Source organism: Eurosta solidaginis, chromosome X, assembly GCF_040869045.1.
Source record: "Eurosta solidaginis isolate ZX-2024a chromosome X, ASM4086904v1, whole genome shotgun sequence".
Taxonomy (NCBI): domain Eukaryota; kingdom Metazoa; phylum Arthropoda; class Insecta; order Diptera; family Tephritidae; genus Eurosta; species Eurosta solidaginis.
In genome coordinates this window covers 153,670,320-153,742,408 of record NC_090324.1, presented here as the reverse complement: position 1 = coordinate 153,742,408, position 72,089 = coordinate 153,670,320, and the positions used below count along the sequence as shown (strand labels likewise).

Here is a 72,089-nt window from a genome sequence, read left to right as displayed (position 1 = left end):
ACTCGAAAGTTGTCGCGGGAAAAATTGCAGCCTTAAGAGTAACCAATAACAACTTTTCAGAATTTTCAAAGCAGGTAGAAGAGCTTTCTGACTCGTTGGAGCGATGTCTAATCATTGAAGGTATGACGAAGGCAAAATCCCATGAGATGGCAGTTGAACAAACCATTAGCGTTTGTAGATTAAATAGTAGGTCAGATATGGTGAAATCAATCCTTGCGTCAACAACCTTCAAAGACTCAAAGGACGTAGTAGCAAAAATGATTATAGAGCGAGATCAGGAAGTTAAAGAGCGGCAAGTGTTAGCGTTTCGGTCACGTCCAATAAGATATAATAATTTCCGTGGGAATTATAGAGGCAACAGTAATTTCAGATACAACAATAATAGTAATTTTCGATTTAACAATAACGCAAATAGGCAACACAATAATACAAATTTCCGAAATAACAATTATAACAGAGGCAATAATCGCAATTACAATAGAGGCAATAGCAATTCCAACCATAACAATAATAATCGGTCCGGAAATAACAGAAATTCCAATAATCAGGGTTCAAATTCTAGAAATTCAGCCAATGTTCGTTCTTTAAATGCCGAAGCCCCTCAGGCGCGAACACTGAGGGAGCAGGAGCAATTCGACTAAATACTTCTCAGTCAATATATTGTCTAAATTTAAATTTTTCCGATTTCGTCGAAGTCGCTTGTAGCGATTCACATAAAATATGTTCTTTTCTAGTAGATTCACTGGCAGACATTTCATTAATAAAAATTTCCAGTTTGGCAAACGATGTAGAAGTAGACGATAGTAACGTAATAAATATAACAGGCGTAACAACAGACACGGTAACGACACTAGGAACAGTTAATACAAGTATAATTGCATCAAATAAATTTTTTCCTCTGACTCTTCATGTTGTCAATGACAACTTTAATATTCCTTCGGACGGTATAATAGGGAAAGATTTTCTGAAAACGAACAAATGCATAATCAATTATGCTAATGACACAATTACATTCGGACAAGGGACAGAAAAGGTAAATATTTCAATTTTGCATAGCACTTCAACAAATACTCTTGTAATCCCACCAAGATGCGAAGTTTTTCGTGTTTTTAGTTTGGAAAATTCGACAAGTCCAGATTTGTTGATTCTCAGGAACTTTGTAACGGTGTTTTCACAGCAAAATGTATCGTTGATACAAAAAATCCAATAATAAAAGTTATCAACACCACCGACGAGGTCAAGTACGTAAAAGATTTCAATATTCAAACCGAAGACATTAAAACTTCAATGTCTATCGAATAAATGATACACCTATCGATTCAAAACGTATAGAAGAGCTTAAATCAATTTTGGCAAAACAAATGCCTTCTTACGCTAAAAAGAAACTACTTGATTTATGTTTGAAATATTCTGATATTTTTGCATTAAAAACCGACTTAATGACGCTTAATAATTTCTACGAACAAAAACTTAGATTAACTGACAAAACCCCTGTCTATATTAAAAACTACCGTTTGCCATACACACAACGCGAAGAAATAAATAAACAAGTCGAAAACCTATTACAGAATGATTTAATCGAACCTAGTTTTTCAAATTATAACAGTCCTTTAATTTTGGTACCGAAAAAAGATTCAACGGGCAAAAATTCGTATCGTATGTGCGTAGATTTCAGAGCAGTCAATAAAAAGCTTATAGCCGACAAATTTCCACTAGCACGCGTTGATGACATACTCGACAATCTTGGCAGAGCCAAATACTTTTCAACTTTAGACCTTTTTTCTGGTTTTCACCAAATACCCCTTCACCCTAAATCTAGAGATGTAACTTCTTTCAGTACAGATCGAGGAGCTTTTCGTTGGAAAGTTTTACCTTTCGGGTTAAATATTGCACCCAACTCATTTTCTCGTATGATGTCAATAGCATTTTCAGGAATTTCACCAAATCAGGCTTTTATGTATATTGACGACGTTATCGTCATTGGTTGTAGTGAGACACACCACCTTAAAAATTTAGAAAAAGTTTTCGAAACCTGTAGAAAGTTTAATTTAAAGCAGAATCCAAACAAATGCAATTTCCTTCGTTCCGAAGTAACTTTTCTAGGCCATAAATGCACCTCAAAAGGTTTGCTGCCAGATGATTCGAAAATAGACGCTATTACAAGGGTTTACTAAGCCAAAAGACAAAGATGCGGTTAGGCGATTTGTCGCATTTGCAAATTATTACAGGCGATTTATACCGAATTTTGCGTCACTGGCAGCGCCTTTAAATCGTTTAAATAGGAAAAAAGTTGAATTTGTTTGGGACGAAGCGTGCGAAAACGCTTTCGAAAAACTAAAACAAGCATTTATGTCTCCTCAACTACTACAATACCCTGACTTCACAAAAGAATTTATAATTACAGTAGATGCTTCTAAGAGTGGGTGTGGCGCTATATTAAGCCAAAAGCATGGTGATAACGATTTACCAATTTGTTGCGCGTCAAAATCTTTTAATAAAGCAGAACAGAAAAAAGCAATTATCGAATTAGAACTCCTAGCAATACATTTCGCTATAAAGTATTTTCGTCCATATGTTTACGGTACAAATTTCACAGTAAAATCCGATCATAGACCACTAGTTTATCTTTTTAACATGAAAGACCCTTCCTCTAAACTTTCTAGAATTCGATTAGAACTATCAGAATATAAATTTACGATTGAATATATAAAAATCTAACGTTGTGGCTGATGCCCTTTCACGCATTACTATAGACGAAATAAAAGAATCTACAAAGCATGTTTTAGCAGTCCAAACGCGATCACAAACCAAACAAAAGGAATTACAAAATAAAGGCGATAATTTTACTGATACTTTTTGCGAAACGCCTAAAGTACAAGTTTATGACAAATTTTCATACAATTTTTCAAAAAAGATACCGCGAATAAAGTCGACTATACAATTTAATAAAAATAATGAGATCTCTAATATACAAATTTATGCGCATTTAAAACATAAAAAACTAAACTTACTTAATTTTGTGAATGCTAACGGAAAGACAAATTTAGATGAGTTATTTTCGAGGCTTGAAAAAGCAGCCGGCAGTCACAATATTAAGCAGTTAGAATGGCCAAAGAATGATATATTTTTTAAAGAATTTTCGATTACAAATTTTAAAATCAGCGGTAATAAATTTTTAAAATCATTGCAAATAATACTAACAGACCCTGTAGAAACTGTAACAGAAACAGAGCAGAAACAAAAACTTATGACAATTTATCATGAGGACCCTTTGTTAGGCGGTCATTGCGGTACAAAACGATTATATTCCAAATTAAGAACAAAATACTATTGGAAAAATATGACTCGTGACATAGCTAAATTTGTCAAAAATTGCAATAAATGCCTTTTAAATAAAGTAAAACCAAAAACAAAGGAAAATCTTGTTTTGACTCCAACCCCCTGCAAACCCTTTGACATAGTAATTGTCGATACAATAGGTCCACTTCCGGAATCCAAATATGGGAACAAGTTCGCTGTTACTATGATTTGTGACTTTTCTAAATACCTGGTAACAGTAGCTGTACCAGATAAATCAGCAAAAACTATTGCTTGCGCTATTTTTGAAACCTTTATATTAACATATGGTACAATGAAAGCTATTAGATCCGATTTAGGAACGGAATATAAAAACGAATTATTCTCTGAATTGACAAAACTTTTAAAGATTGATCATGATTTCTCAACAGCTTACCACCACGAAACTGTTGGTGCTGTTGAAAGAAAACATAGAGTCTTTAACGAATACTTGCGTGCATATCTAAACGAAACGTATTCAGATTGGGATACATATTTAAAATACTTTACATTTTTACACAATACTACAAGTAGTTCGGTTTTTGATAATAAATTTACTCCCTTTGAATTAATATTTGGCAGAAAAACTACAATGCCACATGAATTGCAAAAAGAGCAAATTGATCCGATCTATAACGTAGAAAATTACGCAAAAGACCTTAAGTTTAGAATGCAAACATCGCATAAAATGGCAAAAAATTTGATTAATAAGCATAAGATTAGAAATAAAGACTTATACGATAAAACAGCTAAGCCTTTAGAAATTAAAATTAATGATAAAGTTTTAGTAGAAACAGAACCTAGGAATAAACATAAAAATATATACCAAGGTCCCTACATAGTTAAGAATATTGATGGGCCAAATGTAACTATTTGTGAGATAAGTAAAGAAAACGAAAAAATTGTACACAAAAATCGAGTACAAAAAATTAATTAATCTAATAATCTATTATTAATCATATAAATATATTTTAAAACCGCCAATGAAGGCTAAAAAAAAATGTAACAAACAAGTATACATTTAATTAGGTAGATTTTACAATAAGAGGAAAAAAAAAACCGGTTTACTTCAAACATTAAATTCAATTTCAAAACTAACTTTTATATATTTCACTTTACTCAAAATTTTCTTTTCATTTTTAATCATCTTTTTAGAAGTTGCACTGCGATGAACGAATGAGTCGCGGGTTAGAGCAACCTAATGCTAGCAAACTCCTTCGTTCATAACATTACAACAACATATTAAAGCCTAAAGAAGAATGTGGCAAGATTAATTACTATAATCTTACCAAATTCTTCTTTTCTAAAGGGGGAAGATGTAGTGCCAAAGTAAAATGCATTAAAATAAATTGTAGATGGCAACCCTCTTTAGAAATGTGCAAGATGCAACCATACATCAGATGCACTTGGCATCACTAAAATTGTTAGAGTCGATCAATTTGGAGAGTTTCTGATTGGTTGAAACTGCCGTTGTTCGACGCCATGATTTTATTTTTGACGCCATCATTAATTTCGTTGCTAAGCAACGAAGAGAAAAACTGCCGAGCTACAGGTTGGCGTTAGCGGCAGTTTTCAGTTTGAAGGAAACCGGCCGCCGTGACTGACACATAAAAAAGGGAAAGCTTAACATATAACAAGTAAGGAAGGTTAAGTTCGGGTGTAACCGAACATTACATACTCAGTTGAGAGCTATGGTGACAACATAAGGGAAAATAACCATGTAGGAAAATGAACCGAGGGAAACCCTGGAATACGTTTGTATGACATGTGTATCAAACGAAAGGCATTAAAGAGTATTTTATGAGGGAGTGCGCCATAGTTTTATAGGTGGACGCCATTTAGGGATATAGCCATAAAGGTGGATCAGGGTTGACTCTAGAATGCGTTTGTACGTTATGGGTATCAAATGAAAGGTATTAGTGAGTATTTTAAAAGGGCGTGGACCTAAGTTCTATAGATGGACGCCTTTTCGAGATATCGCCGTAAAGATGGACCAGGGGTGACTCTAGAATGCGTTTGCACAATATGGGCATCAAACGAAAGGTGTTAATGAGTATTTTAAAAGGGAGTGGGCCTTAGTTCTATAGGTGGACGCCGTTTCGAGATATCGTCATAAAGGTGGACCAGGGGTGACTCTAGAATGCGTTTGTACGATATGGGTATCAAATGAAAGGTGTTAATGAGTATTTTAAAAGGGAGTAATCCTTAGTTCCATAGGTGGACGCCGTTTCAAGATATCGCCATAAAGGTGGACCAGGGGTGACCCTAGAATTTGTTTGTACAATATGGGCATCAAACGAATGGTGTTAATGAGTATTTTAAAAGGGAGTGGGCCTTAGTTCTATATGTGGATGCCGTTTCGAAATATCGCCATAAAAGTGGACCAGGGGTGACCCTAGAATGTGTTTGTACGATATGGATATCAAATTAAAGGTATTAATGAGGATTTTAAAAGGGAGTGGTGGTTGTTGTATAGGTGGTCGCCTTTTCGAAATATCGCCATAAAGGTGGACCAGGGGTGACTCTAGAATGCGTTTGTACTATATGGATATCAAATTAAAGGTATTAATGAGTATTTTAAAAGGGAGTAATCCTTAGTTCCATTGGTGGACGCCGTTTCGAGATATCGCCATAAAGGTGGACCAGGGGTGACCCTAGAATTTGTTTGTACAATATGGGTATCAAAAGAAAGCTGTTAATGAATATTTTAAAAGGGAGTAATCCTTAGTTCCATAGGTGGACGCCGTTTCGAGATATCGCCATAAAGGTGGACCAGGGGTGACCCTAGAATTTGTTTGTACAATATGGGTATCAAAAGAAAGGTGTTAATGAGTATTTTAAAAGGGTGTGGGGCTTAGTTCTATAGGTGGACACCTTTTCGGAATATCGCCACAAAGGTGGACCAGGGGTGACTCTAGAATGTGTTTGTACGATATGGGTATCAAATTAAAGGTATTAATGAGGGTTTTAAAAGGGAGTGGTGGTTGTTGTATAGGTGGTCGCATTTTCGAGATATCGCCATAAAGGTGGACCAGGGGTGACCCTAGAATTTGTTTGTACAATATGGGCATCAAACGAATGGTGTTAATGAGTATTTTAAAAGGGAGTGGGCCTTAGTTATATATGTGGATGCCGTTTCGAAATATCGCCATAAAGGTGGACCAGGGGTGACTCTAGAATGCGTTTGTACGATATGGATATCAAATTAAAGGTATTAATGAGTATTTTAAAAGGGAGTAATCCTTAGTTCCATTGGTGGACGCCGTTTCGAGATATCGCCATAAAGGTGGACCAGGGGTGACCCTAGAATTTGTTTGTACAATATGGGTATCAAAAGAAAGCTGTTAATGAATATTTTAAAAGGGAGTAATCCTTAGTTCCATAGGTGGACGCCGTTTCGAGATATCGCCATAAAGGTGGACCAGGGGTGACCCTAGAATTTGTTTGTACAATATGGGTATCAAAAGAAAGGTGTTAATGAGTATTTTAAAAGGGTGTGGGGCTTAGTTCTATAGGTGGACACCTTTTCGGAATATCGCCACAAAGGTGGACCAGGGGTGACTCTAGAATGTGTTTGTACGATATGGGTATCAAATTAAAGGTATTAATGAGGGTTTTAAAAGGGAGTGGTGGTTGTTGTATAGGTGGTCGCATTTTCGAGATATCGCCATAAAGGTGGACCAGGGGTGACCCTAGAATTTGTTTGTACAATATGGGCATCAATAGAAAGGTGATAATGAGTATTTTAAAAGGGAGTATTCCTTAGTTCCATAGGTGGACGCCGTTTCGAGATATCGCCATAAAGGTGAAGCAGGGGTGACCCTAGAATTTGTTTGTACAATATGGGTATCAAAAGAAAGGTGTTAATGAGTATTTTAAAAGGGTGTGGGGCTTAGTTCTATAGGTGGACCCCTTTTCGAGATATCGCCATAAAGGTGGACCAGGGGTGACTCTAGAATGAGTTTGTACGATATGGGTATCAAATTAAAGGTATTAATGAGAGTTTTAAAAGGGAGTGGTGGTAGTTGTATATAAAAATAAAAATAAATGTAAGGCGCGATAACCTCCGAAGAGATCTAAGGCCGAGCTCTCTTCCAATTTGCGTCGTGCTCCTCTTGATTTTTCCCCACAAATTGGCCGGACGGGACCTACATGTTTTATGCCGACTCCGAACGGCATCTGCAAGGCAGATGAGTTTTCACTGAGAGCTTTTCATGGCAGAAATACAATCGGAGCGCTTGCCAGACACTGCCGAGGGGCGACCCCGCTTAGAAAAATTTTTTCTTCTAATTGAAAAATCTTATTTCTAAAATTTTGATGTTGCTTTGCCCGGGAGTTGAACCCAGGGCATACGGTGTGATAGGCAGAGCACGCTACCATCACACCACGGTGGCCGCTAGTTGTATATGTGAAGGCGTTTTCCAGATATCGACCAAAATGTGGACTAGGGTGACCCAGAACATTATCGGTTGGATACCGCTAATTTATTTATATATGTAATACCTGGCAAGATTTTAAGGGTGTTTTATTGCGCCCTGCAGAACTTTTTCATTTTCTTCTACTTAATATGGTAGGTGTCACAACCATTTTATAAAGTTTTTTCTAAAGTTATATTTCGCGTCAATAAAACAATCCAATTACCTTACCATGTTTCATCCCTTTTTTCGTATTTGGTATAGAATTATGGCATTTTTTTCATTTTTCGCAATTTTCGATATCGAAAAAGTGGGCGTGGTCATAGTCGGATTTCGTTCATTTTTCATACCAAGGTAAAGTGGGTTCAGATAAGTACGTGAACTGAGTTTAGTAAAGATATATCGATTTTTGCTCAAGTTATCGTGTTAACGGCCATGCGGAAGGACAGACGGACGACTGTGTATAAAAACTGGGCGTGGCATCAACCGATTTCGCCCATTTTCACAGAAAACAGTTAACGCCATAAAATCTATGCCCCTACCAAATTTCAAAAGGATTGGTTAATTTTTGTTCGATTTATGGCATTAAAAGTATCCTAGACAAATTAAATGAAAAAGGGCGGAGCCACGCCCATTTTTAAATTTTCTTTTATTTTTGTATTTTGTTGCACCATATCATTACTGGAGTTGAATCTTGACATAATTTACTTATATACAGTAAAGATATTAAATTTTTTGTTAAAATTTTACTTTAAAAAAATTTTTTTTTTAAAAGTGGGCGTGGTCCTTCTCCGATTTTGCTAATTTTTATTAAGCGTACATACTACTAAGTAATAAGAGTAATGTTCCTGCCAAATTTCATCATGATATCTTCAACGACTGCCAAATTACAGCTTGCAAAATTTTAAATTACCTTCTTTAAAAAGTGGGCGGTGCCACGCCCATTGTCCAAAATTTTACTAATTTTATATTTTGCGTTATAAGTTCAACTCATCTACCAAGTTTCGTCGCTTTATCGGTCTTTTGTAATGAATTATCGCACTTTTTCGGTTTTTCGAAATTTTCGATATCGAAAAAGTGGGCGTGGTTATAGTCCGATATCGTTCATTTTAAATAGCGATCTGAGATGAGTGCTCAGTAACCTACATACCAAATTTCATCAAGATACCTCAAAATTTACTCAAGTTATCGTGTTAACGGAGGGACGGACGGACGGACGGACGGACATGGCTCAATCAAATTTTTTTTCGATCCTGATTATTTTGATATATGGAAGTCTATATCTATCTCGATTCCTTTATATATGTACAACCAACCGTTATCCAATCAAACTTAATATACTCTGTGAGCTCTGCTCAACTGAGTATAAAAAGAAAGCACAAATTATACCTAGTGTAAAACTAACACATAACTAAATCTAAGTGACACTAACGAAACTAAAAGCAAAAGTGTTAAGAAACTAAGTTAGAACTATGTGTTAAAGGATTAAGACGAAGTAAAAGTTGTTAGAGAACCAAAGTTAAATAAAAAGAAAAAAACTATATTTAAAACGATACGAAGTTTATTGAAAAGAAAAAGAAGACACGAGGGACTAAAGTAAAACGTAAGTGTGTGTAGAGAGCGGCGTGTGTTTGCGCAGTACATTTTATGGGGTCCAGGATGGATCCTCCACAATTGCCTTGTGGTTGATACCCTGAAATTGACTTAATAACCCAGAGATCCAGAGTTTCTTCGTATTCATTTATCCGGTATTTAAAGGAAGTTGACACTTTTCCCTTAATAATAATTTGCCCAATGCCAGCTATTTGCAGCTGTTTGCGCTCTTTTTTCAGTCTTAGTCTTTTAGCTGTTTCTTCGCTGATTAAATTAATTTGCGACCCTGAATCTAATAATGCTCTAGCTATTATGTATTCACCGGTTTGGCTTTTAATTTGGATCACTGCAGTTGCTAATACGACTACGTCTTCTCAGACCGAGACATGACTGACTGCACTATGTGCCGGATAAGTCACGGACGCAGTGTTTGATGCAGCCTCACAAGTATTAGGAACATCATTATTTGCTCCAGAAACTGATATTTGTGTAGCAGTGAATTATGTGGGCGTTGGCAAACCCGACATCTAGACACGCTGTGATAGGATAGGATAGGTTAGGTGGTAGCTGCCCTGATAAGGATAGCTCACTTGGACAACACGAAGGTCCGTTGTGATACCACATACACCAAAAATAACGGTGACCTAGATCCAGCTACTTAGAGAATCGTTGGGTAGCAACGATAAAGCTCCGAATGATACCGATCTCAACTTTGGATATATCCTCGGGAGATCCAAGTGAGTCGCGACCGAAGTACTTTCGCCTAATTCTGGCAAAAGCTGGATAATCAAGCATAAAGTGATTTGGTGATTCCACCTCATCATCCTCCATACAGCTGCAGCAGGATGGAGTTTCCAGTATATTGAGACGTACCGCATGGATACCCATGGGACAGTGCCCTGTCAAAACCCCAATGACCATTGATAGGTGAGCCTTAGTGAACCCAATTATTTCAGCAGACCTCCTGCCATCCACTTTCGGCCAGAAAGATCTTGCTACCCTGCAAGACGTGGTATCCGCCCAACGTTTGCTGAGCTGATTCGAGGCCCAGCTATGGAGGAGCAATCCACAGGTGGCCAGCGGGATCCCGAAGTCCCTACAGCCATCTTCATCCGGTTCAGTTGTACCGATGCGGGCTAAGAGAACCGCTTGACAGTTACCCGGGATATCACTATGGCCCGGGACCCAGATAATCTTAATTGTAAAATAATTCGATGCAATCGCAAGCGAGGTCAGGCACTCCCAGACCACCCTCGATCGCACTGTAGTTGAGCTCAAGGCCTTGATAGCCGATTGGCTATCAGAGTAGATGTTAAATTCCCTAACCGTGGTAGCACTGGATAGCATTCCATCCACCGCATCCTTAATCGCAGCAATTTCCGCTTGGAATACACTGCAGTGATCAGCCAACTTAAACTTGCGGCTTAAATTTAGCTCTTGACAAAAGACCCCCCCCCCCCCCCCACCAACCTTTCCATCCAGCTTTGACCCATCCGCGAACAAGTTAACCGGTCCCATGCCCCAGATAATTCCTCTTCCCCAATCCTCTCTCTCTGGAATAACTGGGGTGAAGGTTGTATAGGGAGCTGTTATCGGCATACAGTAGTCCGTTCTGTCCGGGATGAAGTCGAAACTGGTAAGAAGGCTAGAGTGTCCGCGGTCAGAAAGTCTATATCCCATATCACGAAGCCTGACCAACGACCTTGCCGCGGCCGCCTTTCCCGCAATATCTACTGGGTATATGTTCAGCATGACGTTCAGTGCCAAGGTAGGCGTTGTTCTGAGAGCGCCACTGATACCGATCAGCGCCGTCCGTTGCACTGACACTAACATTTTGGAGGTGCTCGCCGTGTCCAGTGCTTTCCACCAGACCAGCACCCCATATAGCAGAATCGGTTTGACCACCATCTCATAAAGCCAGTGTATTTTCTTGGCGAGAGTCCCCATCTCTTTCCGATAGCTCCTCTGCAGCAGTACAAGGCAATGGCGGCCTTCCTGGCCCGATCTTCCACATTGGGTCTCCAGGACAGTTTCTTGTCCAAAACAATCCCCAAATATTTAACCCTATCAGAAAGTACCAACGGTACCCCTCCAATCGAGGGAGTTCTGAAATCGGGCACCTTATATCTTCTTGTGAAAAGGACCAATTCCGTTTTTCCCGGGTTGACCGCCAATCCACATGATTCAGCCCACCCAGCCACAGTATCCAGGTAGCCCTGAAGAACATCGCGCAGGGCGCCCAGGAATTTGCCTCTGACTAGGATAGCGAGGTCATCTGCATAGGCAACCACCCGACAACCATTGGCTTCCAGCTCCACAAGAAGCTCGTTGACTACCACAACCCAGAGGAGAGGAGATAGGACACCCCCCTGTGGCGTGCCCCTGCACACCTTCCTCTTAATTATGGCCCCTCCCCACTCCGCTGCGACAATTCTGCCGCATAGAAGTTTGCTAATAAATTCAACCAGAGCCGCCTCGACTCCTAAACCCACCAGAGCTCTTTCGATTGACCCCGGTAAGACATTGTTAAAAGCTCCCTCGATGTCTAGAAAGGCACCCAGAGCATACTCTTTGTGTTCTAGGGACCCCTCTATTTGCTTTACAATCGAATGGAGAGCCGTTTCCGTCGATCTGCCCTTGCAGTACGCATGTTGTGAAGCCGACAGTAACCCCCGAGGTATCCTTTCCCGTAGGTACAGGTCAATCAACCGCTCAAACGTCTTAAGAAGAAACGACGAGAGACTGATTGGCCTGAAATCCTTAGGTGATACATGAGAGCTTCTGCCGGCCTTCGGAATGAAAATAACCCTAACCGTGTGCCAAGACTTCGGGATATAGTTAAGCCTGAGGCAGTTAGTATATATGATGGCCAACCAGCGGCAGGAAATCCCCAAAGACCTTTGAAGCTGCGCAGGAATGATTCCATCCGGGCCCGGAGATTTATAGGGCTTGAATGACCCTATAGCCCAGGTTATCTGACTTTCCCGTATTGGAATGGCAGGCACTTCTGCATGGCCAACGACCGCCGACCATGCAGGCGAAGATCCCTGCGCAACTGGGACATCGGGAAAATGATTGTCCAGTAAAAGCCTTAGGGACTCCTCGCTACTCATCGACCAGTCCCCACCATCATCTCTCAGATACCCCAGAGGAGCGGGGTTCCTAGAGAGTATTTTTCTAAATCTCGCGGATTCATTGCAGCCTTCTACGTTTTCGCAGAAGCTTCGCCATGCATCTCGCTTGGCTATCCTTATTTCATATTTATAAATCCCCAGACTCACCTTATAGAGCTCCCAGTCCGAGGGTAATTTACTCCTCCTGGCTCTGTTGAAGAGCCGCCGACTGGACGCTCTTAGGTCGTCAAGAGAATCCGACCACCAGGGCGGCTTGCCCTTCCCCCTGTAAGTTTTCAATGGGCAGGACAGCTGAAAGGCGCTATTGCTTGCCGAGGTGAAGTTTTCCACCAGAACGCCTATCTCAGATTCGGACAGGCCCGAACTAATGATAGGCACCGCAGGCAGTAGCTCTCCCAGCTTCCTACAATACAAGTCCCAGTTAGTACTTTTAGGGTTCCTAAAAGATATTTTACCGGGACGTTCTTCGTTCACTGAGAACTGAATATATCGGTGATCAGAGAAGGAGTGCTCGTTGAGAACCCTCCATCCAGATATCCGACCTTCCAGTTCTCTACTAACCAGGGTGAGGTCCAGGACCTCCTCCCTTAACGCAGTAATAAAAGTCGGGTCATTCCCCCTATTACATATACAAAGTCCCTCATCTACAATAAAAGTAAATAAAGACTCACCTCTAGTGTTGGTATCCGAGCTTCCCCAAATGCTTTGATGGGCATTTGCATCGGCACCGATGATCACTCCAACACCTCTCCGCCTTGCTTCAGCGGTGATTTCACCCAGTATCGCAGGTGGTGGTCCCACTACGTCCCCGTGGGGCATGTACGCTGAGACCACCCACATTTCATTACTTCCTCGCTCGAGGCAGACCGTGGTTACGTCAGCATTGCTGAAATTAGAGAGAATAAAAGCTTTAATCTCTTTTTTAACAAGCACACAGGATCTAGGCCTACTTGCCTCCCCATGCACCAAGGTGTTGAATTTTCCAGTCCTTAATCCAGAAATCTTACTGCCGTTACTACTCAGCCACGGCTCCTGGACAAGGACTATATCCACTCCGCCTTTTTCAAGGCAGAGCAACAAATTTGCGGAAGCCGCCTTAGAGTGCTGAAGATTGATTTGACGGATTTCCATCAAAAGCGCTCTTCTTCCGCACCCCATCCTTGGCGGATTCGTATTAGTATTGTCCATTCTAAAAAAGTCCCCCCTCAAGGCCGCTATTCGGAGCCGATTGTGTAGTCGCCCTTTAACGATCTCGTGGTTATCTATGCTACGCAGGGAGGCCACGCCAGGGTTGACGCATTACCTTATGAGTAATGCGTTCAGAGTCAGACCGGACGCGAAGCGGGAAAATCTTCAACCGCACCTACACCACCAACTTAACGGCGACGGAGCCGGAACGTACCTTGAGGCCCGCCACGGTTTTAACGGGACGTGGGCAGGTGCAGCATTAGCCTACCAGCCATTTTGGTAGGGTTTCACCCCGACCTACTAAAGTGGCAGAATACCGCACCTACCAGCCCAATGTCATCAAGTCAAAATGTAATATGAAATCAAAGTCCTAAAACAGTCCAGTTCGTCACCGTTGTGTACCGATCTTGACTCTCCCTCCCCTGAGCTCGGCACAATGACTCAAGGGGTGCGGGTTTTATCGAGTTGTCCTCTCTAGATCCGCCATTATCAGTAGAAGCAGGGGCACCTCGTGCAGGACGTGATAACTAATCACGCGTGACATTCGTCACTATGGCCGGTCTAAGACTGATATCAGTCCCTGATCCAGAGCCTGAAACCACTTATGATATCCAAGCCAAGTATCTTAGCCCCCACGCTGTGACCTACTTTTAAACAATTATTGCAAAGCACATTTTTCTTTGCGAAATTAAATCGATCGGATCCTTTAGCTTGCAATAAGAGCATTTATTGACCTTTGCTTCAGTAATGGTGAATGAGGATTTTTCAGATCTCTTTTCCGCTGATTTATTTTCTTTGAGCAACGAGGGCTTATAATTTTTATGGTCATTTACTTCTGCAGACTGACAGCGCCTGATAAGAACTTAAGCGCAATCATTCCATGTTGGCAGTTTAGAGTAAACAAGTTGATCATTCCATTTTGCCCTTTTTGCACCATCAACTTGGCGCATTTGTTATTTTCTTATCGTTGCCCAATGAATTTAATGAATCATATGTGGCTGAAATCGCATCGACTGCATTACGGAGGAGGGACGCATTTGGCTGAGAAATTTTTGGTATACTAAACATTTGCTCTACACTCTCAAAAAATATTAGAAACCTTTTGTCATATCTTTCAGCTAAACGCGCTAATACTTTCGGGTAATTTTCGGTAGTAACTTGAAATGCTTTTACTGTATTCAGAACTTCAGCAGATAAACAGCTTAATAAATGTTTGAAATTTTCAATGTTCGAAAGAGACGTTTCATCATGAACCCATGTTGTAAAAGTCTCAATAAAATTTTTATAATCTGCATATTTTCCGTTAGGTAGGTAGGTTGAACTGGCGGTCCATGAGGACCTCACATAGACTGATTGAGTCCGTAGTGTTACCAGAAGTATGTTTTAACGACCAAACTGAAAAACTCAATCAAAAACCAGGACATATGTTATAAAATAACTCCGTCCTCTTGGCAAATACTAGAAGCTTCCTAGGAATTAAGCCACTTGCTGCGTCTAGATCTGACAGCTATATCACTCCTAATAGTTGGAGTCTTAGCCTGGCAAGTGCAGGACACTAGCACAGAACGTGCTCGATCGTTTCCTCCTCCAACCCGCACTTCCTACATCTGCTATCACTGCCCAAGCCTAATTTAAAGGCATGTGACGCCAGAAGACAGTGTCCAGTCAGAATACCCGTCATGAGTCTACAGTCCTCTCTTTTTAATGATAGAAGCAACTGTGTTAGTCTAAGGTTGTAAGACCTACACATAATCTTCGTCACTTTACAGCCCCGCGCTTGAAACCACGCCTTTCCCGCTTGGTCGATCATGTGCACCTCTCACCTTCGCTTAATCTAGCCCAATCTAATTGGGACATCTACGGAGCAAGCTCCAAGCTAGCTAGTTTAACTAGTTCGTCCGCTTTTTCATTCCCATCTATTCCCATATGCCCTGGGACCCAATATAGATGTATGCTTCTCCCTGCCCCGATTCTCTCCAGAGAGTGCTTACACTCTAACATGCATTTAGATGCTGTGCTATGCGAGATTATTGCCTTAATTGCTGCTTGACTGTTCATATAAAAGCTAGCACGGTTGCAGCTTAAGCTATTCTTCTTCTTTCTATTGCTTTGGTTACGGCTAATATTTCCGCATGGAAAACGGTACAGTAATCCGGCAGCCTGTAGGATCTGCTTATATCCAGATCAGCGCAGTATACCGCAGACCCTACTCCTTCCACTATTTTGGAACCATCGGTGTACACATGTATCGCCTCGTCCGCCATTTGCGCACCCTTGCGCCAACCGTCCACCTCTATTGTGGCCTTAAGATCTCCCTTGAAGCGCTGAAAGGGAATCATGTAGTCTGTTCGTCTTGTGATTGATGATGCTATACTACTATGGCCATATGGTCGGCGCTCAAGCTGCCCCAAAGCACCGAGCCTGGTTGCGGTCGTTAACGCTTTGTTCTTTGCTACCAGGTCTAGGTGGGATGTGCAGAATGGCATACAGTGCAGCCGTCGGGGTTGTTTTCGGGGCTCCCGTAATGCTAAGCTTCGATAGTCTGCATCCCTCCTCTAATTTTTTGAGGTATGTTGTTTTTTGTGTGGCTTTCCACCAAACAAGAACTCCATAGTATAGAATAGGGCTTACAATCGCTGTAAAAACCCAATGAGAAAGAGAGGGCGATAGGCCCCACGTACAACCCAACATTCTTTTACATGCATAGAGTGCCGTTGAGGCCTTCTTGACCCTCTCCTCCACGTTGAGCTTCCATGACAGCTTGCTGTCTAGGATTATTCCTAGATATTTTGTGCAAGGTTTCTCCTGTAAGGTCACCCCTCCTAACTTAGGCCAGGTCCAATTTGGGACCTTGTACCTCTTTGTAAACAAGACCATATACGTCTTCTCCGCATTGACTTTCAACCCGACATTAGATGCCCAGGTATGAATATCCCGAAGCGCCCGATCCATCAAAGAACTAATCGTTGGAAGGCACTTTCCACTTATGAAAATTGCAACGTCATCTGCGTAAGTAGTAAGTTTAACGGGTCCCTCATCGAATGCAGTTGGTTGATGACCAGCGTCCACAGCAGAGGTGATAGCACCCCTCCCTGCGGCGTGCCCCTGTCCACTGATTTCGTGGCCTCGTACAATCCCCATTGTGATGAAATCTTTCTGCAATTTAACATGCAGCCGATCCATCTGATTAAGGCAGGATGTACTTTAATGTAATTAAGACCATCCATAATGGCCCATTTTGCAACATTATTGAAAGCCCCGGCAATGTCCAAGAAGACTCCTAGAGCATACTCCTTATATTCCAGGGATTTTTCTATGCTTATTACCACCCTATGCAATGCGGTGTCTACCGACTTGCCTATGGTGTACGCATGCTGTGTTGTGGAGAGCAGCTTTTCATCCACGTTGGCCTTTATGTACACATCTATCAGCCTCTCAAAGGTTTTGAGCAGAAATGATGTTAAGCTAATGGGTCATTAGTCTTTGGGATACACGTGACCGATATTCCCCGCCTTTGGTAGAAAAGCTACACGAGCAGTTCTCCAAGAGTGCAGTACATGATTCAGTCTTATGCACCCATCGAATATTATTTTAAGCCATTCCATGACCGCCCTACTTGAGACTTGTAGCATGGCCGGAAATATACCATCTGGGCCCGGCGATTTAAACTTAGAAAACGTCTTCACTACCCACTCGATCTTGGTATCGGTCACCAAGCCCGGCACTACTAGCTCCGTGATCGAAGTGTGAGTGATGTCTGCTGGCTCTTCTAAACCGTCTCCCGATGGAAAATGTGTATCGAGAAGCACCTCAAGGGATTCCTCACTAGTACGTGACCATTCACCGTTCTCTTTCTTTATTAGTCCCTAGACTATGTTTCCATTTGCTAGGACTTTTTTCAACCGTGCTGTTTCGCTGGAGCACTCTATGTCCGTACAGAAGCTTTTCCATGAGTTTCTCTTCGCCCTGGCAATTTCACGCTTTTAGATCCTCAGTAGATCCCTGTACTCTTTCCGACACGCTTCGCTTTCCGCGGTCTTTGCGAGCTTAAACATTTCTTTTACCTGTCTTCTTAGAAGACTCAGCTCATTGCTCCACCATGGCGGCTTTTCTTTTCCTCTGAATCTTCTTCGAGGGCAAGCTTTGTTATACGCAGTCATAAGCGTCCTTGGAATTCATTCGACTCCTCCAGTTCCTCTACATTAGCAACCTCTTTGGGTTGTCCCAGTTTTTTTTCTACATGTTTCTGGAATTTAGTCCAGTTCGTTGACCTAGGGTTTCTAAAGGTTCCTCCCTTCTCTACCCTCTCTAGGGGGATGCTGAAGCTGATATACGCATGGTCGGAGAAGGATGGTCTATCAAGAACCATCCAATCATGCCTTGATATATCACGCTCGCAGCTCAATGTAATATCTAGAACATTGCTGGATGTTGGACCAATGTATGTAGGGACATTTTCCCTGTTGGCTATCTGCAAATTGGTTTGCAAGACGTAACAAAACAGAGATTCGCCTCTCTCGTTCGTATCTGCTCCTCCACACGCATTGTGGTGCGCATTTGCATCTGCGCCTATGACCAACCGCCCTTTGCGCCCTTCCTCCTGTACAAGCCTTTTGCATTCCATCGGTCGAACCTCCGCAGCATGGGCCATGTAGCAGGACGCCAGGATAAATGCCTGCTTATTCGTTTGCTCAACGGCCACCGCTAGGAGATCCTCAGTGGTGTAATTAGGCATCGTATATGAATGCATCTGTTTCGTTACCATTACTACAGCTCGCACCCGTCCTTCCGCGTAGTACACGCCAAACCCGCGCGCGCTAAGTCCAGAAACCTTTCCTCCCGATGAGAGCCACGGCTCCTGGATCAGCGCCACGTCAAACTAACCCTCCACAAGAGTTAGGAGGAGTTCGCTCGACGCCAATTTACTGTGTAGGAGGTTTATCTGTAGGACTCGCAGCACCATTGGGTTGTTTGTCCCCCTCCAGCATCTTCGTCTTGACGTCGTCGTCCTCCCATTGCCCTTTTGGTTTAGAGTATTCAAGGCCCCCTTCAGCCTCTCGTGACTGTTGTGCCGGGTGTTCCTCTGTGCGAGTCACAGCACCATTTAGCGGGTGGTCCTCTTCTAGCACGTTCGTGGTGACGTCGGAGACCTCCACTTGTCTTTTTCCCTTAGGCTTTTGAGGTCCTTTTCGACTTCGCCCACCTATAGCGTGTTAGCATTTTTATCCTCGGGACTTCTTTTCCTGAGTCGCATTTAGATTTTGCCAGTGCCAAAGGACATTTTGCCAAGCTGCGTGTACAAAATATCCTCCGCCTGCTTGTTTATTTGGAAGATGTAGAACTGACCATCCTCGGTAGGCCGAGATACAGTAAGTACCTGTTTCGGTATGTTCGGATTCTGATTCTGCAGAAGTCGCAGTGTATCCTCCGACTTCATCACGCATGGTATCCATACCTTAACTTTTGGTACAGTGGGGATTTTCCGTTAACATTTGGTAGCTTTAAATTGGGTAAGCGATTTACGGGTGCAATTGTGCACTTAACGTAGTTTCCAAAGCTGTACTATCATGCCATCTATTTTTACCTCACAACGAAAGCAACTTGGATTTTGTTGAAACACATAACTCTTCAATTTCACCTCGCTTTTCATCTTCAGAGTCGATTTTCTCTATTTCGGTTTGATATGCCATAACTTGTTTTATATATGAGTTTAGAATGTCGAACCTACATTCAAGGTCCATTGGGTTCCATGACGTTGAAGAATCATCAAGAAGATTTTTGATGCGAGTTATATATTTACGAGAACAGGCGCGCTGTTGTTTCAAAGTAGCAATAGAATTTGCTAAAACTTTAGAAAAAACTTTGTAAAATGGGTGTGACACCTACCATATTAAGTAGAAGAAAATGAAAAAGTTCTGCAGGGCAAAAACAAAAGCTCTTGGAATCTTGGCAGGAATACTGTTCGTGGCATTACATATATAAATAAATTAGAGGTACCCGGCAGGTGATGTTCTGGGTCATCCTGGTCCACATTTTGGTCGATATCTCGAAAACGTCTTCACATATACAACTAAGGGCCACTCCTCTTTAAAACCCTCATTAATACCTTTAAATTGATACCCATATCGTACAAACCCATTATAGTCACCCCTGGTCCACCTTTGTATCGATATTTCGAAAACGCGTCCACCTATATAACTAAGGCCCACTCCCTTTTAAAATACCCATTAACACCTTTCATTTGATACCCATATCGTACAAACAACTTCTAGAGTCACCCCTGGTCCACCTTTATGTCGAAAGGGCGTCCACCTATAGAACTAAGGCCCACTCCCTTTTAAAATACTCATGAACACCTTTAATTTGATACTCATATCGTACAAACAAATTCTAGTGTCACCCCTGGTCCACCTTTATGGCGATATCTCCAAAAGGCTTCCACCTATAGAACTAAGGCCCACGCCCTTTTATAATACTCATTAACACCTTTCATTTGATACCCATATCTTACAAAAAAATTCTAGAGTCACCCCTGGTCCACCTTTATGGCGATATCTCGATAAGGCGTCCACCTATAGAACTAAGGCCCACGCCTTTTAAAATACTCATTAACACTTTTCATTTGATACCCATATTGTACAAACGCATTCTAGAGTCACCCCTGGTCCACCTTGATGGCGATATCTCGAAAAGGCGTCCATCTATAGAACCAAGGCCCACTCCTTATTAAAACACTCATTAGCAACTTTCGTTTGATACCCATAATGTACAAACGCATTCTAGAGTCACCCCTGGTACATCTTTATGGCGATATCTCGATAGGCTTCCACCTATAGAACTAAGGCCCACGCCCTTTTGAAATACTCATTAACACCTTTCATTTGATATCCATATCGTACAAACAAATTCTAGTTTCACCCCTGGTCCACTTTTATGGTGATATCTCGAAAAGGCTTCCACCTATAGAACTAAGGCCCACGCCCTTTTAAAATACTCATTAACACCTTTCATTTGATACCCATATTGTACAGACGCATTCTAGAATCACCCCTGGTCCACCTTAATGGCGATATTTCGAAAAGGCTTCCACCCATAGAACTAAGGCCCACGCCCTTTTAAAATACTCATTAACACCTTTCATTTGATACCCATATTGTACAGACGCATTCTAGTGTCACCCCTGGTCCACCTTTATGGCGATATCTCGAAAAGGCTTCCACTTATAGATCTAAGGCACACGCCCTTTTAAAATACTCATTAACACCTTTCATTTGATACCCATATTGTACAGACGCATTCTAGAGTCACCCCTGGTCCACCTTTATGGCGGTATTTCGAAAAGGATTCCACCTATAGAACTAAGGCCGACGCCCTTTTAAAATACTCATTTACACCTTTCATTTGATACCCAAAACTTACAAACAAATTCTAGAGTCACCCCTGGTCCACCTTTATGGCGATATCTCGAAAAGGCATCCACCTATAGAACTAAGGCCCACTCCCTTTTAAAATACTCATTAACACTTTTCATTTGATACCCATATCGTACAAACAAATTCTAGAGTCACCCCTGGTCCACCTTTATGGCGATATCTCGAAAAGGCATCCACCTATAGAACTAAGGCCCACTCCCTTTTAAAATACTCATTAACACTTTTCATTTGATACCCATATTGTACAAACGCATTCTAGAGTCACCCCTGGTCCACCTCTATGGCGATATCTCAAAAAGGCGTCCACCTATAGAACCAAGGCCCACTCCTTATTAAAATACTCATTAGCAACTTTCGTTTGATACCCATAATGGACAAACGCATTCTAGAGTCACCCCTGGTACATCTTTATGGCGATATCTCGAAAAGGCTTCCACCTATAGAACTAAGGCCCACGCCCTTTTAAAATACTCATTAAGACCTTTCATTTGATACCCATATTGTACAAACGCATTCTAGAGTAACCCCTGGTCCACCTTTATGGCGATATCTCGAAAAGCCGTCCACCTATAGAACTAAGGCCCACTCCCTTTTAAAATACTCATTAACACCTTTCATTTGATACCCTTATTGTACAAAGGCATTCTAGAGTAACCCCTGGTCCACCTTCATGGCGATATCTCGAAAAGGCATCCACCTATAGAACTAAGGCCCACTCCCTTTTAAAATACTCATTAACACTTTTCATTTGATACCCATATCGTACAAACAAATTCTAGAGTCACCCCTGGTCCACCTTTATGGCGATATCTCGAAAAGTCCACCTATAGAACTAAGGCCCACTCCCTTTTAAAATACTCATTAACACTTTTCATTTGATACCCATATCGTACAAACAAAATCTAGAGTCACCCCTGGTCCACCTTTATGGCGATATCTCGAAAAGGCGTCCACCTATAGAACTAGGACCACGCCCTTTTACACTACTCATTAACACCCTTCATTTGCTACCCATATCGTACAAACAAATTCTAGATTCAGCCCTGGTCCAGCTTTATGGCGATATCCCTAAATGGTGGCCACCCATAGAACTATGGCCTACTCCCTCTTAAAACACTCTTTAATACCTTCCATTTGATACACATGTAATAAAAACACATTCCAGGGTTACCCTAGGTTCATTTTCCTACCTGGTGATTTTCCCTTATTTTGTCTCCATAGCTCTCAGCTGAGTATGTAATGTTCGCTTACCCCCGAACTTAGCCTTCCTTACTTGTTTTTACTTAATTTTGCTCAAAATGCCTCCGAATGAAAACGTCTCTGATTCATTAGCAAATTCTATTTCTACTTTGAAACAACAGCGCGCATCTTCTCGTAAAAATATAACTCGCATTAAAAATCTTCTTGATGATTCTTCAACGTCATGGAACCCAATAGACCTTGAATGTAGGTTAGACATTCTAAACTCATATATAAAACAAATTATGGCATATCAAACCGAAATAGAGAAAATCGAATCTGAAGATGAAAAGCGAGGTGATATTGAAGAGTTATGTATTTCAACAAAATCCAAGTTGCTTTCATTGTTGCGTAAAAATTCAGATAGATTTAGACTTCCATCTATCAAAATCATCGGTATCGAAAAAAAATTTGATTGAGCCATGTCCGTCCGTCCGTCTGTCCGCCCGTCCGTTAACACTTGAGTAAATTTTGAGGTATCTTGAAGAAATTTGGTATGTAGGTTCGCGGGCACTCAACTCAGATCGCTATTTAAAATGAACGATTTCGGACTATAACCACGCCCACTTTTTCGATATCGAAAATTTCGAAAAACCGGAAAAGTGATAATTCATTACCAAAGACGGATAAAGCGATGGAACTTGGTAGGTGAGTAGAAATTATGAAGAAAAATAGAAAATTAGTGCAATTTTGGACAATGGGCGTGGCACCGCCCACTTTTAAAATAAGGTAATTTAAAACTTTTGCAAGTTGTAATTTGGCAGTCGTTGATGAAATCATGATGAAATTTGGCAGGAACGTTACTCCTATTACTATATATATGCTTAATAAAAATTAGCAAAATCGGAGAACGATCACGCCCACTTAAAAAAAAAATGTTATGTCAAATTTTAACAAAAAAATTTAATATCTTTACAGTATATAAGTAAATTATGTCAACATCCGACTCCAGTAATGATATGTCGAACAATAAGTCGAACAAAAATTTACCAATCCTTGTGAAATTTGGTAGGGGCTTAGATTCTAGGACGATAACTGTTTTTGTGAAAAAGGGCGAAATCGGTTGAAGCCACGCCCAGTTTTTATACACAGTCGACCGTCTGTCCTCCCGCTCGGCCCCTAACACGAAAACTTAAGCAAAAATCGATATATCTTTACTAAACTCAGCTCACGTCCTTATCTGAACTCACTTAGTATTGGTGTAAAAAATGGCCGAAACCGACTATGACCACGCCCACTTTTTCGATATCGAAAGTTACGAAAAATAGAAAAATGCCATAATTCTATACCAATTACGAAAAAAGGGACGAAACATGGTAATTGGATTGGTTTATTGAAGCAAAATATAACTCTAGAAAAACCTTGGTGAAATGGGTGTGACACCTACCTTTTTGAGTAGAAGAAAATGAATCTTGGCAGGAATACTGTTCGTGGTATAACATATATAAATAAATTAGCGGTACCCGACAGATGATGTTCTGGGTCATCCTGGTCCACATTTTGGTCGATATCTCGAAAACGCCTTCACATATACAACTAAGGGCCACTCCCTTTTGAAACCCTCATTCATACCTTTAAATTGATACCCATATCGGTTTTCCGGTTTTTCGAAATTTTCGATATCGAAAAAGTGTGCGTGGTTATAGTCCGATATCGTTCATTTTAAATTGCGATCTGAGCTGAGTGCCCGGGAACCTACATACCAAATTTCATCAAGATACTTCAAAATTTACTCAAGTTATCGTGTTAACGGGCAGACGGACGGGCGGACAGACGGACGGACGGACATAGCTCAATCAAATTTTTTTTTTCGATACTGATGATTTTGATATATGTAAGTCTATATCTATCTCGATTTTTACCTGACAGTGTTAACGGACAGACGGACGGACGGGCGGACGGACATGGCTCAAGCAAATTTTTTTTCGATACTGATGATTTTGATATATGGAAGTCTATATCTATCTCGATTTTTACCTGACAACGAAAGCAACTAGGATTTTGTTGAAACACATAAATTTTCAATTTCACCTAGCTTTTCATCTTCAGAGTCGATTTTCTCTATTTCGGTTTGATATGCCATAACTTGTTATACTCAGTTGAGCAGAGCTCACAGAGTATATTAACTTTGATTGGATAACGGTTGGTTTTACAGGTATAAAGGAAAGATAGATATAGACTTCCATATATCAAAACCATCAGGATCGAAAAAAAATTTGATTGAGCCATGTCCGTCCGTCCGTCTGTCCGTTAACACGATAACTTGAGTAAATTTTGAGGTATCTTGATGAAATTTGGTATGTAGGTTCCTGAGGACTCATCTCAGATCGCTATTTAAAATGAACTATATCGGACTTTAACCACGCCCACTTTTTCGATATCGAAAATTTCGAAAAACCGAAAAAGTGCGATAATTCATTACCAAAGACGGATAAAGCGATGAAACTTGGTGATTGGTAATTTAAAAGTTTTGCAAGCTGTAATTTGGCAGTCGTTGAAGATATCATTATGAAATTTGGCAGGAACGTTATCTTTACTACTGTATGTATGCTTAATAAAAATTAGCAAAATCGGAGAACGACCACGCCCACTTTTAAAAAAAATTTGTTTAAGTCAAATTTTAACAAAAAATTTAATATCTTTACAGTATGTTAGTAAATTATGTCAACATTCAACTCCAGTAATGATATGGTGCAACAAAATGCAAAAATAAAAGAAAATTTCAAAATGGGCGTGGCTCCGCCCTTTTTCATTTAATTCGTTTAGGATAATTTTAATGCCATAAGTCGAACAAAAATTTACCAATCCTTGTGAAATTTGGTAGGGGCTTAGATTCTAGGACAATAACTTATTTCTGTGAAAAAGGGTGAAATCGGCTGAAGCCACGCCCAGTTTTTATACACAGTCGACCGTCTGTCCTTCCTCTCGGCCGTTAACACGATAACTTGAGCAAAAATCGATATATCTTTACTAAACTCAGTTCACGTACTTGTCTGAACTCACTTTGTATTGGTATAAAAAATTGCCGAAATCCGACTATGACCACGCCCACTTTTTCGATATCGAAAATTACGAAAAACGAAAAAAATGCCATAATTCTATACCAAATACGAAAAAAGAGATGAAACATGGTATTTGGATTAGTTTATTGACGCAAAATATAACTTTAGAAAAAAACTTTTTAAAATGGGTGTGACACCTACCATATTAAGTATAATGATATGAAAATGTTCTGCAGGGCGAAATAAAAAACCCTTGAAATCTTGGCAGGAATACTGTTCGTGGTATTATATATATAAATAAATTAGCGGTATCCAACAGATGATGTTCTGGGTCACCCTGGTCCACATTTTGGTCGATATCTGGAAAACGCCCTCACATATACAACTGCCACCACTCCCTTTTAAAAGCCTCATTAATACCTTTAATTTGATACCCATATCGTACACCCAGAAAAAAACTTCTCCGTATTGAAGAAAAACAGCTATAAAAACGAAGAAAAATGGGAATGAAATGGCACTTAAGAGATTTTATCCTCATTCGCATGGCCAAAATTTCTTCAAAATGAGGAAAAATTACTTGTTTGTTTTAATGAAAAATATGCTTCGAATATAAGGGATTTTGTACAATTGAAGTAAATTATGTATTTAAATCATGGAAGAGTTTACTCTGAAATAAATATGTTATCTCTTACTATGAACAAGAAAATAATTGTTGTAGAGAAATTTTATATAAAGTCAGAGTAAATTTTATACTCAAAGCAAGCAGTATTTTCCTAAATAAAGGTATTGTTTTCTTCCTTTTGAAGATAATATCTTGCTATTATTATTATTATATATAATAAAACGCTAATAAATGTAAGGTTTTCATAAAAGAAATATTTATTAAACTTTTTATTGATAAAGAAAGAATTTTAAGATGTACATACATATGTGTGAATCGATGAATTTTTTAATTCGCTTATTTGTAATATTTCAGATAACAGGCATTAATATTGACGTACTTATATTTGAAAATTATTTAATTGACAAAAAAGTAAAACTTAACTGTTACTACAAATAATACAGTATTGGCATATACATAGTAAGTATTTTATTATTAATAAAAGAATTTTGGTCGCAAAAAAGTTTGATTGTTTACAATGTACGTGTGGATTTGTGGGTATTTCAATTCATTTGCATTTATGATTTTAAATATACTACTTTTTGAATCTATTTGATACGAAAAATAATAACGATGATACTTTAAGACATTTATTAAATTACAAAATAAAAATACTTATTCGTTTATAACCAAAATTTCCAATACTTGATAGGGTAGAAAAGTTGGGGTGTTAAAAAATATAAAGTAGTCTCTTGTATATGTTGTGCCACATAGTTTAAAACTTGAGTGGCACATACAATGGTCAATACTGTCTTCAGAAATTATATTTATGATTTTATCAAAGTATTTTGATGACGTCGCTGCATTCTTTTTGCTGCTTAACGTGTAAGTAATTTCCTTAAAATTAAAAAATTATTTCAGAGAAATTCATACAAAATTTCAAAGCCAAAGATAACGTTAAACTTATTCTTGAGGTAATATTTTTCGAATATGATTTCAACTGTCTGTGCTTGGATTCAAACGGCAGCGTCCACAAATATTTTAAAGGACCTGACATTTGAATAATTCTACAATAGTGAGTGAGGAGATGGTGCTTTGGTTTAAGAGTGTCATTGAAAAGTTTAGTATATTCCTTGTTGTGGAATATAATACGATCTCTTAAATTGTCTATATCCGATTTAGTATATTCAGACAAAAGTAATAAATCTAAGAGCTCTAAAAGGTTTAAAACGAATTTCCACAAGTTATCACTCTCATCAACTGCGTCGCCTATAATCAGTGGGAAAAAGTGAGCAAATGTTAACATTTCCCTTCCCGACAATTTTAAGTTAAATATTTTTAAATTCTGCATCTGAAATGGTGGAGAAGAGTTTCCCACTTCAGTCTCGCCATACGCAAATGTTTGTTTACGAATGTTTAAAAATTCTATATCAAATATCTTTTGTTGAATATAATGTAAAATTATATGGCAAAATCCGTATTTAAAAATGCCTTCAAAGATGTCATGAAGTAAATATACAGAGAAGTTCTCCGTTACGTGGAAATTATTGACATTATTAAAAATGGAAAACTCTCTTATGCCAGTTGTTTCCAAATCGTCCAAAGAAATATCGTAAGCGTAATTTTGTTTGTTTCTTAATTTACTTATATCTTCAATAAAGGCGGATTTGGCTTCACTTTTATCAATTTTGCAAAATCGGCAATAATGTTTGGAGGAAAACGAACGAGAAAATCCTAGAACATTGTTAAGCGCTAAGTTATCTCCAATTATCAAGCCAAGACATAAACAAATTCTTTTCTTGCCATTCGATGTTTCAATTTCAATACCATTTCTTTCCAAATCGTTTAATATTTCTATCAACTTATAAAATGATTTGCCATTACCAAATTCTTTTACATCTTGTGACTTAAAAAGTGCGGCTATAAAAATACTTTGAAGCTCATGGTTTATAGAAGTTGGTGCCGTGAGAAAGGAATAATATGCTGCCAGAACTGATGAACTATGTGAACCTAAGGGATTGTTAACTTCGAAGTCGTCGAAATATAGAAAATACGGGATTACGAACTTATTTTTAAAACTTTTAACTTTAGTTTGCCAAATATCACTATTTACAAAATTCTTTAAAACTTCGTTATTAGCGGATAAACTATCTGCATTTTTGTGAAAATGTTCGTACATGCCTGGCAATTCAAAAAACTTTTTTGTTTGAAATTTAATTGGAAATAGCACACTCTTTACCAGTGCTGCATCTAATTGGTTTGTGTGTCTAGTTTGTAAGCTGATTATTGAATTATTGATGGTGATAACTTGTGGACTTTCATATAAATTCAAATCTTTAAGAGTTTTCATAAATTTATATTCTGAACTTAATTGTTCAAATGGATCGCTACATAAAGATACTAATTCTTCAATACTGCTTTTAATATCGTCTTTACTTGTAGAATCGAAATTGTTTAGTAAATTATTTAACTGATTCTTCAAAGGACACAGAATCATATTTGTCACATCTTTCTGCAACTCAAGAGTTTCTTTTCTAGGACAATTTTTTTTGGCGTATTGTTTCATGGAAAGTTTGAGGCATCCAATTTTTAGAGTTTCTTGGCTCTCATTTAAACTTACAAAGCTACTGAAATTATTTGTACTTTGATAACAAGTATCTAATATTAAGTTAGGTACGATTGAAGTAGTATCACATGAACTGTCGATTACTTGTTCTTCATTGTTTAATAAAATACTGTTATATCTTTTGTTTTCATTACGCATATGTCTACAAAGCGTTTTAAGATTAGTAAATGATTGGTTACAAGTTGTATATCCACATTTATACATATCATTTGGTGATAAGCAATGAATAATTTTGAAATGCTTAAATAAATTTTCGCATTGTTCGAAAGATTGTTTACATACAAAACGTTTAATCTCTACTTCCATTTTCAATTACTTTTTTTATATCATTTAATACTGCACACAAAGTACTACTTTTTTCATGTGATTTCAAAGTAAAGTCATAAAAAAATTGCTAGATAAAAAGCCAAATAGATTTGCATTCAAAAGGATACTTAAGATTAAGTACATGGAATATCTTAAAGCATACATCAACACATTTTATGACATTATCAAACTTATAAAATATATTTGCGAAGTACACAAAATATTCTTTACATTCAAAAAAGTTCTCTCCTATAGCACATATTATGGGTTGAGTGGTGTCTTTGTCTTTATAATTTTCATCAACCATTAATTTAAGCTTCGATTGAAGCTCAGAATTTGTTACTGCGCATATCATAAAGCTATTTCTAGAATCTGCAATAGTGGGTTTTACTAAATGTTTCTTATTCGTTTGCTTGCTCCCTTTATATTTTCGGCTGGCTGGAACTAAAACTGAGTGTAAAAGGTACCATATAACAGAATCCGTTGCGCCTGAAATTAGTAATTTGATCAATAAAATAATTAAACTCATTATTCCATTTTAATACGTTGGTTAATTTGTTATTCCTTAAAAAGCTTCCAGGTTTCTAAACTGTGCGAGTCTTTTATATAAATGTTAAATAGATGGCGTACTGCTTGCGTAAAATGGATCCATTTTTCAAACAACAAATTCTTCTTTCCTGGATACAATTTGTTAAAATCAGCCTCAATCTATAATTCAAATATGAAAGTAATATAACTTTACTCTTATGACTTACATTCAAACTCATTGGGCCTCATGCCTTAAAGAGGAGTATTTGGTCAGATTCGACTTGGCTTATTTTTGGTAAAACGTGGACTATAAAATACATAATCTCTTTTTAAGCATGGGGCCCAATATATTATGAGTTATACCAATAAATGTCCAAAACTCTGCTTATATATGGGCCATTCTTGCAAAATAAAATCAAGGAATGTATCAGCCTCCGGCATTTGATGTCTCTCCTCAAAAGTCAATATCCATTTGGTTTCCACTTCATCAAATGGCTCGACGTTGTATTTAAGCCACGATTTTTCTTCAGTGTGGTCTGTGAAAGGAATAGTTTAATTTCATTTATTATAAGCGGTTTTTTCTACGAGTATATGTATATTAATGTTGAAATGAACAGTTTTGTTGCAGTCTCACCCGATCAAATGGTAATAAAATGGTGAAAGATATTACATATAAATTTTGGTCTTAATTGAAGACACTCCTTTACCGTCTCTAATCAATGCAAAAATTTATATGTTATATTTCTCACCATTTTATTACCGCTGGGACGGGTGAGGCTGAAAAATTCGTTCATTTAATTTTTAATGATCACCTTCCACACCCACTCTGAATCCCTCTAACACTCCCCGTTCCTACTTACATGTACAGAAGTTCCTTTCCTTTGAGGGTTGTTCCTTTTCATTGGGCTTTTTAGATATAACCCCATCAAGCCGGAGTTTTGATAAGGAATTGTGATATTTGGTATATAAAGACCCGCCTGGCTTCTGGCCTTTTTTATGTATGTAATATATATCCTGATAAAGGCAAGAAAATTACATTAATTTTTAAAATATTACGGATTTTTATTGTATACCTTCGATTCGCTTAAAAATAAAGAAGTGATCTGATTAGCAAGTGACTCAAATGTTTTTGGATTTGTGTTTACACCGGAGGATATCAAATAGGCTGCAATAGTAGCTGCAAGCAATTTCCTATATTTCGGATTGAGAACTTGTTGCTTACTGTATTACTCCAAAATATGTTTTCCGTCGACCGATTTATTCAAAATGTCTTCCGGTGTTTTCTAAATGTATGTATGTAAATAAAAAAAAAAATTAGTTCTAGTTATGACGAGATGCAACAAGTGATGGAGAATGTCGAAAACCATCCAGAAATTATGCTGGGATGGACTCCAAATCATCCCGCAAAAGTCCCGAAATGACCCCGACGGGATCCCGGACTGATCCCGAAAACCATTCAGAAATGATGCCGAAAGGGTCCCCAAATGATCCCGTATCAGTCGAGAAAAAGTCCCAAAATGACCACGACGGGATCCCGGACGGATCTCGAAAACCATCCAGACATGATACCGGAAGATACCCGAAATGATCCCAAAATACATACAAAGACCATACTCCACTTAATGTTCCGCCAGAAAATAGTTCATCAAAAACCGCAAAAGGGCCAGAAAAAATGGCTAATACAAATTCGAAAAAAAATTCCAAAATGACCACGATGGGATCCCGGACGGATCTCGAAAACCATCCAGACATGATACCGGAAGATACCCCAAATTATCCCAAAATACATACAAAGGCCATACTCCACTTAATGTTCCGCCAGAAAATAGTTCATCAAAAACTGCAAAAGGGCCAGAAAAAGTGGCTAATACAAATTCCTTTCTTAACGATACATCGTTTCAATCTGATGACAATGACGAAGCTATACCATATTTATGAATGCACTCTAGCACTTGAATTAGTTGTAGATACATACAAGTACATACCTCTGTAATAATCGAATCCCCTAATATTGCGGCCCCTCCACATACAGTTGTCTGCAAATTAACACCCTAGTCAAAAGAAAAAAATATAAGAATCTATAGTATAAGTAAAATGCATTATATGTATATTACCTGTTCGTTTTGCCAATTGAGAAGATTATGTTCAAAAATTACCCTTTGTCCATAATTTGCTGTTCCGAGAAGGGTATCCAAATGGCTTGACTTCAACAGCAACAAAGATTCCTTGGTAAAGCCGGCGTCTATATGTATGTACCTAAATGTAAATAAAATAATAAAACCATTTAATAAACCAATTAATTACCGCGGAAAACGTCAATGAACAAGTCTCCACGTAATTGTTTTACGATTTTGTCCAATTCGTCCATTTCTTTATTAATTTTTGATAATTTGCACAATTTATTTTACCAGCTCAAACAACTTCTTACGCCAAAAATTATAGAGTTGAGTAACACATTCACGAGTTCAAAATTGCTTCGTTCTGCACATCTACGTCACACTTGACTGCTTCAGCGAATGAAAGAACGAGAGAAAGAAACAAGAGCTAAAGGAAAATGACGTAAAAATTGCTCATAAAATACAGCTGAACTAATGTTTACATGCGCAATGCGCCACCTTCTATAATTCGATCATGATGTTACTGTGCCGACATTCATAGAAACGGTAAAATACATGGTTGCCATATATGTTCTTCGACTGAAACGCGTTAGTAAAGGCATTGGTAGATTTCGGGTTATTTAATAACTTCAGTTAAAAGATATTAATATGTTAGAAATAGTTTTATTTTTTTATTTTTTTTTTCAAGCGTACGTACGCTCAGCGACCAACATTGCTGTACGCTTAGCTACATGAAGCTTTCATGCAGTTTACGCCTCGTGTGCAGGTCTCATTCAAAGTACATGTGTTCGACAGCAAAGCATACAGATTTCGCCTGCAGCGTCTAATACGCGTAGCCTCGTGTGCACCTTGCCTAAGTAAAACATTTCGTTTTTAATTAATTAAATATACAAACATGTAATATGCATTTTTAGATATTCAAAATGAAAATAACGAGTGCGCAACAATTCGAGGTTCTTGACGACAATGAAAATAATGCTATTAGACTTTTTGAATCATCTCAATGCATAGACAAATGTGCATATGTATTTTATTTATTGTAAATATGGTAGGTGGCAACAATGCCATCAAATCGAAAATAACAAGGAAATAGCGTACATCAAAATAAACGCCATGGTTGCATATTTCAAGTAAGATTTTACTCGTTTGAGGGAAATTTTTGGCAATTTGGTGGTATTCAAAATAAAGACAAGTATTCTTTGATATAGATATGGCCTTTTTTCTCAGTGTACAAACACATTCTAGAGTCAACCCTGGTCCACCTTTATGGCGATATATCGAAAAGGCGTCCACCTATAGAACTAAGCCCCACACCCTTTTAAAATACTTATTAACACCTTTCATTTGATACCCATATCGTACAAACATATTCTAGAGTCACCCATGGTCCACCTTTATGGCGATATCTCGAAAAGTCGACCACCTATAGAACTAAGGCCCACTCCCTTTTAAAAAGACTTATTAACAACTTTCATTTGATACCCATATCGTACAAACAAAGTCTAGAGTCACCCCTGGTCCACATTTATGGCGAAATCTCGAAAAGGCGACCACCTATACAACTACCACCACTCCCTTTTAAAACCCTCATTAATACCTTTAATGTGATACCGCTATCGTACAAACACATTCTAGAGTTACCCCACGCCCTATTGAAATACTCATTAACACCTTTCGTTTGATACCCATATTGTACAAACGCGTTCTAGAGTCATCCTGGGTCCACCTTTATGGCGATATCTCGAAAAGGCGTCCACCTATAGAACTAAGGCCCACTCCCTTTTAAAATGCTCATTAACTCCTTTCATTTGATACCCATATCGTACAAACAAATTCTAGGGTCACCCCTGGTCACCTTTATGGCGATATCTCGAAATGGCGTCCACCTATGGAACTAAGGATCACTCCCTTTTAAAATACTCATTAACACCTTTTATTTGATACCCATATCGTACAAACAAATTCTAGAGTCACCCCTGGTCCACCTTTATGCCGATATCTCGAAAAGGCGACCACCTATACAACTACCAACACTCCCTTTTAAAACCCTCATTAATACCTTTAATATGATACCCATATCGTAAAAACACATTCTAGATTCATCCATGGTCCACCTTTATGGCGATATCTCGAAAAGGCTTCCACCTATAGAACTAAGGCCCACTCCCTTTTAAAATACTCATTAACGCCTTGCGTTTGATACCCATATTGTACAAACGCATTCTAGAGTCACCCCTGGTCCACCTTTATGGCGGTATCTTGAAAAGGCGTCCACCTATAGAACTAAGGCCCACTCCCTTTTAAAATGTTCATTAACCCCTTTCATTTGATACCCATATCGTACAAACAAATTCTAGGGTCACCCCTGGTCCACCTTTATGGCGATATCTCAAAACGGCGTCCACCTATGGAACTAAGGATTACTCCCTTTTAAAATACTCATTAACACCTTTTATTTGATACCCATATCGTACAAACAAATTCTAGAGTCACCCCTGGTCCACCTTTATGCCGATATCTCGAAAAGGCGACCACCTATACAACTACCAACACTCCTTTTTAAAACCCTCATTAATACCTTTAATTTGATACCCATATCGTACAAACACATTCTAGAGTCACCCCTGGTCCACCTTTATGGTGATATCTCGAAAAGGCGTTAACCTATAGAACTAAGCCCCACGCCCTTTTAAAATACTCACTAACACCTTTAATTTGATACCCATATCGTACAAACACATTCTAGAGTCACCCCTGGTCCACCTTTATGGCGATATCTCGAAAAGGCGTCCACCTATAGAACTAAGCCCCACGCCCTTTTAAAATACTCATTAACACCTTTCGTTTGATACCCATATTGTACAAACGCATTCTAGAGTCACCCCTGGTCCACCTTTATGGCGGTATCTTGAAAAGGCGTCCACCTATAGAACTAAGGCCCACTCCCTTTTAAAATGTTCATTAACCACTTTCATTTGATACCCATATCGTACAAACAAATTCTAGGGTCACCCCTGGTCCACCTTTATGGCGATATCTCGAAACGGCGTCCACCTATGGAACTAAGGATCACTCCCTTTTAAAATACTCATTAACACCTTTCATTTGATACCCATATCTTACAAACAAATTCTAGAGTCAACCCTGATCCACCTTTATGGCGATATCCCTAAATGGCGTCCACCTATAGAACTATGGCCCACTGCCTCATAAAATACTCTTTAATACCTTTCATTTGATACATATGTCATACAAACACATTCCAGGATTACCCTCGGTTCATTTTCCTACATGGTTATTTTCCCTTATGTTGTCACCACAGCTCTCAACTGAGTATGTAATGTTCGGTTACATCCGAACTTAACCTTCCTTACTTGTTTTATATATGAGTTTAGAATGTCTAACCTACATTCAAGGTCTATTGGGTTCCATGACGTGGAAGAATCATCAAGAAGATTTTTAATGCGAGTTATATTTTTACGAGAAGAGGCGCGCTGTTGTTTCCAAGTAGCAATAGAATTTGCTAATGAATCAGAGACGTTATCATTCGGAGGTATTTTGAGCAAAATTAATTAAAAACAAGTAAGGAAGGCTAAGTTCGGGGGTAACCGAACATTACATACTCAGCTGAGACCTATGGAGACAAAATAAGGGAAAATCACCAGGTAGGAAAATGAACCTAGGGTAACCCTGGAATGTGTTTGTGTGACATGTGTATCAAATGGAAGGCAGTGGCGTACCTAGAATATTGAGCGCCCGTGGCAATGGATGATTTGCCGCCCCCTACCCATATATTGTTTTACACGTTTCTCATTTTACATACTCCGTCGACTAAGTTCCGTAAGACATTTCCAGATAATTTTTTACAATTTTCATGCTTTATTTCATTATCAATAAACAATACTCTCAAGAGTTTTGAACGGTTTCATATTCTCTCGTGGCCACAATTTTACATAATATTGTGATACAGTGAGGTATTGTTAACATGTGAATTGCGCTTTGCCAGTGATTTGAATTTTAAAACAAGGGCGCGCTTCGTATCAAATCACAAACTTTGAACTTATCGACCGCAGCGTCACCAGTTTGCTCCATGCCCTCGACCCAGAGCATTGTAAATCTTACCAAGTAGCGCAACTAACAGCTGATCGGTGAAAATTCGCACATTCACACGCACAGTTCTCGACTCAGTTTCAAATAAAACTTTAGATTATTTAGCTCAAATTTTAAAGTGAGATAATTCTTACGAATTTATGTATATAGAATATATAAGGTGTTTTTGTGGTTATTAGAACAATATTTTTATTTATATTAAAGCTTTTATCATTTTTTTTTTACTTTGGAAAAACTCCGTACACTATTCCTTCATTATATGTCATTCGACTGCCTATTTCACTGCATTCCACTCTATTCGCAACATAACCACAATTTAAGCTGCCAAACTATATAGTAAACAATGACCCAGAGTGTTTCTTCTTTCTGTTACCCATAACCTCAAATAACAAACCGAATGCATTTGACAGATGCATATTTCTTTCGCTTGTCTGTGTTGATAGAATTCGTACAAAATTACGAATAATTTGATCAGCTCAAATAAGTAAATTCTTTATAACTACCACTGATTAATGATGTTACTTTTTCACAAAAAATTTAATAGCATTTTCTTTCACAGAATTCTTACAACCAAACCGCATCACTTCATTGTTGCAGTTCGCAGCAAGTATTCAGTTGGCTTCAGTGAAATTGAGAATTTCCGTTATCTCATACTTTTTTTTCTAAAAATGATGAACTGAACTTTGTGACAAGTAAGGTTGCTGCATTCATTTGATTGGGTGAAGAGGCGGCGGATGTTGGAACTAATTACTATGTTGTTTTATATTATGAACTAACTTAACCTGCATTTTTTAGGTGGTATTTCAAGCTCGTTACAAACTTGTTGTGGATAAAATATATTTTTCTCTTTGGAACTTTGCAATTTTTTTCAGATAGTTTTTCTTATCATTAATAACGTAATATGACTGATAATTTCGATATATTTTGGTTTCAGATAAATCTAATAAAAGCAGAATAAAACAAGTAAGGAAGGTTAAGTTCGGGTGTAACCGAACATTACATACTCAGTTGAGAGCTATGGTGACAACATAAGGGAAAATAACTATGTAGGAAAATGAACCGAGGGAAACCCTGGAATGTGTTTGTATGACATGTGTATCAAATGAAAGGCATTAAAGAGTATTTTATGAGGGAGTGCGCCATAGTTCTATAGGTGGACGCCATTTAGGGATATAGCCATAAAGGTGGATCAGGGTTGACAGGTGGACGCCGTTTCGAGATATCGTCATAAAGGTGGACCAGGGGTGACTCTAGAATGCGTTTGTACGATATGGGTATCAAATGAAAGGTGTTAATGAGTATTTTAAAAGGGAGTAATCCTTAGTTCTATAGGTGGACGCCGTTTCGAGATATCGCCATAAAGGTGGACCAGGGTGACCCTAGAATTTGTTTGTACAATATGGGCATCAAACGAATGGTGTTAATGAGTATTTTAAAAGGGAGTGGGCCTTAGTTCTATAGGTGGATGCCGTTTCGAAATATCGCCATAAAAGTGGACCAGGGGTGACTCTAGAATGTGTTTGTACGATATGGATATCAAATTAAAGGTATTAATGAGGATTTTAAAAGGGAGTGGTGGTTGTTGTATAGGTGGTCGCCTTTTCGAAATATCGCCATAAAGGTGGACCAGGGGTGACTCTAGAATGCGTTTGTACGATATGGATATCAAATTAAAGGTATTAATGAGGGTTTTAAAAGGGAGTGGTGGTTGTTGTATAGGTGGTCGCATTTTCGAGATATCGCCATAAAGGTGGACCAGGGGTGACCCTAGAATTTGTTTGTACAATATGGGCATCAAAAGAAAGGTGATAATGAGTATTTTAAAAGGGAGTATTCCTTAGTTCCATAGGTGGACGCCGTTTCGAGATATCGCCATAAAGGTGGAGCAGGGGTGACCCTAGAATTTGTTTGTACAATATGGGTATCAAAAGAAAGGTGTTAATGAGTATTTTAAAAGGGTGTGGGGCTTAGTTCTATAGGTGGACGCCTTTTCGATATATCGCCATAAAGGTGGACCAGGGGTGACTCTAGAATGAGTTTGTACGATATGGGTATCAAATTAAAGGTTTTAATGAGAGTTTTAAAAGGGAGTGGTGGTAGTTGTATATGTGAAGGCGTTTTCCAGATATCGACCAAAATGTGGACTAGGGTGACCCAGAACATTATCGGTTGGATACCGCTAATTTATTTATATATGTAATACCTGGCAAGATTTTAAGGGTGTTTTATTTCGCCCTGCAGAACTTTTTCATTTTCTTCTACTTAATATGGTAGGTGTCACAACCATTTTATAAAGTTTTTTCTAAAGTTATATTTCGCGTCAATAAAACAATCCAATTACCTGACCATGTTTCATCCCTTTTTTCGTATTTGGTATAGAATTATGGCATTTTTTTCATTTTTCGCAATTTTCGATTTCAAAAATGTGGGCGTGGTCATAGCCGGATTTCGTTCATTTTTCATACCAAGGTAAAGTGGGTTCAGATAAGTACGTGAACTGAGTTTAGTAAAGATATATCGATTTTTGCTCAAGTTATCGTGTTAAGGGCCATGCGGAAGGACAGACGGACGACTGTGTATAAAAACTGGGCGTGGCATCAACCGATTTCGCCCATTTTCACAGAAAACAGTTAACGCCATAAAATCTATGCCCCTACCAAATTTCAAAAGGATTGGTTAATTTTTGTTCGATTTATGGCATTAAAAGTATCCTAGACAAATTAAATGAAAAAGGGCGGAGCCATGCCCATTTTTAAATTTTCTTTTATTTTTGTATTTTGTTGCACCTTATCATTACTGGAGTTGAATCTTGACATAATTTACTTATATACTGTAAAGATATTAAATTTTTTGTTAAAATTTTACTTTAAAAAATTTTTTTTTTAAAAGTGGGCGTGGTCCTTCTCCGATTTTGCTAATTTTTATTAAGCGTACATACAGTAATAAGAGTAACGTTGCTGCCAAATTTCATCATAATATCTTCAACGACTGCCAAATTACAGCTTGCAAAAGTTTTAAATTACCTTCTTTAAAAAGTGGGCGGTGCCACGCCCATTGTCCAAAATTTTACTAATTTTATATTTTTCGTCATAAGTTCAACTCATCTACCAAGTTTCGTCGCTTTATCGGTCTTTTGTAATGAATTATCGCACTTTTTCGGTTTTTCGAAATTTTCGATATCGAAAAAGTGGGCGTGGTTATAGTCCGATATCGTTCATTTTAAATAGCGATCTGAGATGAGTGCTCAGTAACCTACATACCAAATTTCATCAAGATACCTCAAAATTTACTCAAGTTATCGTGTTAACGGACGGACGGACGGACATGGCTCAATCAAATTTTTTTTCGATTCTGATTATTTTGATATATGGAAGTCTATATCTATCTCGATTCCTTTATATATGTACAACCAACCGTTATACAATCAAACTTAATATACTCTGTGAGCTCTGCTCAACTGAGTATAATGAAGAGGAATAAACCCAGTGGTGCGCGTTTCGAAAAATGAAAAAGCAGAAACTGCAGAATTCTGCGAGGTCAAAAAATTTGATGGAAGCTTTCACTAAAAAAAGGAACCGTTGCACAAAGTCCTACTTCTTCGAGTGAGGACTCGACTTCAGCTGAGGAAACTGACATCGAATACGATAAGGATGCAGATGAAGTCAATATGAAGAAAAATTGGAGAAACATTTTTCAAACATATGTGGAACCAGCGATGGACATGATATTTCCCCACATCTCCCTGAAGATAATATTCCTAGGCCTGATCCTGCAAATGATGTTAACCGATGTGATCCTGAAGAAGACGACAAGATTCCAAATGCAAGTGGTTCAACTGCTACTTTTACACAAGATGTAGGAGCTTGGCCGGATAAAATCGATTCATCTTTTCGCATTTTGTTGGTTAGACAAGGCACAAGCAAACTTCACAATATTGATGCAAAATTTCCACAGGATGGTACCGGACGATCTTTCTCGAAAATTTGGTTCGAGAAAACTTTGAAAAATGGTGAACAGATCACCCGCACCTGGTGGTGTTTTTCTCCGATCAAACGTACTTTTTTTTTGTTTTTGTTGCATTTTGTTCCCACAGAAGAATTGTCAGAGTAACTTTACCAATGCTTCGGGATTTTCATCGTGGCGTAAACTTAATCCACGTGTCGAGGATCATGAAAATAGCCCTGCACACCGTTCATCTTTCTTAGAATGGAAGGAATTAGAACGAACTCTGAATCAAGGTGGAGGTATCGATGATGATTTACAACGCCATGTTGCTAAAGAGTTAAATATTAGGAGAAATATACTCGAAAGAATTATTGCAACGATTCAAATTTTGGCTCAGCAAAATTTGGCTCTGAGAGGACACCGCGAGTTAATTGATGATCAGAATCCTGGAAATTTCCTGGCTCTGCTGAAATATTTGGCCAAATTTGATCCTGTCATGAAATCTCACTTCGAACACATTTCTTCACAACCAGGATGCATACCATATTTTTCTTCTAAGATTCAAAACGAGCTTATCGTTCTGATGGGGAACAAAGTGCGTGAGTTTCTCATTTCCCAGTGTAAAAATGCGAAATATTACAGTTTGATGTTCGATTCAACGCCGGACTCCGCACATGAAGAACAGTTATCTCAAATTATCGGATTTGTTGAAGTTAAACCAAATTTAGTCAAAACAGAGAAGCCTTCATTGATTTTATACCTTTGAAAGTCAAAACAGCAGAAAGAGTAACTGGAGCTATCACGAACAAACTAGACGAAGATGGATTGATCCTAAAAGATTGCAGAGGTCAGTCGTATGACAATGCACCAACAATGGCCGGTATCCATACAGGAGTCCAGCAGAGAATCGTCGACCTGAATCAACAAGCTGTTTTCGTTCCTTGTGATAACCATTCACTCAATTTGGTTGGAGTACACGCAGCCCACATCAATGTCCGAGCAGTAATATTTTTTGGAACAATTCAGCGTCTCTTTACTTATTTCTCCTCGTCCACCCACAGATGGGACGTTCTTAAAAAATACGTCAATATAACGGTCAAAAGGCATTGTGAAACCAGGTGGAGTTCGGAAGCTGAAGCCGTAAAGCCAGTATCAACACAATTGGACGAAGTCATCTTAGCGCTGGAACACTTGAGAGACCCGGTCACTGAAAATATTGATACCAGAGAAGATGCTGCGTTAGTTATCAATGCTATGGAAACATTCGATTTCGTCGCTCTTTTGTTTTTTTGGACAGAAATTCTCATATCATTTGATAGGGTTCAGAAACGGTTACAAGAAAAAGGAATCAGTTTCACTCATGTACTGGGACAACTGCAGATATTGACAGACAAACTGAATGATTGGAGAATTGACTTGTGCGACCGTGCTATTTGCAAGGCTAAAGAAAAATGTAACGAGTGGGGTGTGAGTACCATCAAGAGAATTCGAAAAAAGCGAAATATGCCAGGAGAGACATTCGAAGATGCTGGATTGAATTCAGAAGATGAAATGCGACGATCTTTGATTGAAATTTTGGTTAAACTTTCGATGGAAATATCTACACGTTTCATAAATTTGAAGAAGCTCGAAGAACGTTTTGGCTTTCTTTGTGACTTTGAAAAAATAATACATCTTCCCAGAGACTCATACAAAGATAAGCTTCTCAAAATAAAAGAAAAATACCAGAAACTTGCAGAGTTTTATCCAGATGACTTAGACAACGAATAATTGTTCAACGATATTCAAGACGTCCTACTTTTACTGAAAAGAGCGAAGAAAAACGAAGAGGAAATTGGATTCTCGGCTGAACAACTTCTGTTATATATTTCGTCAATGGGACGAGAATCTTACAAGACATTAGCGACAGCTTTGCAAATATTACTAACAATACCTGTTTCAGTTGCTTCCTGAGAAAGATCATTCAGCAAACTCAAATTGATTAAATCTTACTTGAGATCAACCATGAGTCAAAGTAGATTAACAAATCTTGCAATTCTTTCGATCGAAAATGAAACTGCTGCAAAGTTGGATTACGAGAATATAATATGTAGCTTTGCCGAGATTAAAGCCAGAAAAGTAAACTTTTGAGCTTTTTAATTGTGTAAGAGAAAAAATTTTAAGATTGTAATGTTTCAAGATAACATACATCAGATAAAAGATTCATTTTCCATTAAAAATTGAGATCCAATGTTGATGTAATATTTCTATGAATGTAAAACCCGATTTCTCAGTAATAAAAAAATTTGGTGTAAAAAATTTTTTTTCGAGTATCATTTCTTCATCTTACGGAACAGCGAAAGTCGTTTTGCCGCCCCTAAATCATTGCGCCCAGGGCGACCGCCCCCCCCCCCCCCTGCCCCACCCCAGGTGGGATGGAAGGTATTAAAGAGTATTTTAAGAGGGAGTAGGCCACAGTTCTATGGGTGGACGCCATTTAGGGATATCGCCATAAAGTTGGACCAGGGCTGAATATAGAATTTGTTTGTACGATATGGGTATCAAATGAAGGGTGTTAATGAGTATTTTAAAAGGGAGTGGGCCTAAGTTCTATAGGTGGATGCCTTTTCGAGATATCGCCATAAAGGTTGACCAGGGGTTACTCTAGAATGTGTTTGTACAATATTGGTATCAAATGAAAGGTGTTAATGAGTATTTTAAAAGGCAGTGGGCCTTAGTTCTATAGGTGGACGGCTTTTCGAGATATCGCCATAAAGGTGTACCAGGGGTGACTCTAGAATGCGTTTGTTCAATATGGGTATGAAACGAAAGGTGCTAATGAGTATTTTAAAAGGGAGTGGGCCTTAGTTCTATAGGTGGATGCCTTTTCGAGATATCGCCATAAAGGTGGACCAGGGGTTACTCTAGAATGCGTTTGTACGATATGCGTATAAATGAAAAGTGTTAATGAGTATTTTAAAAGGGAGTGAGCCTTAGTTCTATAGGTGGACGCCTTTTCGAGATATCGCCATAAAGGTGGACCAGTGGTGACTCTAGAATTTGTTTGTACGATATGGGTATCAAATGAAAAGTGTTAATGAGTATTTTAAAAGGGAGTGGGCCTAAGTTCTATAGGTGGATGCCTTTTCGAGATATCGCCATAAAGGTGGACCAGGGGTTACTCTAGAATGCGTTTGTACAATATTGGTATCAAATGAAAGGTTTTAATGAGTATTTTAAAAGGGAGTGGGCCTTAGTTCTATAGGTGGACGGCTTTTCGAGATATCGCCATAAAGGTGTACCAGGGGTGACTCTAGAATGCGTTTGTACAATATGGGTATGAAACGAAAGGTGCTAATGAGTATTTTAAAAGGGAGTGGGCCTTAGTTCTATAAGTGGACGCCTCTTCGTGATATCGCCATAAAGGTGGACCAGGGGTGACTCTAGAATGCGTTTGTACAATATGGGTATCAAATGAAAAGTGTTAATGAGTATTGTAAAAGGGCGTGGGCCTTAGTTCTATAGGTGGAAGCCTTTTCGAGATATCGCCATAAAGGTGGACCAGGGGTGACTCTAGAATGCGTCTGTACAATATGGGTATCAAATGAAAGATGTTAATGAGTATTTTAAAAGGGCGTGGACCTTGGTTCTATAGATGGAAGCCTTTTCGAGATATCGCCATAAAGGTGGACCAGGGGTGACTCTAGAATGCGTTTGTACAATATGGGTATCAAATGAAAAGTGTTAATTTATTTTATTTATTTATTTATTTATTTATTTATTACAGCTTATAAGCCTAGATTAATAACTCCATATCACATATTACATATTATATAATATCTCTTCTATCTATCTTATTGCAGTTGTACGACAATATGATATTAATTTCTTTTTAAATACATTCAGCTCTTCACAGTTTCTTATATCTATAGGAAGTTCATTAAATCTTTTTAATCCTTTGTAAAATAAGTTGAGCTGTCCGCTTTCTGTGGAAAAGTGCGGAAGCCTAAAATTATTCTTATTTCTAGTATTAATATTGTGAATATCTTTTTGGTATGCAATATTATTGCTCAAATACTCCGGTAAATTCCCTTTTTTAATATTAAAAACAAAAATCATTACAAAATAAAGTATACGCTGTTTAACACTAAGCCATTGTAATATGTTCAGCATATCACTTTTCGGAGTATCACGTTCTTTATTTAATATAAATCTCATCGCCTTATTTTGCATTTTCTGTAAGCTATCTATTATGTTATCTGCCACCAGAAACAGTATGTTAGGGCAGTAAGTAAAATGGGGCTCCACTATAGTTCTATATACTAAGATCTTGTGCTTCTTCGATACGTATTTACATGACCTGTACAGGAAACCTATTTTTTTAGCAATCTTTTGCTTAAGACCATTTATGCGGTCTTCAAATTTCAATCTATTATCAATAACTATACCTAAATAGTTTAGTTTTGACACTTCCATAAGTACACTGTTGTCTATTTTTAGTTCATAACTGTTACTAACGGGGGTTCTACTCAGAATCATATACTTGGTCTTATCGGCATTTATCTTTAATTTGTTTTGGCACGTCCATAGGTATATATTACCTAGGTCTGATTGCATTTTTTGCATAGCTATATTAAAATTTTTATCGCTTATCAAAATGAGAGTATCATCTGCAAACAACTTTAGGTTACAATGCTTTACTGATTTAATTATATCATTTATATATATTTTAAACAATATTGGTGCAAGTACTGATCCTTGTGGAAGGCCAATATCGACTGGTGTTTCATTTGAGAGAAATGTTCCATTTACTAGTGTTCTTTGGCGGCGATTTGAGAAGTAACTTTTGAACCATGCAAGCGCTTTATCTCTCACTCCAATGCTGTAAAGTTTTTCTATCATAATTTGTTGAGATATTGTTTCGAACGCTCGTTTCAGGTCTAAGAATACCGCAATTACAAAATTTGTTTCATTAAGTTGGTTTTTCCATTAAAAAACAATTGATTTTAAAACAGACTCGCAAGAATATTTTTTTCGAAAACCAGATTGCTCTGGTATTACAATTTTGTTCAACTCCAGGTACTGTTCCAGCTGTTCTTTTACAATTGATTCAATGATTTTTTCATCGGCCGGCAAAGTATTTATGGGTCGCATTTCATTAGATTTTATAGTATTTTTAACTTTTTGAATAGGTATAACTGTTGTTAGCTTCCAAAAGTCTGGCATTGTACCAGTTCTGAAGCTTTCATTAATAATATTCGCATCAAAGTATCCCGTGTACATAACAGAGTCTTTAATTACACCTTCCGTAATAAGATTATTTCTGCCTATCTTATGTTTAAACTTCTTAACAATTTGTGTCACTGTATCGAAAGTCACTTCATCAAATTCGAAGTAGCTGGTCACGTTGTATTCGTGGTTAAAGTTATTTGTGACTATTTCAATGTCATTGTTTATATCTTTTATACTCTTAACGAAAAATATATCAGATATATCTTTTCCATCTTCATATACTTTATTATCGATTTCGATCTTTTTAATTAGAGATTTTTCTTTTTTCAAATTTACAGTGTCTTTTAGACATTTCCACATTTGTTTACTATTTTTGCTATTTATCGAAATTTTATTTTCTAGGTATTTAGTCTTCTTAATTTTAATTAATTTTTTGTTTTGCCTGTTTATAGTTTTATACTGCACCCAGTCACCGTTTATTTGACAAATTTTATACAAGCTATTTTTACACTTATTTAAGTCTGTTAGCTCTCGATCATACCATTTGTTCATGAGTTTTACTTCAACTTGTTTTTCAAAAGTTAAACATTTCATGGCTTGAGCCATAACATCATTTATTATTCGAACTTTTTCTTTGACTGATACCATATTCATTAAACTCAGGTTATAGTTTCGGAATATATTCCAAAGATTCTCAGCACTGTAGTATTCCCATGAGGTTATACACTTTTTTAAACGCATTTGGTATTCTTTCTCTGATATCAGATTAAACCTAATTGTTTCGTGGTCAGATATTTTATTATCTTCAAGTCTCTCACAATTAATGTTATCACTATTAGATTATAATAAATCAGTCCTTGTTCGGGTATTGAAATCTATTTTTTGGGTCATGCATACATTTGCTAGAGTGTCATTTAAGCTATTCCGAATTGTAATATTTCTGTTCATGTCTATATTGAAATCTCCTACAAGAATATTACTCTCAGTTGGTACAAATTTCACTAAAATACTTTCATTTAAGTAATATATAAAATTAATGTCATTGCTATTGGGTGAATGATATAATACTCCGACACACCATTTTGTACCACTGTTCCTTATATTAATAATTATACACCACACATTTTGGCTTATACTGCTGTTGTATATAACCTTATATTCTATTGTTTCATGCACGTATATAAGTATACCGCCAGTATGTCTGCTGTGCGAGTCACATCTAACGATATTGTAATTAGTAATTTTTAATTCGCTTTCTTCTATATTACATGTAGTTCTAGATTCGGAACATAACACAATAAACGGATTTTTTTCGTATATTAGCATTTCAAGTTTATATTTGTTAGTTAAGATGCTATTTATATTAAGATATATGCCTAATAGTTGCTATTTACGGTTTGGCTTTTTTTGTTGGCAGTATTTTGTATATGCCGGGCATTAAACACTAAATGCAGAATGATTCATTTCAACGTCTAATAACTTTTTTTGCACTAGTTCGTAGCAATTAACACATTTTATTACTTCAGACTTACAGTCTTTTTCTTCATGTGCACCACCGCACATTACACAGGCAATTTTGTTCGTACATTCACTGGCTTTGTGTTGAAAGCCTAAAAATTTAAAACATCTTAGTACGTTGTAATATTCGAACAATCTGCAACTATCGTATTCTATTTTGATTCTTCTTTTCGCAATTAACAACTCGCATGTATCAAAATCACTCTCTAAAAGTAGATTATACCTTTCTTCGCGTTTGTTTTTATCCTCATATACTTTTATTATTTTGATAACATTGCTGTCATCCATTTCATTTTGTTTTATTAAACATTCAATAATTCTTTCTTCGCTTAGTTTACTTGTTAGGCCCAACACTTTAACCATTTTCTTTTTTGTTTGGTTTCTTATCTTTTCAACTTCGTATTTTTCACCGATCTGTTCACTGATTTTCTTTTGCACTGTTTCTAATGCATTCCATCAGCGCATTCAACAATTATGCCGCCACTGTTTATTGCTCTCACATCTTTAGAACTCAATGACCGATTTAAGAGCATTTTTTGTTTCTTTGTTATTTTTCTTTGCATTCCCGTTTGGTTTAATAACTACCTTGTTGACATTCTTCTTTGCTGCTTGTGCATATGTCGGTTTGTTATTAACATTGCTCTCCATATTTATTGCATTCAAATTAGTTGTGCTTTGTTCGTTCGGTAATTTACTCTTTGCGATGTTATTGTTTAGCTCTTTGGTCACTTCTTGAACTATTTGTTTTTTCATTTCATCATATTTCGCTTGTAGCTGTTGGTCAAATATAACACTAAGTTCATTTACTATGTCGCTCTTAAATTTTTGACACTTCCTATTAAAAATATCATCAACAATTTCCTTCACATCGTTTTTCTTCAATTTATTTTGTTCGGATTTTTCAATTACATGTTTTATTTCCAAAAATTTCATGTTAGTGCTAGATAAGCTACATTCATTGCAAAACCATTTAATGTTAAGGTTTTCATTTAAAACTTTTAATTCTGCTCTCTTAATATTACTGCATTTAAGACAATAGCTTTTACCGCAGCCCCCATGACAATCCACGATTTCATCTATGAGCGACAATTTCGCTGTGCAATCACAACACTCGGAAGGCATGTTAAACGGCACTTCAGATATTATTTATATAAAATAATTTCCACTGATTTTCAACAAAATTTATTATTATAAAATAGAGTCACTGTCTCTTACTTCTTTAGAGCTATCACTTTAGATAATTTATATCATATAAGATATATATTTCACTGACATCCATTATGCTCAAGACAAACACGTCCGTTTCATTCGCGCGCCAACAAAAATATGTTTATTTTAAAAGGGAGTGGGCCTTAGTTATATAGATGGAAGCCTTTTCGAGATATCGCCATAAAGGTGGACCAAGGGTAAAACTAGAATTTGTTTGTACGATATCGGTATCAAATGAAAGGTGTAAATGAGTATTTTAAAAGGGCGTGGGCCTTAGTTCTATAGGTGGAAGCCTTTTCGAGATATCGCCATAAAGATGTACCAGGGGTGACTCTAGAATGCGTTTGTACAATATGGGTATCAAATGAAAAGTGTTAATGAGTATTTTAAAAGGGCGTGGGCCTTAGTTCTATAGGTGGAAGTCTTTTCGAGATATCGCCATACAGGTGGACCAGGGGTGACTCTAGAATGCGTTTGTACAATATGGGTATCAAATGAAAAGTGTTAATGAGTATTTTAAAAGGGAGTGGGCCTTAGTTCTATAGATGGAAGCCTTTTCGAGATATCGCCATAAAGGTGGACTAGGGGTAACACTAGAATTTGTTTGTACGATATCGGTATCAAATGAAAGGTGTAAATGAGTATTTTAAAAGGGCGTGGGCCTTAGTTCTATAGGTGGAAGCCTTTTCGAGATATCGCCATAAAGATGTACCAGGGGTGACTCTAGAATGCGTTTGTACAATATAGCTATGAAACGAAAGGTGCTAATGAGTATTTTAAAATGGAGTGGGCCTTAGTTCTATAGGGAGACGCCTTTTCGAGATATCGCCATAAAGGTGGACCAAGGGTGACTCTAGAATGCGTTTGTACAATATGGGTATCAAATGAAAGGTGTTAATGAGTATTTTAAAACGGCGTGGGCCTTAGTTCTATAGGTGGAATCCTTTTGGAGATATCGCCATAAAGGTGGACCAGGGGTGACACTAGAATTTGTTTGTACGATATGGGTATCAAATGAAAGGTGTTCATGAGTATTTTAAAAGGGCGTGGGCCTTAGTTCTATAGGTGGACGCCTTTTCCAGATATCGCCATAAAGGTGGACCAGGGGTGACTCTAGAATTTGTTTGTATGATATGGGTATCAAATGAAAGTGTTAATGGGTATTTTAAAAGGGAGTGGGCCTTAGTTATATTTATATCGCCATAAAGGTGGACCAGGGGTGACTCTAATGTGTATGTACGATATGGGTATCAATTTAAAGGTATTAATGAGGGTTTTAAAGGAGAGTAGCCCTTAGTTGTATATGTGAAGGGGTTTTCGAGATATCGACCAAAATGTGGACCAGGATGACCCAGAACATCACCTGTCGGGTACCGCTAATTTATTTATATATATAATACCACGAACAGTATTCCTGCTAAGATTCCAAGGGCTTTTGATTTCGCCCTGCAGAACTTTTTCATTTTTCTACTTAATATGGTAGGTGTCACACCCATTTTACAAAGTTTTTTCTAAAGTTATATTTTGCGTCAATAAACCAATCCAATTGCCATGTTTCGTCCCTTTTTTCGTATATGGTATAGAATTATGGCATTTTTTTATTTTTCGTAACTTTCGATATCGAAAAAGTGGGCGTGGTCATAGTCGGATATCGGCCATTTTTTACACCTATACAAAGTGAGTTCAGATAAGGACGTGAGCTAAGTTTAGTAAAGATATATCGATTTTTGCTCAAGTTATCGTGTTAACGGCCGAGCGGGAGGGCAGACGGTCGACTGTGTATAAAAACTGGGCGTGGCTTTAACCGATTTCGCCCGTTTTCACAAAAATGGTTATCGTCCTAGAATCTAAGCCCCTACCAAATTTCACAAGGATTGGTAAATTTTTGTTCGACTGATGGCATTAAAAGTATCCTAGACAAATTAAATGAAAAATGGCGGAGCCACGCCCATTTTGAAATTTTCTTTAATTTTTGTATTTTGTTCCACCATATCATTACTGGAGTCGAATGTTGACATAATTTACTTATATGCTGTAAAGATATTAATTTTGTTTGTTAAAATTTGACTTAAAATTTTTTTGTTTTAAGTGGGCGTGGTCGTTCTCCGATTTTTCTAATTTTTATTAAGCATATATAAAGTAATAGGAGTAACGTAAAAGGGCGTGGGCCTTAGTTCGATAGGTGGACGCCTTTTCGAGATATCGCCATAAAGGTGGACCAGGGGTGACTCTAGAATTTGTTTGTACGATATGGGTATCAAATGAAAGTGTTAATGGGTATTTTAAAAGGGAGTGGGCCTTAGTTATATAGGTGGACTCATTTTCGAGATATCACCATAAAGGTGGACCAGGGGTGACTCTAATGTGTTTGTACGTTATGGGTATCAATTTAAAGGAATTAATGAGGGTTTTAAAGTAGAGTGGCCCTTAGTTCTACATGTGATGGGGTTTTCAGATTATCGACCAAAATGTGGACCAGGATGACCCAGAACATCATCTGTCGGGTACCGCTAATTTATTTATATATGTAATACCACGAACAGTATTCTATAGGTGGACGCCTTTTCGAGATATCGCCATAAAGGTGGACCAGGGGTGACTCTAGAATTTGTTTGTAAGATATGGGTATCAAATGAAAGGTGTTAATGAGTATTTTAAAAGGGCGTGGGCCTTTTCGAAATATAGCCATAAAGGTGGAACAGGGGTGACTCTAGAATTTGTTTGTAAGATATGGGTATAAAATGAATGGTGTTAAGGAGTATTATAAAAGGGTGTGGGCCTTAGTTCTATAGGTGGAAACCTATTGGATATATCGCCATATAGGTGGACCAGGGGTGACACTAGAATCTGTTTGAGCGATATGGGTATCAGATGAAAGGTGTTCATGACTATTTTAAAAGGGAGTGGGCCTTAGTTCTATAGGTGGACGCCTTTTCGAGATATCGCCATAAAGGTGAACCAGGGGCGACTCTAATGTGTTTGTACGATATGGGTATCAATTTAAAGGTATTAATGAGGGTTTTAAAGGAGAGTGGCCGTTAGTTGTATATGTGAAGGGGTTTTCGAGATATCGACCAAAATGTGGACCAGGATGACCCAGAACATCATCTGCCGGGTACCGCTAATTTATTTATATATGTAGTTCCACGAACAGTATTCCTGCCAAGATTCCAAGGGCTTTTGATTTCGCCCTGCAGAACTTTTTCATTTTCTTCTACTTAATATGGTAGGTGTCACACCCATTTTACAAAGTTTTTTCTAAAGTTATATTTTGCGTCAATAAACCAATCCAATTACCATGTTTCGTCCCTTTTTTCGTATATGGTATAGAATTATGGCATTTTTATATTTTTCGTAACTTTCGATATCGAAAAAGTGGGCGTGGTCATAGTCGGATATCGGCCATTTTTTACACCTATACAAAGTGAGTTCAGATAAGGACGTGAGCTGAGTTTAGTAAAGATATATCGATTTTTGCTCAAGTTATCGTGTTAACGGCCGAGCGGAAGGGCAGACGGTCGACTGTGTATAAAAACTGGGCGTGGCTTTAACCGATTTCGCCCGTTTTCACAAAAATAGTTATCGTCCTAGAATCTAAGCCCCTACCAAATTTCACAAGGATTGGTAAATTTTTGTTCGACTTATGGCATTAAAAGTAGCCTAGACCATTTAAATGAAAAAGGGCGGAGCCACGCCCATTTTGAAATTTTCTTTTATTTTTGTATTTTGTTCCACCATATCATTACTGGAGTCGAATGTTGACATAATTTACTTATATGCTGTAAAGATATTAATTTTGTTTGTTAAAATTTGACTTAAAATTTTTTTGTTTTAAGTGGGCGTGGTCGTTCTCCGATTTTTCTAATTTTTATTAAGCATATATATAGTAATAGGAGTAACGTTCCTGCCAAATTTCTTCATGATATCTTCAATAACTGCCAAATTACAGCTTGCAAAACTTTTAAATTACCTTATTTTAAAAGTGGGCGGTGCCACGCTCATTGTCCAAAATTTTACTAATTTTCTATTTTGCGTCGTAATTTCAACTCACCTACCAAGTTTCATCCCTTTATCCGCCTTTGGTAATGAATTATCGCACTTTTTCGGTTTTTCGAAATTTTCGATATCGAAAAAGTTGGCGTGGTTATAGTCCGATATCGTTCATTTTAAATAGCGATCTGCGATGAGTGCCCAGGAACCTACACACCAAATTTCATCAAGATACCTCAAAATTTACTCATGTTATCGTGTTAACGGGCAGACGGACGGGCGGACAGACGGACGGACGGACATGGCTCAATCAAATTTTTTTTTCGATACTGATGATTTTGATATATGGAAGTCTATATCTATCTGGATTTTTACGCAACAACGAAAGCAACTTGGATTTTGTTGAAATACATAACTCTTCAATTTCACCTCGCTTTTCATCTTCAGAGTCGATTTTCTCTATTTCGGTTTGATATGCCATAACTTGTTTTATATATTAGTTTAGAATGTCTAACCTACATTCAAGAACTATTGGGTTCCTTGACGTTGAACCATCAAGAAGATTTTTAATGCGAGTTATATTTTTACGAGAAGAGGCGCGCTGTTGTCTCAAAGTAGCAATAGAATTTTGAGCAAAATTAAGTAAAAACAGGTAAGGAAGGCTAAGTTCGGGTGTAACCGAACATTACATACTCAGCTGAGAGATATGTAGGAAAATGAACCTAGGGTAACCCTGGAATGTGTTTGTATGACATGTGTATCAAATGGAAGGTACTAAAGAGTATTTTAAAAGGAAGTAGGCCATAGTTCTATATGGGTGGACGTCATTTAAGGATATCGCCATAAAGGTGGGCCAGGGCTGAATCTAGAATTTGTTTGTACGATATTGGTATCAAATGAAGGGTGCTAATGAGAATTGTAAAAGGGCGCGGACTTAGTTCTATAGGTGGACGCCTTTTCGAGATATCGCCGTAAAGGTGGACCAGGGGTGACTCAGAATTTGTTTGTACGATATGGGTATCAAATGAAAGGTGTTAATGAGTATTTTAAAAGGGAGAATTTGTTTGTAAGATATGGGTATCAAATGAAAGGTGTTAATGAGTATTTTAAAAGGGAGTGGGCCTTAGTTCTATAGGTGGATGTCTTTTCGAGATATCGCCATAAAGATGGACCAGAGGTGACTCTAGAATTTGTTTGTACAATATGGGTATGAAACGAAAGGTGCTAATGAGTATTTTAAAAGGGAAAAGGCCTTAGTTCTATAGGTGGACGCCTTTTCGGAATATCGCCATAAAGGTGGACCAGGGGTGACTATAGAATGCGTTTGTACAATATGGGTATCAAATGAAAGGTGTTAATGAGTATTTTAAAAGGGCGTGGGCCTTAGTTCTATAGGTGGACGCCTTTTCGAGATATCGCCATAAAGGTGGACCAGGGGTGACTCTAGAATTTGTTTGTACGATATGGGTATCAAATGAAAGTGTTAATGGGTATTTTAAAAGGGAGTGGGCCTTAGTTATATAGGTGGACTCCTTTTCGAGATATCACCATAAAGGTGGACCAGGGGTGACTCTAATGTGTTTGTACGTTATGGGTATCAATTTAAAGGAATTAATGAGGGTTTTAAAGTAGAGTGGCCCTTAGTTGTATATGTGATGGGGTTTTCGGATTATCGACCAAAATGTGGACCAGGATGACCCAGAACATCATCTGTCGGGTACCGCTAATTTATTTATATATGTAATACCACGAACAGTATTCTATAGGTGGACGCCTTTTCGAGATATCGCCATAAAGGTGGACCAGGGGTGACTCTAGAATTTGTTTGTAAGATATGGGTATCAAATGAAAGGTGTTAATGAGTATTTTAAAAGGGCGTGGGCCTTAGTTCTATAGGTGGATGCCTTTTCGAGATATCGCCATAAAGGTGGACCAGGGGTGACTCTGGAATTTGTTTGTAAGATATGGGTATCAAATGAATGGTGTTAAAGAGTATTATAAAAGGGTGTGAGCCTTAGTTCTATAGGTGGAAACCTATTGGAGATATCGCCATATAGTTGGACCAGGGGTGACACTAGAATCTGTTTGTGCGATATGGGTATCAGATGAAAGGTGTTCATGACTATTTTAAAAGGGAGTGGGTCTTAGTTCTATAGGTGGACGCCTTTTCGAGATATCGCCATAAAGGTGGACCAGGGGTGACTCTAGAATTTGTTTGTAAGATATGGGTATCAAATGAAAGGTGTTCATGACTATTTTAAAAGGGAGTGGGCCTTAGTTCTATAGGTGGATGCCTTTTCGAGATATCGCCATAAAGGTGAACCAGGGGCGACTCTAATGTGTTTGTACGATATGTGTATCAATTTAAAGGTATTAATGAGGGTTTTAAAGGAGAGTGGCCGTTAGTTGTATATGTGAAGGCGTTTTCGAGATATCGACAAAATGTGGACCAGGAAGACCCAGAACATCATCTGTCGGGTACCGCTAATTTATTTATATATGTAATACCACGAACAGTATTCCTGCCAAGATTCCAAGGGCTTTTGATTTCGCCCTGCAGAACTTTTTCATTTTCTCCTACTTAATATGGTAGGTGTCACACCCATTTTACCAAGTTTTTTCTAAAGTTATATTTTGCGTAAAGAAACCAATCCAATTACCATGTTTCGTCCCTTTTTTCGTATTTGGTAGAGAATTATGGCATTTTTTATTTTTCGTAACTTTTGATATCGAAAAAGTGGGCGTGGTCATAGTCGGATATCGGCCATTTTTTACACCAATATTAAGTGAGTTCAGATAAGGACGTGAGCTGAGTTTAGTAAAGATATATCGTATTTTGCTCAAGTTATCGTGTTAACGGCCGAGCGGGAGGACAGACGGTTCACTGTGTATAAAAACTGGGCGTGGCTTCAACCGATTTCGCCCTTTTTCACAAAAACAGTTATCGTCCTAGAATCTAAGCCCCTACCAAATTTTACAAGGATTGGTAAATTTTTGTTCGACTTATGGCATTAAAAGCAGCCTAGACAATTTAAATGAAAAAGGGCGGAGCCACGCCCATTTTGAAATTCTCTTTTATTTTTGTATTTTATTGCACCATATCATTACTGGAGTCGAATGTTGACATAATTTACTTACATACTGTAAAGATATTAAATTTTTTTGTTAAAATTTGACTTTACAATTTTTATACTCAATTGAGCAGAGCTCACAGAGTATATTAAGTTTGATTGGATAACGGTTGGTTGTACATATATAAAGGAATCGAGATAGATATAGACTTCGATATATCAAAATAATCAGGATCGAAAAAAAATTTGATTGAGCCATGTCCGTCCGTCCGTCCGTCCGTTAACACGATAACTTGAGTAAATTTTGAGGTATCTTGATGAAATTTGGTATGTAGGTTACTGAGCACTCATCTCAGATCGCTTTTTAAAATGAACGATATCGGACTATAACCACGCCCACTTTTTCGATATCGAAAATTTCGAAAAACCGAAAAAGTGCGATAATTCATTACAAAAGACCGATAAAGCGACGAAACTTGGTAGATGAGTTGAACTTATGACGCAAAATATAAAATTAGTAAAATTTTGGACAATGGGCGTGGCACCGCCCACTTTTTAAAGAAGGTAATTTAAAACTTTTGCAAGCTGTAATTTGGCAGTCGTTGAAGATATCATGATGAAATTTGGCAGGAACGTTACTCTTATTACTGTATGTACGCTTAATAAAAATTAGCAAAATCGGAGAAGGACCACGCCCACTTTAAAAAAAAAAAAATTTTTTAAGTAAAATTTTAACAAAAAATTTAATATCTTTACAGTATATAAGTAAATTATGTCAGATTCAACTCCAGTAATGATATGGTGCAACAAAATACAAAAATAAAAGAAAATTTAAAAATGGGCGTGGCTCCGCCCTTTTTCATTTAATTTGTCTAGGATACTTTTAATGCCATAAATCGAACAAAAATTAACCAATCCTTTTGAAATTTGGTAGGGGCATAGATTTTATGGCGTTAACTGTTTTCTGTGAAAATGGGCGAAATCGGTTGATGCCATGCCCAGTTTTTATACACAGTCGTCCGTCTGTCCTTCCGCATGGCCGTTAACACGATAACTTGAGCAAAAATCGATATATCTTTACTAAACTTAGTTCACGTACTTATCTGAACCCACTTTACCTTGGTATGAAAAATGAACGAAATCCGACTATGACCACGCCCACTTTTTCGATATCGAAAATTGCGAAAAATGAAAAAAATGCCATAATTCTATACCAAATACGAAAAGAGGGATGAAACATGGTAAGGTAATTGGATTGTTTTATTGACGCGAAATATAACTTTAGAAAAAACTTTATAAAATGGTTGTGACACCTACCATATTAAGTAGAAGAAAATGAAAAAGTTCTGCAGGGCGAAATAAAACACCCTTAAAATCTTGCCAGGTATTACATATATAAATAAATTAGCGGTATCCAACCGATAATGTTCTGGGTCACCCTAGTCCACATTTTGGTCGATATCTGGAAAACGCCTTCACATATACAACTCCCTTTTAAAACTCTCATTAATACCTTTAATTTGATACCCATATCGTACAAACTCATTCTAGAGTCACCCCTGGTCCACCTTTATGGCGATATCTCGAAAAGGCGTTCACCTATAGAACTAAGCCCCACACCCTTTTAAAATACTCATTAACACCTTTCTTTTGATACCCATATTGTACAAACAAATTCTAGGGTCACCCCTGCTCCACCTTTATGGCGATACTCGAAACGGCGTCCACCTATGAAATTTACTCAAGTTATCGTGTTAACGGGCAGACGGACGGGCGGACAGACGGACGGACGGACATGGCTCAATCAAATTTCTTTTTCGATACTGATGATTTTGATATATGGAAGTCTATATCTATCTGGATTTTTACGCAACAACGAAAGCAACTTGGATTTTGTTGAAATACATAACTCTTCAATTTCACCTCGCTTTTCATCTTCAGAGTCGATTTTCTCTATTTCGGTTTGATATGCCATAACTTGTTTTATATATTAGTTTAGAATGTCTAACCTACATTCAAGAACTATGGGTTCCTTGACGTTGAACCATCAAGAAGATTTTTAATGCGAGTTATATTTTTACGAGAAGAGGCGCGCTGTTGTCTCAAAGTAGCAATAGAATTTTGAGCAAAATTAAGTAAAAACAGGTAAGGAAGGCTAAGTTCGGGTGTAACCGAACATTACATACTCAGCTGAGAGATATGGAGACAAAATAAGGGAAAATCACCATATAGGAAAATGAACCTAGGGTAACCCTGGAATGTGTTTGTATGACAAGTGTATCAAATGGAAGGTACTAAAGAGTATTTAAGAGGAAGTAGGCCATAGTTCTATGGGTGTACGTCATTTAGGGATATCGCCATAAAGGTGGGCCAGGGCTGAATCTAGAATTTGTTTGTACGATATTGGTATCAAATGAAGGGTGTTAATGAGTATTGTAAAAGGGCGCGGACTTAGTTCTATAGGTGGACGCCTTTTCGAGATATCGCCGTAAAGGTGGACCAGGGGTGACTCAGAATTTGTTTGTACGATATGGGTATCAAATGAAAGGTGTTAATGAGTATTTTAAAAGGAAGAATTTGTTTGTAAGATATGGGTATCAAATGAAAGGTGTTAATGAGTATTTTAAAGGGGTGTGGGCCTTAGTTCTATAGGTGGAAGCCTTTTCGAGATATCGCCATAAAGGTGGACCAGGGGTGACACTAGAATTTGTTTGTACAATATGGGTATCAAAAGAAAGGTGTTCATGAGTATTTTAAAAGGTAGTGGGCCTTAGTGCTATAGGTGGACGCCTTTTCGAGATATCGCCATAAGGGTGCACCAGGGGTGACTCTAGAATTTGTTTGTACGATATGGGTATCAAATAAAAGGTGTTAGTGGGTATTTTAAAAGGGAGTGGGCCTTAGTTATATAGGTGGACACCTTTTCGAGATATAGCCATAAATCAAATGAAAGGTATTAATAAGTAGTTTAAAAGGAGTGGGCCTTAGTTCTATAGGTGCACGCCATTACGGGATATCGCCATAAAGGTGGACCAGGGGCGACTCTAAAATTTCTTTGTACGATACTGGTATCAAATGAAAGGTTTTAATGAGTATTTTAAAAGGGCGTGGGCATTAGTTCTATAGGTGGACGCCTTTTCGAAATATCGCCATAAAAGTGTACCAGGGGTGACTCTAGAATTTGTTTGTACGATATGGGTATCAAATGAAAGGTATTAATGAGTCGTTTAAAAGGAGTGGGCCTTAGTTCTATAGGTGGACGCCATTACGGGATATCGCCATAAAGGTGGACCAGGGGCGACTCTAGAATTTCTTTGTATGGTACTGGTATCAAATGAAAGGTGTTAATGAGTATTTTAAAAGGGCGTGGGCCTTATTTATATAGGTGGACGCCTTTTCGAGATATCGCCATAAAGGTGTACCAGGGGTGACTCTAGAATGCGTTTGTACAATGTGGGAATCAAATGAAAGGTGTTAATGAGTATTTTAAAAGGGCGTGGGCCTTAGTTCTATAGGTGGACGCCTTTTCGAGATATCGCCATATAGGTGGACCAGGGGTGACTCTAGAATTTGTTTGTACGCGTTTGTTCAATATGGGTATGAAACGAAAGGTGCTAATGAGTTTTTTAAAAGGGAGTGGGCCTTAGTTCTATAGGTGGACGCCTTTTCGAGATATCGCCATAAAGGTGGACCAGGGGTGACTCTAGAATTTGTTTGTACGATATGGGTATCAAATGAAAGGTATTAATGAGTAGTTTCAAAGGAGTGGGCCTTAGTTCTATAGGTGGACGCCATTACGGGATATCGCCATAAAGGTGGACCAGGGGCGACTCTAGAATTTCTTTGTATGGTACTGGTATCAAATGAAAGGTGTTAATGAGTATTTTAAAAGGGCGTGGGCCTTAGTTATATAGGTGTACGCCTTTTCGAGATATCGCCATAAAGGTGTACCAGGGGTGACTCTAGAATCCGTTTGTATAATGTGGGAATCAAATGAAAGGTGTTAATGAGTATTTTAAAAGGGCGTGGGCCTTAGTTCTATAGGTGGACGCCTTTTCGAGATATCGCCATATAGGTGGACCAGGGGTGACTCTAGAATTTGTTTGTACGATATGGGTATCAAATGAAAGGTGTTAATGGGTATTTTAAAAAGGAGTGGGCCTTAGTTATATAGGTGGACGCCTTTTGGAGATATCGCCATATATGTGGACCAGGGGTGACTCTAGAATTTGTTTGTAAGATATGGGTATCAAATGAAAGGTTTTAATGAGTATTTTAAAAGGGCGTGTGCCTTAGTTCTATAGGTGGAAGCCTTTTCGAGATATCGCCATAAAGGTGGACCAGGGGTCACACTAGAATTTTTTTGTACGATATGGGTATCAAATGAAAGGTGTTCATGAGTATTTTAAAAGGGAGTGGGCCTTAGTTCTATAGGTGAACGCGTTTTCGAGATATCGCCATAAAGGTGGACCAGGAGTGAATCTAGAATTTGTTTGTACGATATGGGTATCAAATGAAAGGTGTTAATGGGTATTTTAAAAAGGAGTGGGCCTTAGTTATATAGGTGGACGCCTTTTCGAGATATCGCCATAAAGGTGAACCAGGGGCGACTCTAATGTGTTTGTACGATATGGGTATCAATTTAATGGTATTAATGAGGGTTTTAAAAGGGAGTGGCCCTTAGTTGTATATGTGAAGGCGTTTTCGAGATATCGACCAAAATGTGGACCAGGATGACCCAGAACATCATCTGTCGCGTACCGCTAATTTTTTTATATATGTAATACCACGAACAGTATTCCTTCCAAGATTCCAGGTGCTTTTGATTTCGCCCTGCAGAACTTTTTCGTTTTCTTCTACTTAATATGGTATGTGTGACACCCATTTTACAAAGTTTTTTCTAAAGTTATATTTTGCGTCAATAAACCAATCCAATTACCATGTTTCTTCCCTTTTTTCGTATTTGGTATAGAATTATAGCATTTTTTTATTTTTCGTAACTTTCGATATCGCAAAAGTGGGCTTGGTCATATTCGGATTTCGGCCATTTTTTACACCGATATAAAGTGAGTTCAGATAAGGACGGGAGCTGAGTTTAGTAAAGATATATCTATTTTTGCTCAAGTTATCGTGTTAACGGCCGAGCGGGAGGACTGGGCGCGGCTTCAACCGATTTCGCCCTTTTTATCAAAAACAGTTATCGTCCTAGAATCTAAGCCCCTACCAAATTTCACAAGGATTAGTAAATTTTTGTTCGACTTATGGCATTAAAAGTAGCCTAGACAATTTAAATGGAAAAGGGCGGAGCCAAGCCCATTTTGAAATTTTCTTTTATTTTTGTATTTTATTGCACCATATCATTACTGGAGTCAAATGTTGTCATAATTTACTTATATACTGTAAAGATATTAAATGTTTTTGTTAAAATTTGACTTTACAATTTTTTTTTAAAGTGGGCGTGGTCGTTCTCCGATTTTGCTAATTTTTATTAAGCATACATATAGTAATAGGAGTAACATTCCTGCCAAATTTCATCATGATATCTTCAACGACTGCCAAATTACAGCTTGCAAAACTTTTAAATGTGTAGTGTCAAATTGGGTCACTGCATTTAAATCTGGCGTCACTTAAAATGTTAGAGTGGAATAACCCCATTGGTTGAATCTCCCGTTACTCGAATCTATTAGCCATCGCATCATACGATTTTCCCGTTATGCGCAAAAATGCATACCGAGATGGTTGCTGCTGAAAGCGCAGTTAAGTTTTTAGTTTTCAGTTTGAAGTGAACCGGCACCTAGCCAACAACGCGATATTGCGTTAAAGTGCGCTCAGGTATTGTAACCGCAACTAATAAAAACTGTACATACGTTCTTTAATGAAAACTTAAAAGAACTAAGTGACATTTAAAAGACAAATATAGAAATTTAAATAAAACTAACTAAATCGAAATAAAATAAAATAAATTTTTATTGTTTGTGAGTGTGCGTGCGCTGGGGGCTGCAAGCCTAAAAATAAGTGGCATCGAAATGCCACTTTACATGGCGACCGTGACATTCGTCCTTGCGCTAAAAATTATAGAAATAAAATGCCGATTTCTTAATTATGATTAAAACATTTTCATATATTTTGTGACGTACAAAAACATTTATCATAAAGCCGACGCGTTTGCATTCTAATTTGTGTGAAAAATTACAATTACAAAATGGTGCAAATATCGATGCTATTGTTAGACTATGGGTGCGGCAAACTACGCCCATTATGAATAATTTAGCCTGCGAACAACATAAATCAAATAAAATATATATTGTGGCATGGAAATTAAAGGCAGTATTGTCATCGCGCTGTGAACAGCGTGGGCACAATGCAACAGCTATGTTACAATCAAAGACAAGGTAATGGTGATCATATGAATTGGGAGATGAACCACGTTCCTAGGAGAAGGAGCTTTCCAGACCAGATCTATCAACGGAATTTTTAATCAGCATTCAGCACATCTTATACCAACACAACTGGCAAAGTGAAGTTAATGCAAAGTATGTATTCTATTTTAAAAACATATCTTATTTTAATCGTAAGCGAAAAAAAAATTTTGCTAAAATAAAGATTTTTTATACATATTTTTCGCATGCTTTTCAAAGTGATAAACTTTTCTATTTGTACATTTACCCTCAATACAAAATGCTTTTGAAAAAAATCAAAATATATTAAAAATTTGATATTGAATTCTTGTTCTCTTGAAAAAATTTTTTTGCTAAAATAAAGCTTTTCGTACAGTTTTCTGCAAATATTTTTCTAATGCTTTTTAAATAATGAATTTTTGTATTTAATTCAATTATTACCATTTCCAAGTTTCAGAAATTTCCAAGTCAGAAAAAGTTGGAAAATAGTTTTCGTAATTTTTGTAAACATTTACAATTTACATTGTACAGCTTAAATACTTATAAACATTTAAATTAAATTTAAATTAAAATGTATTAAAATTGAATTTACTGAATTTATCGTTTATCACAGTGAATTTTCTAGGTCTCTTTAAAAAAAAAAAACAACATTTTTGAGAAATTACGGCTGGAATGTAACATATTTTGTAAATACGAAAAAAATAAATAAAAATTTAAGTTATTAAAATTACATTAAGGCAGTTCTGAGTTTTGGGCAGTTGCGGTTTTGATGTTGCTAATGCATAGTCATATATGTAAATTTTTCGCGTTTCGGGTAACAGTACTACACCAGTTTGTAACCACAATGGCCATTTGCACAAAATCCTGAGCTCCCCTAATTTTCTGATATGGCATTAAATGAGTTTTTGCTTTTATATATAAAATAAGTGAACTTGCTATGGAAAATTAAAATATTTTCTCGGTGCTATAGGAATTAGAGAAACAGTTTCGAAATTTTATAAAAGGCCATGATATAATAGAAGACTTTTTTGATATAAAGCGGTGCTTCCATGAGACAAATATCTTTCCTATAATTCCGATATAAAGCGATGTGGCCGTAAATGTAAACACTACCGTATATTCAAAAAAAAAAAAAAAAGAATATAATACCCAACGCAACAAATATTAACCGGATTTTTAAATAATACTCGTATTTACAAAATATTTACCTGATTTACAAAATTTTTTAAAAAATCAAGCTCTAAAGGAAGGTGTTCACTAGCTCGTCAAGAAGATTTTTTAGGATTTAATGACTCAGATATCGCAGAAAATAATAATTCAAATTTTCAGTCAGTAACTAATATTATAAACACTCAGGATTCAGCAGATTCGTCTAATAATTCAGATAACCTACCAACTAGCACTTCCAATTTTCAGTCAGAAGCTGACTTTTCCAATTCTCATTCTACTTCGAATTCTTCTAATTTGCCTTCGACAAATAATTCTTCAGATTTACAATCGAATAACAATATTTCAATCACTTGTTTGATATAAAGTGGTGCGTCCATGAGAAAAAATATCTTTCCTATAATTCCGATATAAAGCGATGTGGCCGTAAATGTAAACACTACCGTATATTCAAAAAAAAAAAAGAATATAATACCCAACGCAACAAATATTAACCGGATTTTTAAATAATACTCGGATTTACAAAATATTTACCTGATTTACAAAATTTTTTAAAAAATCAAGCTCTAAAGGAAGGTGTTCACTAGCTCGTCAAGAAGATTTTTTAGGATTGAATGACTCAGATATCGCAGAAAATAATAATTCAAATTTTCAGTCAGTAACTAATATTATAAACACTCAGGATTCAGCAGATTCGTCTAATAATTCAGACAACCTACCAACTAGCACTTCTAATTTTCAGTCAGAAGCTGACTTTTCCAATTCTCATTCTACTTCGAATTCTTCTAATTTGCCTTCGACAAATAATTCTTCAGATTTACAATCGAATAACAATATTTCAATCATGGCAACCTCAGAACAGAAAAATTTGTTCATTACCAGTTGCGCCTCAATTATTAGGGAAAACTACAGCGGCGATCCACTGGCATTAGAATCTTTTATCGACAAAATAAAATTAATTTAAGTCTTCTCAGATGAAAATTTAAATAGCACTTTTATAGCATTTTTGAAATCAAAACTTGAGGGAAAAGCATGCGAAGCATTGCGAACCGTGATAAACTCAGTTGATGACATAAAGACTGCCTTCAGAAATAGAATACAACCGGACAACACGAAAGTTGTTTCTGGTAAAATCGCGTCCTTACATTTCATCAATAATAACTACTCGGACTCTGCTAAGCGCGTTGAAGAACTATCCGACGCATTGGAACGTTCTTTGATTATTGAAGGTATGACACAATCCAAGGCACATGAAATGGCCGTAGAGCAGTGAATGTGTGCAGGTTGAACACTCGTTCAGAATTAGTCAAATCCATCCTGGCTTCAACTACCTTCAGTGATTCAAAAGACGTAGTTGCAAAAATGATAGTTGAACGTAATAATGAGGTAAAAGAAAGACAAATACTGGCATTTCGTTCTCGTGGTAATTGGCAAAGTAGTTTTCGAGGAAATTATAGAGGTACTAATTTCAATAGGTACAACAATCCAAAAGCAAGATTCAACAATAACAATAGAAATAACTACAACAATAATAATTACAGGTACAATAATTCTAATAATAGTAAATAATGACAGATATAGCACTAATAGAAACAATCAGCCTAGTAGTATTAACAATAACGCTAATAATAATAATAGACGTTCAAATTCGCGAAGTAATGCCAATGTACGCTGTGTAGACGTGAGCGACCCTCAGGAGTGAACACTGGGGGATCGGAATCACGATTTAGACAATTAAACGAATCTTCTTCAAAAATATTAAAATTCATCTAATGCTTGAACCTTAATTATTCAGATTTTATTGAACTTCAATGTAGCGATTCCTACAAATCTTGTATTTTTCTAGTAGATTCTCAAGCAGATATTTCTTTAATCAAAATTTAAAGTTTGTCTCAAAATTGTAACTTTAATAGTAACGAAATAATCAACATAACAGGCGTAACAAATGAAACAATTTCAACTTTAGGAACCTTAAAAACCAACTTAATTGCATACAATTTTCTAACACCGCATACTTTACATGTAGTTAACGACGATTTCAATATACGTTCAGACGGAATACTCGGCAAAGACAATTGTGGTGTGTCGCAAACTCAGCAAAGGAGTGGAGGCACCACAATTGGATTTGGTTTGAAATAAACAAAAGAAAGAAAGGCAAGATATCTCTCGTTATAAATAATGCTTTATTTTAAAGTGGCAATAATTGCATAGAACACAAATTAATTACCTTTTATAATAAAAATTTTGGCGGGGATTCTCGGGACGGCTGGTTGTAGTTCGCTCAACGATCGCTGGAAAAGTGACCGGTTGCCTTGTCGAGGACAACCGTTGAACCGCGAGAAAAGTCTCCGGTTTAAGGGGAAGCTTCCCCACACAGTTACACCGACATGCATGTATATACGTACGGACAACATAACCCTACCCATGTACACCTATACATGCATGTGGGCGAACTAGTCATTGATAATATGGTGCTATTAGGGTGGCGCAAATTAATAAGAATTTAGGCTTCAGGCCTAAACATGCCGGCCCCCTTGCGATACGAAACAGCCCAGACTCCGCCCGAGCGTCCCCGACCACGATTAGTCTTAAAACTAGATTCTAAAATTAAACGGTGCGCGCCGAATAGCGCGACGGCATCCTCCTTGCCTTCGCCGTGACCTAAAGCTAGGACGATAAGAAAAATTAATGGAAACCCTATTATATATTTCTTGCCATTCATTTATTTCGAGAAAAGTACCATTTACATGTTTAAAACTTACAATAAACTAAATAACCCTAAATAACCATTAAGGTATGCTAGATCGGGTGTGTCCCCGAAAGCACCCAACCAAAGATGGTGCTTTGGGCCAGCAGCGAGCCAAACGATGGTGGTAACGTGCCCGGCGTTATAATGTCGGCATAAACGTCGCCGCAGAGAACGAGGCGGATGGGCGCTGAAGCGTAAAATTGTGGATCCGCCAGTCGTATATGCTCGTAAGGAGCCGCGACGCGAGGGTCGACATGATAGGTTGGGCTGACACGCTTGAAATCATGGACGCAGACTGCATGTGTTGTAACCGTCTTGCTCTGTCCATGCTTGCCCCTGAACCTAATGAAGCAGACGGTTTCGCCGGCGGCGTTGACCGTCGGCAGTGCTAACTCTCGCGCCAGCCGACGGACGATCGTTGTGCGAGGGGAACATGCGTCTATGAGTGCACGGATGAGGTGCAAACGACCCCCGGCTTCCACCTTCACGACCGCAGTTGGCGCCAGAGTAGCCATTGGTCGTAGGGTTGGGGCGGCTGTAGCGTGGGCTGCAATGATCCCGTTCCTAAAGGAACTGTGTTGCGGTAGCTGGCGCGGCCGAGTGGCCAGTCTACCTTTCCGGTTTTCCTCATGAGAATTGCATTTGGCGCGTAGCTGGCACCGATGTGGGGCCAGTCTACTCTCTATGTTGCTTGCGTTGTTACTTGTGCGTTGTCGCTGGCGTGGCCGAATGGCCAGTCGACGTTCGTGGCTGCTTGTATGATTACGCGTTCGGCTCTGATGGAGCGTGCGGGAAGGCTGTGGTTCCGAGGCACTTTGGCTCCGTCTTTCGTGGGCTAACAGGGGTCGGAACGGCCATGGGTCCGATCCCTCGATTTCTCGTTGCACCGACTGTGTGCAAATTTCCTCTTGGCAATTATCTAGGGCGTCGCGATAGAAGTCAGACTCGGAAGCGTTAATCAAGAGTGCTTCCTCTGCATCGTCCCTTGTTCGGTAGGCCCTACTCTCCTGGGAGGGATGAATCGCCTCGCGCTCTTCTTCTTCCTCCTCCTCCACTTGCTGTGCCCAACTCTTATAACGCTCTGCTTGCCGTGGAAGGTCTTCTATCGGTGAAGGTACTTTGGTGTGATGTTGATCGTCCATTTGTAGACGAAGTGTGGTGTGGTGTTGTCGGCACCTGCCGTCGCTGGTACAATTTTTCGCCCGATGCACCATCGATAGACAATTCTGGCAGTAGTCAAGGCGAATGATCTCGCGCAATCTTTGCAGAGGGGTCTTCGCCCTATAAGCAGTGCACGATCGAATCGGATGTCGCGCGTTACATAGCGGGCATGGTTCGACGTAGCGAGTGGCCTGGCGCTCGGTTCTCTCGCGCAACGAAGCGTAGCGAGTCAATCTATTCAGAGAAGTAGGAAGAAAAAATAAAGGAACCTCGTTGAGTGATTATGACTGTGTCACGCATTCGATGGTGAGTAAGCCCCAATTCTATTATCGGCGCTTTTGAAATTTCGCGCTTGAGTAGGGTGAAAACATCTCTAGATGCCTACGAAAATATATTCATATCTCGCGCACGTTATGTGCGTGACCTCTTTCCCCGCACGTTATGTGCCTGGGTCTTTAGTGCCCTGTTTTGATTATTTTTGTGTCACCCGGTAGAGTTTTAGTTAGCCACGGGCACACTAGTGCTGCAGAAAAATGAGCATTTACGATTTTTGGTTCGCACATTGTGGTACCGAACCGGGTAGAGAGTGTATAACGTGGGTTATTTTGAGTCGTTGTTATTTGTGTTGGTTTCCTGCCCGCCGAGAAAAAATGTTTGGACAGCAAAATGTTATGCTGTATAAAGAAAAAAAATAAAATATGTTCGTTTTGGAAGAGGGAAAAAATTTATAAAATGTGTAATTTTTTATTTTTTTGTATTGCCCTTCGATTATTTGTCCAAATTTTCTCCAGTTTAATTGACGGCCTTTAGCCATGGCATGGTTCCCGAAGTGTATTTGGCTCCTATACCGATTTGTCAGAAACGGGTTTTTGGGTACCCGTTTGCATCTTTTTATGCATCCCTAATATAATTTGCATTAAAAACTCTTCATATATAGGTATGTACATACGTTGGTATAAGTATATGGACAGTCAGTGCACGGAACTTACCGCATTGGTAGATTCACTAACTTTTCTGACCCCTTTTCATTTTCTACTACTACTACCACCGAGGCACAAAATCTACCAATATTTTCAGCATTTTCGCATTGAGAATAAATACTGTGATCATTTTGTAAACGTATTTAATTGCTGAGCACAACCAGCTAATATTAGGCTGTTACACTAACCACCCCAACGAAATTTGGACAAAGTTGTGCACAAATTCAAAACGGAAATACATTTTTTTATGAAATAAATGCAGTAACTGAGCCCGCAAATAATTTTCGGCGCTATTGTCATCTTTGTGTGTGTGTGAATACTTTGCCGAATAACATGCCGGCATCGGTTATTTTGTGGCAGTATATTGGGGTACATTGAAAAATTGTTGTTGTAATTGGACGTTGTGATAAAGTTTTGTGAGTGTTTATAGCTCGAAAGACAGGAAAAGGCATGTATCATTAGGAGTAAGCTATGCAGCTACACATTTACATTTTGGGTTTGTTTTAAAATTTTTCGTTGAAAGTGTTATTTCCGTGTAATGTGCTTCATTTGGTTTTGATAAACGATGAATTGTTTTGTACGAATAAAAACGGTCGCTATTGTTTTCTTGGAAAAAAAATATCTCTACTTCTACTACCATTTTCATTTTCCGTCTACCAACATTTTCATCATGTAAAGTCCGCGCACTGGTATAGCATAACAGCAGCAAAGGCAAAACGAAAAAAAATACTCGCGAACATTTATACATACCACAGAATTGAAACAAACGGTGAATTCGATACATTGCGCCGTTGCTTCATTCTTTTCATTTTTACGCGTGGTTGGAGTACGATGGCACATTTACAAAGGAAATGGTAAGTACTTCGAAATTGTTAAATTATTAATGAAGCTCGAAGTTGTTAATGATATATTTCTTTTATTTCATGTTATTAATTAACTTTCTTTTATTTCTAGGTGGCTGGTTGTATAGGTACAGATGGTTTTGTATCGGATATTGTTTTAATTTTAGATATACCGGCATCGCAAAAGGGGTACTCCGACTGCGGCGTCGGCCGCGCTGTCAGTTGGCACACCTTTGCGATGCCCATTTATTCATTTACTAATGGATTTTTTTTTTCTTTTCAGGTTTTTGGTCTCAATAAATATCAAGCGTATATTACGAGGTGTACTAAGTTTGGAAGAACGCAACAACGATGATGATAATTTGCGTATAGATCATGGAGAAAAAAAACTCCTAAATATTAGCAGAGATGTAGACCCCAGGGTCCGAGAAATGTAATGAAACGTTACCGAAGTGGGAAGGTTCCCAAAGCTTTTAAGATTATTCCCATACTGCGACATTGGGAACCAAATACTTTTGATAACAGAACCGTATAATTGAAGTGCTACTGCACTGTTAAAATGGTTTCGATTTTTTGTTCGTACTCGCATGCTATGGCGCACATATTTCTCAATTTGATCCTACGACCCAGAATACATGAAGTTCTATGCGAATGAAAAAAAAATCGAATATGCACTGAAATAAGTGGTTTCAAAAGGGCTCAATTTGCCAAAGATACAATTTGCACTGTGATAATATAAATTAAACTAAAAATTAGCAAATGATAATAAGCCACATACATCGTTTTTAGGCCATGATCATACGAAAATTACCATTTACATCAAATGCAGACCAAGTCTGGCACAGCATTAGGCGGAAAGGGTTATCTGCCTTGTAAATTTTCAAGAGCAAACGCAATGAAACAAAAACTATTTTTTCTCAGATTTGTATAAACAAAGTGCACGATATATATATAATATATAACGCAGATGTCCATTAAGGAATACTATTTACGACGTAAAAATAATCCAGATGCACTAAAATTAATTTCAATTTAGCATTTGCAAATACAGTGCAATAATAAAATGGATTGAGATATAAATAAATTACTAATAAGGACGATGAAGTTATAAAACGTATATTCTTTTGCCTATCTATCATTGAAATCGTCACAATTAGCAAATTTTCAGAAAATTTACAAGGGAAACAAGTAAGCACGGGACTGTCTTCGGCTGTGCCGAAGACTTCATACCTTTCATGAATGGGGCTGAACAATATTCTTATCCCTTTCGTAATCTCCGAATAATCGGATGTATAAGATAAGAAATATATAGTGAACAGATCTACATACCTAAACGATTTCTAAGATAAATATAAAATAATCAAGTAAGGAAGGTTAAGTTCGGGTGTAACCGAACATTACATACTCAGTTGAGAGCTATGGTGACAACATAAGGGAAAATAACCATGTAGGAAAATGAACCGAGGGAAACCCTGGAATGTGTATCAAATGAAAGGCGTTAAAGAGTATTTTATGAGGGAGTGGGCCATAGTTCTATAGGTGGACGCCGTGTCGAAATATCGCCCTAAAGGTATGGGTATCAAATTAAAGGTATTAATAAGGGTTTTAAAAGGGAGTGGTGGTTGTTGTATAGGTGGTCGCCTTTTCGAGATATCGCCATAAAGGTGGACCAGGGGTGACTATAGAACGCGTTTGCACGATATGGGTATCAAATGAAAGGTGCTAATGAGTATTTTAAAAGGGAGTAATCCCTAGTTCCATAGGTGGACGCGGTTTCGATATATCGCCATAAAGGTGGACCAGGGGTAACCCTAGAATTTGTTTGTACAATATGGGTATCAAAAGAAAGGTGTTTATGAGTATTTTAAAAGGGAGTAATCCTTAGTTCCATATGTGGACGCCGTTTCGAGATATCGCCATAAAGGTGGAGCAGAGGTGACCCTAGAATTTGTTTGTACAATATGGGTATCGAAAGAAAGGTGTTAATGAATATTTTAAAAGGGAGTGGGCCTTCGTTCTATAGGTGTTCGCCTTTTCGAGATATCGCCATAAAGGTGGACCAAGAGTGACTTTAGAATATGTTTTTACGATATGGGTATCAAATGAAAGGTGTTAATGAGTATTTTAAAAGGGCGTGGGGCTTAGTTCTATAGGTGGACGCCTTTTCGAGATATCGCCATAAAGGTGGACCAGGGTGACTCTAGAATGAGTTTGTACGATATGGGTATCAAATTAAAGGTATTAATGAGAGTTTTAAAAGGGAGTGGTGTGAAGGCGTTTTCCAGATATCGACCAAAATGTGGACCAGGGTGACCCAGAACATCATCTGTTGGATACAGCTAATTTATTTATATATGTAATACCTGCCAAGATTTTAAGGGTTTTTTATTTCGCCCTGTAGAACTGTTTCATTTTCTTCTACTTAATATGGTAGGTGTCACAACCATTTTATAAAGTTTTTTCTAAAGTTATATTTCGCGTCAATAAAACAATCCAATTACCTTACCATGTTTCATGCTTTTTTTCGTATTTGGTATAGAATTATGGCATTTTTTCATTTTTCGTAATTTTCGATATCGAAAAAGTGGGCGTGGTCATAGTCGGATTTCGTTCATTTTTCATACCAAGATAAAGTGAGTTCAAGTAAACACGTGAACTAAGTTCATTAAAGATATGTCGATTTTTGCTCAAGTTATCGTGTTAACGGCCATGCGGAAGGACAGACGGACGACTGTGTATAAAAACTGGGCGTGGCATCAACCGATTTCGCCCATTTTCACAGAAAACAGTTAACGTCATAACATAAACGTCTATGCCCCTACCAAATTTCAAAAGGATTGGTTAATTTTTGTTCGACTTATGGCGTTAAAAGTGTCCTAGACAAATTAAATGAAAAGGGGCGGAGCCAAGCCCATTTTGAAATTTTCTTTTATTTTTCTATTTTGTTGCACCATATCATTACTGGAGTTGAATGTTGACATAATTTACTTATATACTGTAAAGATATTAAATTTTTTGTTAAAATTTTAGTTTAAAAAAATTTTTTTTAAAAGTGGGCGTGGTCCTTCTCCGATTTTGCTAATTTTTATTAAGCGTACATATAGTAATAGGAGTAACGTTCCTGCCAAATTTCATCATGATATCTTCAACGACTGCCAAATTACAGCTTGCAAAACTTTTAAATTACCTTCTTTTAAAAGTGGGCGGTGCCACGCCCATTGTCCATGTTTTTACTAATTTTCTATTCTGCGTCATAACATCAACTCATCTACCAAGTTTCGTCGCTTTATCTGTCTTTTGTAATGAATTATCGCACTTTTTCGGTTTTTCGAAATTTTCGATATCAAAAAAGTGGGCGTGGTTATAGTCCGATATCTTTCATTTTAAATAGCGATCTGAGATGAGTGCTCAGGAATCTACATACCAAATTTCATCAAGATACCTCAAAATTTACTCAAGTTATCGTGTTAACGGACGGACGGACGGACATGGCTCAATCAAATTTTTTTTCGATCCTGATTATTTTGATATATGGAAGTCTATATCTATCTCGATTCCTTTATATATGTACAACCAACCGTTATCCAATCAAACTGAGTATAAATAAAATTAAAGAAAAAAAAGCTTTTTTAAAAATAAGCTTTTATTATTTTGGTTAATAAAATTAACTAAAAAGTAAACAATAAATTGACTCTAAAGAAATATAACGCTTTATAAGTTCATTGTAAGCTTAAACGATAATTAGGCTTTTTCGTCTGCGACAAAAAAAAATCTATATTGTACATAATTATATATTTTTAACATTAAAACTTTACACCTAAATTATTAAATCTTACAGTTTTTATCACAGTCCTAATTGTTCTAATAAAAAACGTGTTAAATTTTGATGGTATAATTAAGAACATTTAGGATCTCATTTTCTTGCTATCGCAATGTAACACGCTTTTATTAGAACAATTAGGACTGTGATATAAACTGTAAGATTTAATAATTTAGGTGTAAAGTTTTAATGTTAAAAATATATAATTATGTACAATATAGAATTTTTTTGCCGCAGACGAAAAAGCCTAATTATCGTTTAAGCTTACATTGAACTTATAAAGTGTTATATTTCTTTAGAGTCAATTTATTGTTTACTTTTTAGTTAATTTTATTAACCAAAATAATAAAAGCTTATTTTTAAAAAAGCTTTTTTTCTTTAATTTTATTTTTTACTTTTT

General features: G+C 37.7%; 1 protein-coding gene across 2 annotated transcripts; it reads right to left on the bottom strand.

The window, feature by feature from the left end:
• Positions 1–29,134: 29,134 nt before the first annotated feature.
• LOC137234662 (uncharacterized) lies at positions 29,135–31,819 on the bottom strand. Of its 2 annotated transcripts, XM_067758134.1 has the most exons (8): positions 31,706–31,819; positions 31,516–31,643; positions 31,387–31,452; positions 30,475–30,684; positions 30,262–30,415; positions 29,765–29,937; positions 29,419–29,581; positions 29,135–29,362 (listed from the first exon to the last, which is right to left on the bottom strand). In XM_067758134.1, exons 1-4 carry the CDS (start codon positions 31,767–31,769, stop codon positions 30,628–30,630), a joined length of 315 nt encoding a protein of 104 aa, XP_067614235.1. In that variant the 5' UTR covers positions 31,770–31,819; the 3' UTR covers positions 29,135–29,362; positions 29,419–29,581; positions 29,765–29,937; positions 30,262–30,415; positions 30,475–30,627. The 2 variants fall into 2 exon arrangements, with proteins under 2 accessions (XP_067614235.1, XP_067614234.1); XM_067758133.1 differs by lacking the exons at positions 30,262–30,415; positions 30,475–30,684.
• Positions 31,820–72,089: the final 40,270 nt, after the last annotated feature.

What these genes read in the sequence shown, in the direction of transcription:
- LOC137234662 (XM_067758133.1), bottom strand. Translation starts at nt 31,769, where the DNA reads ATGGACGAATTGGACAAAATCGTAAAACAATTACGTGGAGACTTGTTC. An exon ending in TCAATTGGCAAAACGAACAG is followed by an intron (nt 31,453 to 31,515) that starts GTAATATACATA and finishes TCTTTTGACTAG; the next exon opens with GGTGTTAATTTGCAGACAAC. An exon ending in GGGATTCGATTATTACAGAG is followed by an intron (nt 29,938 to 31,386) that starts GTATGTACTTGT and finishes TTCCTTTCACAG; the next exon opens with ACCACACTGAAGAAAAATCG.